The sequence below is a fragment of the Balaenoptera musculus genome, chromosome 6 (genome assembly GCF_009873245.2).
Source record: "Balaenoptera musculus isolate JJ_BM4_2016_0621 chromosome 6, mBalMus1.pri.v3, whole genome shotgun sequence".
NCBI classification, from domain to species: Eukaryota; Metazoa; Chordata; class Mammalia; order Artiodactyla; family Balaenopteridae; genus Balaenoptera; species Balaenoptera musculus.
The window spans coordinates 2849870-2921958 of NC_045790.1; the positions used below are offsets into that span (position 1 = coordinate 2849870).

At 40.3% G+C, this 72089-nt stretch overlaps 2 protein-coding genes across 9 annotated transcripts in view; both read right to left on the reverse strand.

The window, feature by feature from the left end:
• Positions 1-12073: 12073 nt before the first annotated feature.
• On the reverse strand, positions 12074-38663 carry LOC118896587 (kynurenine/alpha-aminoadipate aminotransferase, mitochondrial-like). Of its 5 annotated transcripts, XM_036854560.1 has the most exons (15): positions 38535-38663; positions 37009-37118; positions 36271-36439; positions 35169-35301; positions 31549-31623; positions 26319-26528; positions 25685-25750; positions 24358-24440; positions 23819-23915; positions 22538-22599; positions 22205-22269; positions 20808-20914; positions 13328-13429; positions 12853-12931; positions 12074-12416 (listed from the first exon to the last, which is right to left on the reverse strand). In XM_036854560.1, exons 2-14 carry the CDS (start codon positions 37073-37075, stop codon positions 12866-12868), a joined length of 1302 nt encoding a protein of 433 aa, XP_036710455.1. In that variant the 5' UTR covers positions 37076-37118; positions 38535-38663; the 3' UTR covers positions 12074-12416; positions 12853-12865. The 5 variants fall into 5 exon arrangements, with proteins under 5 accessions (XP_036710455.1, XP_036710456.1, XP_036710457.1 ...); XM_036854561.1 differs by lacking the exon at positions 12853-12931 and having other exon boundaries at positions 38535-38662; XM_036854562.1 differs by lacking the exons at positions 12853-12931; positions 13328-13429.
• Positions 38664-44150: 5487 nt separating this feature from the next.
• Positions 44151-72089, reverse strand: part of AADAT (aminoadipate aminotransferase) — a 31658-nt gene continuing 3719 nt past the window's right edge. Inside the window, exons 1-13 of one of the 4 annotated variants that reach the window (XM_036854568.1) lie at positions 70331-70534; positions 69799-69967; positions 68694-68826; positions 65121-65195; positions 61336-61545; positions 60228-60293; positions 58897-58979; positions 58382-58478; positions 53496-53557; positions 53164-53228; positions 51743-51849; positions 45623-45724; positions 44151-44693 (exon numbers count right to left, since the gene is read on the reverse strand). In XM_036854568.1, coding sequence (XP_036710463.1) covers positions 44652-44693; positions 45623-45724; positions 51743-51849; positions 53164-53228; positions 53496-53557; positions 58382-58478; positions 58897-58979; positions 60228-60293; positions 61336-61545; positions 65121-65195; positions 68694-68826; positions 69799-69836 — 1080 coding nt within the window. In that variant the 5' untranslated portion in view covers positions 69837-69967; positions 70331-70534 and the 3' untranslated portion in view covers positions 44151-44651. The other 3 variants (XM_036854566.1, XM_036854569.1, XM_036854567.1) reach the window with 3 other exon arrangements.

Here is a 72089-nt window from a genome sequence, read left to right on the forward strand (position 1 = left end):
TGCCTGTCTCTGGGGTCCACGCTGATAGCTGCGGCTCGCACCCATCTCTGGAGCGCCTTTAAGCAGCGCTCTTAATCCCCTTTCCTCACGCACCAGGAAACAAAGAGGGAAGAAAAAGTCTCTTGCCTCTTTGGCAGGTCCAGACTTTTTCCCAGACTCCCTCCCGGCTAGCTGTGGTGCACTAGCCCCTTCAGGCTGCGTTCATGCCACCAACCCCAGTCCTCTGCCTGCGATCCAACCGAAGCCCGAGCCTCAGCTCCCAGCTCCCGCCCGCCCCGGCGGGGGAGCAGACAAGCCTCTCGGGCTGATGAGTGCTGGTTAGCACCGATCCTCCATGCAGGAATCTCTCCGCTTTGCCGTCCGCACCCCTGTGGCTGTGCTCTCCTCCGTGGCTCTGAAGCTTACCCCCTTTGCCACCCGCAGTCTCCGCCCGCGAAGGGGCTTCCTAGTGTGTGGATACCTTTCCTCCTTCACGGCTCCCTCCCACTGGTGCAGGTCCCATCCCTATTCTTTTGTCTCTGTTTTTTCTTTTTTCTTTTGCCCTACCCAGGTACATGGGGAGTTTCTTGCCTTTTGGGAGGTCTGAGGTCTTCTGCCAGCGTTCAGTAGGTGTTCTATATGAGCAGTTCCACGTGTAGATGTATTTCTGATGTATCTGTGGGGAGGAAGGTGATCTCCGTGTCTTACTCTTCCACCGTCTTCTCCTCGAGCTCGAGTTTGGGGTTTTTAAGGCATGAGCCACCCATCTCCTTGCATGGCCCTGCAGTAAACCTTTCTCTGTTCCAGACTCTGACGTTTCAGTATTGTTTGGCCTGTCTTGTGTATCAGGCACATGGACTTGCATTTCGGTAACAATTATGGCGAGCCACCCAGGAGGTCTGTGCCAGTGGCAGGTGGACCCCAGCCAGGGGCAGCCCCTTTCCTGAGTTCCCAGCAGCTGCTGGAGCTCATTTTGCTCCAGGGAACTGGGAGGGACTCTTTCTGATAGAGGTCGGCCGCCCCAGTGCACGAGGCTATTGGGAGCAGAGAAACGTCCGGAGCTGTGGTCCACATTTGATGTCGCTTGGGGGTAAGTCACTCCAGCTTGCGCAGACTGGGAATTCTCTGCACTCCGTTTGGGCTGCTTCTGTTGCAGCAAATGAGCCACTTTGGGTCCGTTCTCTTGATAGCTGGCCCACTCTATTTGGAGGCCTTCGTCTGGGAGTGGAAGTGAAATTTTAGACTACATTTCCTCTGATTTTCTGTCTATGCGACTGTAGCTTATTTGTTGTTTGTGTTTTTGTATATGTCATTTTGGGGTGAGCCACTCTGGCTTGTGCTTTTGTTTGTGGGACCATGTTTGTATATTGTATGTGTGTGAATCAGTACTTGCATTGGCTAGTTGAGATGTCTTTGGTGAAAAACGGAGCTCAGCTGTGATGACACCAGGTATCCTTCCCCATTGTGTTGGGTTTTGCCTGTGGCGGAGCTTTGGTTGGGATTTTCCCTTTGCAATGGGTGGGAATCTCCTTTTTGGTGCTAGAGAACTGTGATCCTGAGAGACCGTTTTGCACTGCATTTGTTTGTTTGGTATTTGATAACATCTGCCGTGATAATCAGAGCTCTATTCCATCTTATAGTCCCCCTAGGGTAAAAGAAAGAAGATTTTTTTAACACTGCATGGCCACTATATTCTTTAGACTCTAAAGAAAAATTGGTTAAGATGAAACTCTTTTGGAATTCCAAAACTGTTTTTTTTGCATATGCAGTTAGAGAAAGCTGGCTTGATGAAATACATTTTTTCAGAATTCTGACCCTGAGAAAATAAAAATATTTCCAGGAAAAAGCTTGAAGTTAACTAAGTAAACTTAACTTATTCCAACTGTTATTTTTGGTTTTGCGTTTGCCAGGTGAATTGCCATGACACTTGTAGTCACGATTCCCTGTCTTTTCATTTGCATGTTGTTTGTTGTTAAAAAGAGGGATCTGTGTTTGAAAAAGTTGAGGAAATTTTTGAACTTCACCCTTTTGTTTCTGTCCTGCAGGAAGTAGACTTTGTTCTTTGTGTGTACGTTTGATTTGGTCTTGTGTGTACGTTTGATTTGGTCTTGTGTTTAAGTGTGCTGGCTATGGGAAACTCAGATTTGTTTCCCAAATGCAGCCCCTTGAGGGGCATTCTCCAGATTTGGACCATTTTCAGTTATAATACTGCTGAATTAACTTGTGAATGAGCTCTATTTAACTGACTCTAAAGTAAGTGCTTACAAATTAAATACTTCCTAATACTTAGAAAATTGGCCAAAATGAATTTCAGGTCCTCATGATCTGGGTTGATATCTGGTATTGAAGCTAGCTTAAGCTTGTTGGTTTGTTAAGTTGTTAACACTTCCGTTGTACCTAGGTTTATTAGAAATCAAATAAGACCTTATATCTGTTGCAAATTTGTCAGCAAGGAAAATAACTTGATATGATGAAACTTTAGGTCTATCTAGAATAGCCTCTCTAGATTTTGGTAACTTGAAACTGAACTAAGTTAAATGACAAGAATCCATTGACTCTCTGGGTCATTTCAAGCAGGATAAAATATTTGAACGCTGGTTGCTGGGTAAATCTAACTTTATCTACCTTTGCCTTCTTAGGAGAGGAAAACTAAAGCATAAATTTCCAATCAGAAAATGCTGGAATGACAAGCAGTTCACAATTACTTGCCTCTTGGTTTTCACTAAAAATTAAGGTGTTTAAGAGTTGAGGATTCTAATCTAAATATGTACTTAACGCTACTAAAAATAATAGAATGAAAAAAATTTTCAGTATAAAGTGAGAAAGTAGGATCTATGTTTTGAGTAAAAACGGAGTTTTATGCACGGTTGGGCTGAGATTAGATTAAATTTAGGTAAATGGATTTTGTTATTAAAAGTAAGCTGGTGCAAGACTAGATTTGGTTCCTCTCTGCTAAGAGAACAAGTTTACTTAGAATGCTGCTTTTGATAAGAGGTTATATGAACTTCCTTGCCTTTAAGTGATCTGTATTTGCTTTTAAGATCTCTTCTCACTTTGGATAAGAAACAAGTATTGTCTTACAGTGACCGATGATCTTATTTGACGAAGTATTTTGAAACTTTTTGACGAACTTCCCAAATATCAAATTTTAATTAAGGTTTTTGACCTCCAGCTAACTTTGGCATTCTTTAGGGGGGCCTTAAGTCATGTCAAGGAGGAATATTTAATAAGTATTATTTGGTGTATTGAATTACATGGGAAGCATTGTCAAAGGAGTGATAAGCCTTCTAAGATTATCCAGTATGGATAAACGTTACTACTGTAGATATTCTAGAAATTATATAAAGTGTCAGAAATGTAGATATGCCCTGGTATAATCTATCAGCCATAAGTCTGGTTATATCACTGCAACTTGATTAAGCTTCTTTGTAAATCCATTGTAATCAGATCTTTAACTTTGCCTTTTTAAGTATTTAATAGACAGTTAAGCTGATGCTTTGCAAAAGTGCTTCATCTTCAGAAGATATAACAATTGTAAATATTTATGCACCCAACATAGGAGCACCTCAATATATAAGGCAAATGCTAACAGCCATAAAAGGGGAAATCGACAGTAACACAATCATAGTAGGGGACTTTAGCACCCCTCTTTCACCAGTGGACAGATCATCCAAAATGAAAATAAGGAAACACAAGCTTTAAATGATACATTAAACAAGATGGACTTAATTGATATTTATAGGACATTCCATCCAAAAACAACAGAATACACATTCTTCTCAAGTGCTCATGGAACATTCTCCAGGATAGATCATATCTTGGGTCAAAAATCAAGCCTTGGTAAATTTAAGAAAATTGAAATCATACCAAGTATCTTTTCCGACCACAACGCTATGGGAGTAGATATCAATTACAGGAAAAAATCTGTAAGAAAGACAAACACATGGAGGCTAAACAACACACTAATAACCAAGAGATCACCGGAGAAATCAAAGAGGAAATCAAAAAATACCTAGAAACAAATGAGAATGAAAACATAATGACCCTAAACCTATGGGATGCAGCAAAAGCCATTCTAAGAGGGAAGTTTAAAGCTACACAAGCCTACCTTAAGAAACAAGAAACATCTCAAATGAACAATCTAACCTTACACCTAAAGCAATTAGAGAAAGCAGAACAAAAAACCCCCAAAGTTAGCAAAAAGAAAGAAATCATAAAGATCAGATCAGAAATAAATGAAAAAGAAATGAAGGAAACAATAGCAAAGATCAGTAAAACTAAAAGCTGGTTCTTTGAGAAGATAAACAAAATTGATAAACCATTAGCCAGACTCATCAAGAGAAAAAGGGAGAAGACTCAAATCAATAGAATTAGAAATGAAAAAGGAGAAGTAACAACTGACACTGCAGAAATACAAAGGATCATGAGAGATTACTACAAGCAGCTATATGCCAATAAAATGGACAACCTGGAAGAAATGGACAAATTCTTAGAAATGCACAACCTTCCGAGACTGAACCAGGAAAAAATAGAAAATATGAACAGACCAATCACAAGCACTGAAATTGAAACTGTGATGAAAAATCTTCCAACAAACAAAAGCCCAGGACCAGATGGCTTCACAGGCGAATTCTATCAAACATTTAGAGAAGAGCTAACACCTATCCTTCTCAAACTCTTCCAAAATATAGCAGAGGGAGGAACACTCCCAAACTCATTCTACAAGGCCACCATCACCCTGATACCAAAACCAGACAAATATGTCACAAAGAAAGAAAACTACAGACCAATATCACTGATGAACATAGATGCAAAAATCCTCAACAAAATACTAGCAAACAGGGCTTCCCTGGTGGCGCAACGGTTGAGAATCTGCCTGCCAATGCAGGGGACACGGGTTCGAGCCCTGGTCTGGGAAGATCCCACATGCCGCGGAGCAACTTGGCCTGTGAGCCACAGTTACTGAGCCTGTGCATCTGGAGCCTGTGCTCCGCAGTGGGAGAGGCCGCGATGGTGAGAGGCCCGTGCACCGCAACGAAGAGTGGCCCCCGCTTGCCGCAACTGGAGAAAGCCCTAGCACAGAAACGAAGACCCAACACAGCCATAAATAAATAAATAAATAAATAAATAAAAAATTTTAAACTGAGTGAACAAGATTCTGTACTCTCTTCTGGGGGCTTACTTTATAAAAAAAAATACTAGCAAACAGAATCCAACACCACATTAAAAGGATCATACACTATGATCAAGTGGGGTTTATCCCAGGAATGCAAGGATTCTTCAATATACGCAAATCAATCAATGTGATACACCATATTAACAAATTGAAGGAGAAAAACAATATGATCATCTCAATAGATGCAGAGAAAGCTTTCGACAAAATTCAACACCCATTTATGATAAAAACCCTGCAGAAAGTAGGCATAGAGGGAACTTTCCTCAACATAATAAAGGCCATATATGACAAACTCACAGCCAACATCGTCCTCAATGGTGAAAAACTGAAACCATTTCCACTAAGATCAGGAACAAGGCAAGGTTGCCCACTCTCACCACTATTATTCAACATAGTTTTGGAAGTTTTAGGCACAGCAATCAGAGAAGAAAAAAATAAAAGGAATTCCAATCGGAAAAGAAGAAGTAAAGCTGTCACTGTTTGCAGATGACATGATACTATACATAGAGAATCCTAAAGATGCTACCAGAAAACTACTAGAGCTAATCAATGAATTTGGTAGAGTAGCAGGATACAAAATTAATCCACAGAAATCTCTTGCATTCCTATACACTAATGATGAAAAATCTGAAAGAGAAATTAAGGAAACACTCCCATTTACTATTACAACAAAAAGAATAAAATACCTAGGAATAAACCTACCTAAGGAGACAAAAGACCTGTATGCAGAAAATTATAAGACACTGATGAAAGAAATTAAAGATGATACAAATAGATGGAGAGATATACCATGTTCTTGGATTGGAAGAATCAACATTGTGAAAATGACTGTACTACCCAAAGTAATCTACAGATTCAATTCAATCCCTATGAAACTACCACTGGCATTGTTCACAGAACTAGAACAAAAAATTTCACAATTTGTATGGAAACACAAAAGACCCCGAATAGCCAAAGCAATCTTGAGAAAGAAAAACGGAGCTGGAGGAATCAGGCTCCCTGACTTCAGACTATACTACAAAGCCATAGTAATCAATACAGTATGGTACTGGCACAAAAACAGAAATATAGATCAATGGAACAGGATAGAAAGCCCAGAGATAAACCCACGCACATATGGTCACCTTATCTTTGATAAAGGAGGCAAACTTATACAGTGGAGAAAAACCAGCCTCTTCAATAAGTGGTGATGGGAAAACTGGACAGCTACATGTAAAAGAATGAAATTAGAACACTCCCTAACACCATACACAAAAATAAATTCAAAATGGGTTAAAGACCTAAATGTAAGGCCAGACATCATCAAACTCTTAGAGGAAAACATAGGCAGAACACTCTATGACATAAATCACAGCAAGATCCTTTTTGACCCACCTCCTAGAGAAATGGAAATAAAAAGAAAAATAAACAAATGGGAACTAATGAAACTTAAAAGCTTTTGCACAGCAAAGGAAACCATAAACAAAACCAAAAGACAACCCTCAGAATGGGAGAAATATTTGCAAATGAAGCAACTGACAAAGGATTAATCTCCAAAACATACAAGCAACTCATGTAGCTTAATATCAAAAAAACAACCCAATCCAAAAATGGGCAGAGGTCCTAAATAGACATTTCTCTAAAGAAGATATACAGATTGCCAACAAACACATGAAAGAATGCTCAACATCATTAATCATTAGAGAAATGCAAATCAAAACTACAATGAGATATCATCTCACACCAGTCAGAATGGCCATCATCAAAAAATCTGCAAACAATAAATGCTGGAGAGGGTGTGGAGAAAAGGGAACCCTCTTGCACTGTTGGTGGGGATGTAAATTGATACAGCCACTATGGAGAACAGCGTGGAGGTTCCTTAAAAAACTAAAAATAGAACTACCATACGACCCAGCAATCCCACTACTGGGCATATACCCTGAGAAAACTATAATTCAAAAAGAGTCATGTACCAAAATGTTCATTGCAAGTCTATTTACAATAGCCAGGACATGGAAGCAACCTAAGTGTCCATCAACAGATGAATGGATAAAGAAGATGTGGCACATATATACAATGGAATATTACTTAGCCATAAAAAGGAACGAAACTGAGTTATTTGTAGTGAGGTGGATGGACCTAGAGACTGCCATATAGAGTGAAGTAAGTCAGAAAAAGAAAAACAAATACTATATGGTAACACATATATATGGAATCTAAAAAAAGAAAAAAAATGGTCAGAAGAACTTAGGGGCAAGATGGGAATAAAGATGCAGACCTACTAGAGAATGGAATTGAGGATACGGGGAGGGGCAAGGGTAAGCTGGGACAACGTGAGAGAGTGGCATGGACATATATACCCTACCAAATGTAAAATAGATAGCTAGTGGGAAGCAGCTGTATAGCACAGGGAGATCATCTTGGTGCTTTGTGACCACCTAGAGGGGTGGGATACGGAGGGTGGGAGGGAGGGAGATGCAAGAGGGAAGAGATACGGGGACATATGTATATGTATAACTGATTCACTTTGTTATAAAGCAGAAACTAACACACCATTGTAAAGCAATTATACTCTAATAAAGATGTTAAAAAACAAAAAGTGCTTCATCTTCAAGAAGATTCACAGGAAGGACTTTTTGACAAACACAGATCTCGAGTAAATTTCAGATTATACCACTGAACTGGGTAAGAAATTTAAAATCCTAATGGAAGACCTGATGGCTTCATAAAAAGTAAAAGGATTGGTTACTGAGTAAACTGGTGTATATGGTTATGTTTATGGGTTTTGTCTGGAATATTACTGATTTTGATCTGTGTTCTCCAGATATAGGGAAGCCCTTCCCCTCAAGTTACTCATGACTTAACAGCAATTTGGTAAATTATACTTCTGTGAATCTGGCTATCTGGCAACAAGTCTCTCCCAGAGTGCAAGATCCAGACTGGTTTTCAGTCTTATTTTCCTGAATCCCTTATATAAGGTCTTTCTTATACAAGACTTGGATCCAGGACTTGGAACTTGGGAATATTTCCAACTTGGTATCCATTCCCCAAATCAAGGTAGGACTACACCCCATTTCAGCAGGAATTAGCTAGAGCAGTCATCATCCGATTCCCTGAAAGACTTGGACAAGGATGAAACAGGATTGGAAGTGGAGACCAAGTCCCCCAAAAACCGAGTTCCTCTGCCGAGTTTATGATTAGCCACTCTGTCCAAAACATACCCACATGTTCTCCTCAAGACTGAGGAGTATCAAAGAAAACGGGGGAATTGTAATAGAGCACAGCAACGTGCAGCCCTTAGCACAGCCATTGCTGCATGCTGTTATGACCCATGCCCCCACCCTGTTACCAGGCAGTGGTTACCAGGAGACCACAAACACCATGGTTAGAGCTGTGTCAGAGGTCCCACTCAACCACTGGTTGGCACCGCAGTGGGCACTTCCCCCAAGTGACCAACTGTCAATGAGCCACTGTTAGTGGGCCCATTCAGCCAGTGGTCCATGGAGTGGTGGTCCTCAGGTGAGAGTGAGGTAAGAGGCGGATCCTGGCCTTCTCCCCGGGGCCTTCCAGCTATCCGGCCTCGGGCCTGGCAGGTGAGCTGGGGGGCTCAGGGAACAGACTGGGGGTGTGTCCTGCAGGGCTCCAGAGCCCTCACCAAGGCCACCCACTGGCTGGGCCCAGGCCCTGAGGCGGCAGTGACCCTCTTCCCCATCCCCGCCACTGTGACCTAATGGCAGCGGCAGTTTGGATGGGACACAGTCTGTAGGACCTGACCCTGCCATCTGGGTGGCCTGAGGAGCCTGAGGGCCAGCTGGGTCCTGGGCGCCTGGCTCCCTCAGTGATGATGGCTGGGCAGGGTCTGGGGACCCAGCCCTGAGGGCGCCGCCAACTGAGATCTGCCTCTTCAGCAGAGCCTGGGCACTGGAGGGAGGGCCCAGACCTGTTGCTGGACGAAGGCTCTGGGGCAGGGTACACACACCCACCCCCTAGCCCCCCGCAGGGACCCCTTCCTCTTAGCCAGGGCCTGGACCTCGGAGGGCGAAAGTCGAGCCTTGGGACCTTGCCCTTTCTTATCAGAACAGAGATAACATTTGTTTAGGGGGAGTTTTACAGGAACATTGTGACTTGACTATGACCCGACCTCAACAACAACAGATCTGACACCAAGAAGTCTGCAGCAACTAACCACGCCCCTCCCTCACCTTTCCTGTAAGGGGGCTTTGCTGAAAGCTTTCAGGGACATAAGGGTTTTTAAGGCTTGAGCCATCCATCTCCTTGCGGTGCCCTGCAGTAAACCTTTGTCTGCTCCGAAGTCCAACGTTTTGGTATTGTTTGGCCTCACTGTACATCGGGCAGTGAGGTTGTGTACACTTTTATACCCTGACTTTTCATCCCATATAATCATTTTACCATACTGGTGTTTAGTGGTGGCCTAAAACTTAGTTAAGTGGATGAACCATAATTGACGTAACATCTTCCTATCGTGAGACCTCTAGTCACCAAACCTCTACTCCCACCCCCAGCTTTTGGCTGTTTTAAATTACAATTACCATCTTTGTAGTTTTTAGTGTCTTGCATATTTTGGGTAACTCTTTACCTGTCCAGAAGTGGGATTCCTGGTGGGCAGGAGAGGGTTAAGGCAGCAGTTCTGGGTCCCTGGGACCGTGCACATTCCCAGGAACGGGCTGCTTCCATGTCTGCCCTTGGCTGGCTCCTGGGGACCGAGCTCTCGGGGTCCACGTACTGGAGGAGTGTTCTGCATGCCCGGGGGCTGATCCCTGCTGTCATGGTTTCTCCAGGTGGTTTATGCTGAACACCTGCTCTCCCTCTGCGGCAGGTGGGGCAGTCTTGCAGCCATGGCGTCACCCATCACTGCTGAAGGAATTAAGTGAGTCCCGTGGCGCTGCTGGGAGGGGACTCTCGGAAGCTTGTGTCTGGTTTCCCCCAGACTTTGCCCACGTGACTTTCCCTTTGAGATGTTGGTCTATCCTTCTGCTATAATAACCTGTAACCGTGAATAGAACAACTTCTGGTCCTCTGAGTCCTTCCAGTGACCCATGAAGCCCAAGGATGGTCTTAGAGACCCCGACACACCTGGCCTGGTGGGCATTCAGTTGCAGATAATGGAAACTACTCTGGCTGGCTTAAGCAAAAAACGTTTTTATCACGTATTCCGTGGTTTCCAAATGGTTGGCATGGCTGAAAATGTGGATGGAGCCTTTTCCACAGGGCTGGGGACAATTTCTAGCCCCGCATTTCCCTGTTCCTGCCAGAAGAAGCAGACCCACCCAGCCGGGCAGCGGCCTGCTGTGAGGTCCTGCTGCCTTAGCTGTGCCAGGAGACGGGAGCCCCATATCCTGCCCGCTCGCCTCCTGACTCAGTTCTGAAGCCAGGCGTCGGGGGGACAGAGCTCACACCTGGGGCTGTGTCTGCAAGGCCATCTGGAAATGTGGCATTTCACCTCCCAGAGCTCGAAGACACAGGAAGGAGCTCAGACTCTGAGCCAAGCCACAGCATCTGAGATGCTGTGTCAAAGACTACAAACCTGTTAGTGTCTCTGGGTCCTGCCAGACGGCTTTCCCAGCTTGGAAAGAAGCTTGGAAAGACGCACAAGGGCAAAGGCATCAGGCGAGGCTCCTGTTTGTGGTGCTTTAACGTTTGAGAGGCAGGAAATCTCTGGAAATGAAAGTGAACCCTGAGTGATAAGGGGCAGCCTCCCCATCTTCTGTGCGTCCTGTCTCCGCCTTTCTATTTTCCTATGAAGAAGCAGATTCCCATAGACTGTCGTTAGATTGCACATTTCCCGGCTTGAAAGGGGGCTGTACATCAACTCCCCTATGTCGGGGACTTAACAAGAAAAACTAGGCCCTCCCGTATATAGCCCAGGCTGAGCAGTTTGGCTCTTGTTGGAAACTACTGAATAAAATACATGGAAGCCCGGTTTTACTTTTACGAATTAATTTGCACTTTCCTCTCTCTTGTCCCACTTCACAGGCTTGTCAGCTCCCCCATCTCAGCTGTCCTCTGGTGCCTGCGTGTCTCCAGTCTCCCAAAGAACCACCGCCGCTTGTCCTAGAAAGGGGACCCAGGCTTGGAGCCAGCTGATTGGATTTGAGCTTTAAGGTAAGATTTTCGTTCAAGAACTTTAGCTGCCAGTGGTATAACACGTCATTCAGATGCTGGGAAAATAATAACTGTGATGGAGATGTTTATATACACAAGGATGGTGGGAATGATAAAGAGGTAAACTTCCTAATTCCTCAAAGGACCAGATAACTTTACAAGGACTGGGTCTTGGAATGCTGGTAAACTGTTCTACAGCAATAGAAAACGGATACAGGGTATTTATGATACTGTCCAAATGAGATCCCATTCTTGTACATATTACATGTACATGCATAGAAAACATCTAAAAGGATAGATATAAATGCTGGGGGTGAGATACCCAGTGGCTTTTACTTTATTCCTTATACTTACTGGGTTGTTTGAAAAAAAAAAATTAAGTGAGCATATATTTGATAATCAGATGGGAAAAATAAAGACCTTAAAGGTGAGAAAGAAAAGCATTATATCGTAAGTACCTCAAAGGAGTCTAGTAGATTGAAATTACGAAACTGATAAGAATGCATTTTGAAAGTTGTGTAGTTTCATAAAAATACAATGTAGTACATTTTTCTCAGTCCTTAATCTCTCCTCCTTACTTAGAATTAATAGGGAGACCTTTATGTATGTTTAGATTCAGAATTTTATTTTAAATGGATTTCTATGCCATAACATAATGTCTGTGATACTCTTACTAAAAATTATGTATAACAGTCAAATTCTAACAATTTTTGCAACAAGCTCTCATTACATTTTCTTCAAAATAGGAAAAGTTCACATTACATACCATTTTGAACATGATTGTTTGCTTACAAATAATTTACTGTAAAAATGTTATTTTCAAAGAAAATTTATGGGAAATGATAAAGCAACTACAAAAATCTTTACAAGAAAATCCAGGATAAAAATACTTTTCGGGGGTTGAAAATTTATCAACATGTACAGGTGGATTATAAATATATTTTGGCAATCTGATGGGTTCAAGGGCACTTTAAAAGTTGTCTAGTTAAATTACTACAGATATGACGTGTTTGGTGAAACCCAATCTGTAAGTCTAACACCAACAATCATTTCTTCCTGCTAAAACATAGAAATAATTTATCTGAAAACCGTGAGTGCTATGAAGAGCTCGATTTCTTCATAAAGATTCCTTTATAAATTGGGCTAATCCCTGGAAGGCCTAAAAGCGAACAGAGAGAAGAATTAATAAAATTAGGATGCTGTTTAGGAAAAGTCTGTCATAACTTTAGAAATTCAAACAAAGAGTATCCATCTTTGGTTGAGATCAGACAGTGAAAGGTCAGGATTAACCTCAGTTTTATCTGGGTCAGAGGCCATCATGTCCACTAATATAAGTAGACGGAAGCATATCAGAGCCCCAGGAAAATTTTCAAATCCTTATTCCCTCAAGATCATCATATTCTCCCAGAACTCGAATTATTTTTTTCATATACTCTCTCACCTGCACGTGCCTTCTGTATAGTTTCAGTTGTCCAGCTCTACGCATATATAACTTATGAAAAGCATATTTAGTGACATGAGAAAGCAAGTCAATCAAGAACACGCCCGGAGACAACCCATCTCCAAGGATAAGTATACATTCTTCTTACACTTACTGGACTCTTCAGTTTATGGCTCTTCTGTGGGTTCCCGACACACAGTTCTTAGGAACTTGCTTCTTGGTTTCCTGTAATCCTGGTTAAAGCTGGACTTTGTGATTAAGCAATTACTTAACTCCAATCATTAATATTATTCTATTTGACCCTTCCCCCAGAGATAGAGATGGATGGCTTCATGAATTTGGACTATGGCTCATGTTAATTCCATGAAGGAGCGAAAGAGGTTCTCTCTGTAACGTGTTCATAATCTGCCAACACTGTTGAGCAGGTCTGAAATCTATTCAACTCCAATTTGGTCGCATCATTTGTCTATAGAAGCCTGGCAACTTCTTTGAATGGTAGTTTGTGACTTTCCAACTAATACCCATTTTGCAGAAACCCAAGAAGATATCAAATAATGTTGTAACTCCCAAAATGAACAGAAAAAATAAATGGATATCTAGTTTTACTCTAAAGAGAATATTGTACTCACCATGTCCATCTGCTCTGGAGAAGCTAAAGAGAAGGATGCTCTGAAGTAGGGGCAAGGAGCTGAACTATCAAGGTAGAAGTTATATCCAGGAAGCATGAATATCTAAGAGAGTTTATGGAAAACACGTGATGTACCATTAAAGAAAACTAAAAGGAAATATAGGTGAATCTAAGCTCAGAGTGGAGGATGACTTTTAAACTTAGAAAGCAATGAAAGAAATCACAAGAGAAAAATCAATTTATATAAAATTACTGCATGTCATACAATAAAACTAAAAGCATAGAAACCAGTGTTTACAATAAATACAGCAATTCTACCTCTTCTCCATATATTATAAAGAATGCACAGAAACAGAGGAAAAACTTTATAATGGACAAGGACAGCTTATTCAAGAAATAGAAATGGTAATAAACACGAATAAATGTTTAACATAACTAGAACAGTAAAATAAATCCAATGAAATATTTTAAAAAATATTTTATTTCATTTTAAGTTAAACTATAGCTGATTTACAATGTTGTGTTAGTTTTGGGTATACAGCATAGTGATTCAGTTATACATATGTGTATATGTATATGTATATCTATCGATCGATCTATCTTTTCTTTTTCATATTCTTTTCCCTTATAGGTTATTATAAAATATTGAGTATAGTTTCCTGTGCTATACAGTAGGTCCTTGTTGATTATCTATTTTATACATAATAGTGTATGTATGTTAATCCCAAACTCCTAATTTATCCCTTCCCCCCTTTCCCCTTTGGTAACCATAAGTTTGTTTTCTATATTTGTGGGTCTATTTCCATTTTGTAAATAAATTCATTTGTATCATTGTTTTAGATTCCACATAAGTGATATCATATGATATTTGTCTTTCTCTGTCTGACTTACTTAGTATGATCATCTCTAGGTTGATCCATGTTGCTGCAAATGGCATTATTTCATTCTGAGTAATTCTGGCTGAGTAATATTCCACTGTATATATGTACCACATCTTCTCTATCTGTTCCTCTGTTGATGGACATTTAAGTTGCTTCCATGTACTGGCTATTGTAAATAGTGCTGCAATGAACATTGGGGTGCATGTATCTTTTTGAATTATACTTTTCTCCATATATATTCCCAGGAGTGGGATAACTGGATCATATGGTAACTCTACTTTTAGTTTCCTTATGAACCTCCATACTATTCTCCATAGTGGCGGCACCATTGTACATTCCCACCAACAGTGTAGGAGGGTCCTGTTTTCTCCACACCCTCTCCAGCCTTTATTATTTGTAGACATTTTGATGATGGGCTTTCTGACCGGTATGAAGTGATACTTCATTGTAGTTTCGATTTGCATTTCTCTAATAATTAGTGATATTGAGCATCTTTTCATGTGCCTGTTGGCCATCTGTATGTATTCTTTGGAGAAATGTCTTTTTAGGTCTTCTGCCCAATTTTGGATTGGGTTGTTTGTTTTTTTGATATTGAGCTGTATGAGCTGTTTGTATACTTTGCAAATTAATCCCTTGTTGGTCGCAACATTTGCAAATATTTGTTCCCATTCTATAGGTTGCCTTTTTGTTTTTTTATGCTTTCCTTTGCTGTGCAAAAGCTTTTAAGTGGGTCCCATGTATTTATTTTTGTTTTTATTTCCATTAATCTAGGAGACAGAACGAAAAAGATATTGCTGTGATTTATGTCAAAGAGTGTTCTTCCTGTTTTGCTGTAGGAGTTTTGTATTATCCAGTCTTACATTTAGGTTTGTAAGCCATTTTCAATTTATTTTTGTTTATCGTGTTAGAGAATGTTCTAATTTCATTCTTTTACATGTAGCTGTCCAGTTCTCCCAGCAACACTTACTGAAGAGACTGTCTTTTCTCCGCTGTATTTTCTTGCTTCCTTTGTTGTAGATTAATTGGCCATAGGTGCGTGGGTTTATTTCTGGGCTTTCTCTCCTGTTCCAGTGGTCTATATTTCTGTTTTTGTTCCAGTACCATACTGCTTTGATTACTGCAGCTTTGTAGTATAGTCTGAAGTCAGGGAACGTGACTCCTCCAGCTCCATTCTTCTTTCTCAAGACTGCTTTGGCTGTTAGGGGTCTTTTGTGTTTCCATACAAATATTAAAATTATTTTAGTTCTGTGAAAAATGCCGTTGGTAATTTGATACAGGGATTGCATTGAACCTGTAGTTGGCCTTGGATAGTAAAGTCATTTTGACAATATTGATTCTTCCAATCCAAGAACACGCTATATCTTTCCATCTGTTTGTGTTGTCTTCAATTTCTTTCATCAGCATCTTACAGTTTTCCAAGTACAGGTCTTCTGCCTTTTTAGGTAGGTTTATTCCTAGGTATTTTATTCTTTTTGATACGATGGCAAATGGGATTTTTTCCTTAATTTCTCTTTCTGCTCTTTTGTTGTTAGTGTATAGAAATGCAACACATTTCTGTGTATTTATTTTGTATCATGCAACTTTACCAAATTCATTGATGAGCTCTAGTAGTTTTCTGGTAGTGTCTTTAGGATTTTCTATGTATAGCATCATCTCATCTGCAAACAGTGACAGTTTTACTTCTTCTTTTCCACTTTGGATTCCTTCTATTTCTTTTTCTTCTCTGATTGCTGTGTCTAGGTCTTCCAAAACTTTGTTGAATAAAAGTGGCGAGTGGGGCATCCTTGTCTTGTTCCTCACCTTAGAAGAAATGCTTTCAGATTTTCACCGTTGAGTATGATGTTAGCTGTGGGTTTTTCATATACAGCCTTTATTATGTTAACGTGTGTTCTCTCTATACCCACTTTCTGGAGAGTTTTTATCATAAATGGATGTTGCATTTTATCAGAAGCTTTTCTTGCCTCTATTGAAATGATTGTATGGTTTTTATTCTTCAATTTGTTAATGTGGTATATCATATGGATTGATTTGTGGCTATTGAAAAAAACTCAAAAAACACAAACGTGGAGGCTAAACAATATGCTACTAAACAACCAATGGATCATTGAAGAAATTAAAGAGAAAATCAAAAATACCTAGAGATAAATGAAAATGAAAACACAAGTATCTAAAACCTATGGGATGCAGCAAAAGCAGTTCTAAGAGGGAAGTTTATATCAATACAATCATACCTCAGGAAACAACAAAAATCCCAAATGAACAACCTAACCTTACACCTAAAGCAACTAGAGAAAGAAGAACAAACCAAACCCATAGTTAGTAGAAGGAAAGAAATCATAAAGATCAGAGCAGAAATAAATTAGAGACTAAGAAGACAGTAGAAAAGATCAATGAAACTAAAAGCTGGTTCTTTGGAAAGATAAACAAAATTGATAAACCTTGAGGCAGACTCATCAAGAAAAAAAGGGAGAGGGCCCAACTCAATAAAATCAGAAATGAAAAGGAGAAGTTACAACCAACACCACAGAAATATAAAGGACCATAAGGGACTACTACAAGCAAGTATATACTAATAAAATGGACAACCTAGAAGAAATGGGCAAATTCTGAGAAAGGTACAACCTCCCAAACCTGAAGCAGGAAGAAATAGAAAATATGAACAGAGCAGTTACCAGTATTGAAATTGAACCAGTAAGTTAAAAACTCCCAACAAGCAAAAGTCCAGGACCAGATGGCTTCACAGGTAAATTCTATCAAACATTTAGAGAAGAGTTAACACCTATCCTTCTGAAACTATTCCAAAAAATTGCAGAGAAAGGAACACTTCCAAACTCATTCTATGAGGCCACTATCACCCTACTACCAAAATCAGACAAAGACACCACAAAAAAAGAAAATTACAGGCCAATATCACTAATGAACATAGATGCAAAAATCCTCAACAAAAGAGTAGCAAACCGAATCCAGTAACACATCAGAAGGATCATACACCATGATCAAGTGGGATTTATCCCAGGGATGCAAGGATTTTTCAACATCTGCAAATCAATCAGTGTAAAATACCCTTTTTGAGTTATCAAATTTGGGGGTGATCTTTCAGCTGGGAGTTGAAAGGTAAGTAGGCATAGGCCAAGCAAAAAGTAGGGGAAGAGTCTGTCAGGGAGAAGATACAGAGTGTAGTGTCCCCGAGGTGCAAAGAAAATTGGTCACTCAAAGAGGTGGAAACACTTAATACATAGAGTGAAGGAATAAAAATGATAGGTAATAGTGTCAAAACGGTGGGACACCTGCTCTTCTTGGTGACTTCTGTGGCCAACAGCTCGCTGCCCCAAAGCATGTGTCCTCTGCTTCCTGCGCATGAAAACACACTGTTCCCAGCCTCTTTCTAGATGCCTGTGGCTGCGTGAGTGAATCCCAGCCAGGAGAGGGGAAGTTTTGGTGCTACTTCTCGGCCTGGCCCCGAACGTCTCCCTGTGTGACCCACCATGCCCTCTCAATGCTGCGGTCATCATGGATCCATGTGTTGAAAAACTCAGAGCAAGAAGGTGGCAGGAACCTGGGTCTCTGACTCACGGCAGGAGCAGAGGAGCCTGTAGACCACGTCTTTGAAAATTGTGCGTGAGTCAGAACAAAGCTGGGTTGTGTTAAGTCTTTGAGATTGTTGTCTAGTAAAATCATGACATTCAGAACTTTAAGAAACTGCTTGTATTTTCATGGTGTAAATCTGGCCCCTGGATGTTGAAGTTAGGTGAGCTGGGAATGAAATGATTTGGGGGTATTCTGGGGAGAAAATTTCAAGGCTGAAGATGAGTTTTTTTTTTTTTTTTTTTTCCTGATTAACAATGAAATGAAAACTGTCATTTCTACCAATATTGGGGAACAGTTTAGGGATGTGCCAGAAACAAGTTTCTGTAGAGAAGGAGGGAGTGGTAATAATCTTGCAAGGTGACCAAAATCTGGGTTAAGAGAGTGGTGTTAAAGTTAGAGATTTAGAAAAGTTGAAGGTCCATGCAACAGGGTGTATGGAATAAATAAAAGGGACTGAAAAAACTATAATAAAATATGAAGCCTGTGTCCTTATCTCCTAGCTCAGGGATACAAACAAATAGCCACTTATCAAATATTGTGAATAATAATGGCATTGATAACAAAGCAAAGAAAATGTAATAAAATTGATTTATTGTACTAAAATGCACTTATACGAGTTAAGTCATTTAAGTATTTATTAAGCACTTTCTATGTGCTGTTATTAACATTAAAACAATTCATAAAGCATGAGTCCTGTGGTCAAGTACGACGATTTCAGGGAATGAGTGACTTTCCCAGGGCAGTGGATTGGCTCTTGGGTCCAGGCAGCCAGTTCCCAGCTCTGACCTCTAGACTGTCTCTTATGCTCTAGCACAGGAGTGTGCCAACAACAACACCATCTGTTCTTTGTACTCACTGCCTCAAGACAAAAGTGATACTAGAAACAGATCTTGGTGTTTACAAAAGAGTGACGAACATGATAAAGGAATTAATTAATGGAGAATGGTTGATTGACTTGGTAAATTGGAGAGCTACACAGAAGCATATTTAGATGTCTCAGCTTACTTAGTGCCTCTGAATGAAATCTAAGTAGACCTGATTTAAGTACAAAAGGAGAAAAAAACCTAGAAATCCTTGTGGGCTAATTTTAAGTGAAAAAAGCAGGATATAAACTTTTCTGTGTAATTTTAATCATGTAAAATAATTGCACAGCCATATCAAACAAACAAACCACCCGATTAAAAAATGGGCACAAGACCTGAATGTACATTTTTCCAGAGAAGACATACAGATGGCTAAAAGGCACATGAAAAGATGCTCAACATCATTAATCATCAGGTTAATGCCAATCATTAACCATTCATCATCAATGCAAATCAAAACCACAATGAGATATCACGTCACACTTATCAAAATGGCAATCATCAAATGGACAACAAATAACAAATGCTGGTGAGGATGTAGAGAAAACGGAGCCCTTGTAAACTGTCGGTGGGAATGTAAATTGGTGAAGCATTATGGAAAATAGTATGGAGGTTCCTCAAAAAACAAAAAATAGAACTACCATATGACCCAGCAATTCCACTTGTGGGTATATGTCCAAAGAAAATGAAAACACCACTTAAAAAAGATACATGCACCCCAGTGTTCATTTCAGCATTATGTATAATTGCCAAGATATGGAAACAACCTAAGTGCCCATCAACAGATGAATGGATAAAGAATATGTGAGATATATATATATGTAGTGATGTGATACACAAAGTCATAAAATGAGTGAAATAATGCCATTTGTGACAACATGGATGGACTTGGAGGGTATTATGCTTAGTGAAATAAGTCAGAGAAAGACAAATATGCACTTCTACGCAGAATCTAAAAAAATAAAATGAATAAATACAACAAAAAGAAAGAGACTCACACGTAATAGAGACAAACTGGTACTTACCAGTGGGAAGAGGGAAGGGGGAAGGGCACGATAGGTGTAGAGGAGTAAGAGGTACAAACTATTATGTATAAAATAAAGAAGATACAGTGACATATTGTACAGCACAGGGAATATAACCAATTTTTTATAATAACTTTAAGTGGAGTCTAATTGTTAAAAATATTGAATCACTATGTTGTACACCTGAAACGAATGTAATATTGTAAAGCATTATACTTTAATAAAAAAATAATTTCATAGGCCATCTACTAGATATATATAAGATGTTCAAGAAAATATTTCACAAATGGTCATAAAATCTGGGTGGTAAAATTATGGGCTATTTAAAAATTTTTCATTATGCTTTAATGAAGAATAATGTTACCATGAGTATGCTTTACTTTCATAATCAGGAAAAAAATCCTTTTATTTTAATACTAATGGCTTATGGTTACCAGTGGGTAAGGGGAGGAGGGTTAAATTGGGAGTTTGGGATTGACATATACAACTACTATATATAAAGCAGATAACTAATAAGGCCCTACTGTATAGCACAGGGAACTCTACTCAATACTCTGTAATGGCCTATATGGGAAAAGAATCTAAAAAAGAGTAGATATATGTATATGTATAACTGATTCACTTTGCTGTACACCTGAAACTAACACAACATTGTAAATCAACTATACTCCAATAAAAATTTTTAAAAAATAATAAAAAATATTACTGGCTAATACTTATCAAGCATTTACTATGTGCCAGGTATTAGTCTAAGTACTTTATCCATATTTATTGCTTTCATCATCATAGCAACCCTAAGAGGGAGAGGTTCTTATTATCTGCATTTTACCCAACGCCACATATAAAGGTAGGGCTGGAGCTGGGATTCACACCCAAGGACGTGACTCCAGAGAGTATGCTCTTAGCCACTAAGCTAATCAGTAGCTAAGCTGAATGACTATTTCCCCTAGTTTAGACCAGGAGACTAGTTCTGTAACCCAAAATCTATTATGTTCTTAGTAAGGAGATAATGTATCTGATAGGCAAACATTATGCCTTGGGTTGGTGGGCAACGATAGATATCTCTCGCCATTTTATTAAGATATTACTTTAAAGAAAAAATATAGCTTTTCTTCCTGTTTTACCTCTTTCTTAAAGGCTTTCTCTTCGATCAGTTTTCTTACATCATGAAGGCCCTTAATTTTAACCCATAAAAACATTCCAGCAGTAGGAACATGCCATTCTGCCAAACCTACAAACAAAAGAAGAAATATTTCCCGAGACCATTTTTGATGATGTCAGCTATATCGCTGAAATGACAAATTGCAGTAACTGTAAACTAGTATTTCCAAAAAAGTTCCTTCAGGGATAGCATTTTTAAAAATATAGTTTTATGAGTCCTGAAAATTGATGCTCTGAGTTTTATTTTAAAAAGTAAGGGGAGGGTTTGAAAGGGAGAGAGGAGACTCGTGTTTATTTACGATTTTAGTGGGTCTCAGGGCAGTGCAGGAAATCCAGTGCCATGCCCACCTCCCTCCCTTAGAACTGTCCCTAAGCCAAACACGGCTCTTTCAGTTTTAGGAGCGGATTCCTCAACTCTTTCTAGAGCCTTCTAGTGTTTCAACAAATCCTATCATTTATGTAATTGTTCATAAGTCTAATGAATTGAAGTTTTTATCAGAATGTAATTAATTATGAAAGGAGTACATAAAATTAAGAAATTCTGGTCATTTGCAGACTTTATGCTTCATTGAATATAAGGGTACAGAAACCAAGAAGGAAGAATAATTATTTTGATTTTGATTATTACCCTTTAAAAAAAAAAACCTTGATGTTGACTAAAGCCTTTTTTTCAGCTTCACTATAGGAAGTGGTAGAATAGTACTCTTTTCAAAAAGATAGTAATTGTGTTTTTACCAGGACTACATAGGGATATGAGGGAAATAAGAAGTGAATACTTTGTATTTACTATTATTCTTGCCAAAGGCATTTTTAGTGGTGTAATTAAAGCCATGCAATTCATTTTACTATCTTCCTTAATAGAAAATTAAATCTAAACCATTCTGAAATCAAATTAGCAATATAAAATATTAGATAAATGAGGTTAATTATTAAAAGGCAAATTGTCTGTAATGAGAAACCTGCCTTAGATTGTCCTATTTTGTCTTTATAGAGTCAGAAAAGGAGTATGTTGTTGATTTCACAATTCCTCTTCTATTTGGAGCAAAATTTTGAAAACCTTTTGAGTACAGATGTTATTTAACTTTAAGTAGGTTATTGCTGGTTGATTGTTAGACTAATTGGTCTTTTTTCTTCAAACCACAGATACTTTGCAGCAGTCAGGTATAGTAGAAATGCGTAGAATTGTGCCAGGGTTTGTGCTGTTACTTCTGAGATCATTCATAGGGTAACATTTTCTTGACAAGAATACTCCTGGGCCCTGTTTCCTTCCCCAGGGTTATTAACAATACTCTGTGGTGTGTATCACTCACTCACATAAGGGCTACTGTTCATCCCAGGACAGGATGTAAGTTCCACTCACCACTTAACCACTTGTCTGCAGCTGCCAATAATGCATCCCTTTGCTTTCTATAGAAATCAATAATCCTAGAAGAAGAAAACAATGAAAAGGATGTGTTTGCTACATTAATTGCAGACACTAAAAGGCTCTGGAGTCCAGTCTATAAGAATCTATTTTCTATCTTGATGAAAATGTCGAATTCTTGATGAGGGAATAGAGCATATTTATTTGACCTGTCTGATGGTAAACTTTTTTACCATTGGGGTCTTTCCATTATTTTGGAATAATTCAAAAATGAAAATTAATAGAGTGAAGTCCATTTCTATATAAAGTATGGAAGCTAAAATACAGTACCTCTCTACATGAGCCAGGAAGCCCTCTTCTCCCCATTGGTGGAGAAGCTGCGATACCAGGAGCTAAAAGGGATGAGAGAGTTATAAGGTTCATCCTCTAAAATGTTTTTTTTGCCAAAGATCACAGCAAATCACTCTTGATTATGTGCAAACGACCCTAAGAAGAGGCAACAACCTGCACGCAGCCTTATAGGCTCAGCGACTTATAACAACGTTGATTAATAACAATGACAACAATAATAGTAAAAATAACAAATATTGATATGGTCCTTGCTATGTGCTGGGAACTGCTGTACCGTATGAATATAGTTCAGCTAAGTTGATCTTTGTAATACCCTTATTGGGCAGGTCATTATTTCCACTCTACTGATAAAGAGAATGAGGCACAAGGTGAAATTAACTTTCCTGCAGTCACTGCGCATCACAGAGCCTGGACTTAGGGCAGGCGGTCCAGCCCCAGACCCACCCAGTAACTGCCGCCCTAGATGGCCTCTCTAAATATAAAACACATACAGTCTGTATAAGAAGTTATACAATATATTTAGAGATTTTTGTATCCAGAATGAAAGTTCTAAATGTTCTAAATGGATAGTGAAACTTGGTTGATAACAGATACAGAAAATATAGAAAAAGCCCCCAACTTGATAAAACATGGGATATCTGCACTTTGTGGAATGTATAATGTCAAAGAAATGTCCATTCTATGTGAACTACCCCTTTTGCGTTCTTAGGTAGCCGTTCTGTCCTTAAGGTCTGATTCTCAAGGTTGCCTTAGGGATGGGTCCAATAATTTCTCAAAGCTTGTAAAGAAATTTATACATTCTCCAAAAATAATTTTACTGTATTTTAGTTAAAATACATTCCAGCTGGTGTCTGTAGGGAGGTTAGCACATGGGCAGTGAAGGCAGACGTCGGGCCACCACACGGGTTTGAACCCGTGCTCTCAGATTCCAGGACAACGAAGCTAACGGTGTGTTACTTCACCAAACCTCTTCCGCCCTGTCGAGTCCAACACAGTTTTTATGGGATTCCTAGGCTAGATGCCAGGACACAGATGAATAAGATCTCTGACCCTCAAGAAGCTTGATCTACACTGTGTAACAGCACCAGGTCCATTCAAATCTCTTTTGCCTTTTAGAGCAAACATCTGCTGTGCGTGGTCTCCTAATTCAGTCCATGCGGAACTAGAGTTGCAATCAGTGATTTCTCTCTCTGCCACCTACACGCAGTCATATTTGCCAACATCTATTTTATTTTATGATCTGATTCAAAAAATTCCTACCTGGGTGAAAGTGCTGGTGTGCATTGTTGAAACTTCTGTGTGTAAAACAATTCTCTCGATCAAGGGCTTTGGACCAGTTATAAACCCTATTCGCAACCTGCACAAAGAGAGAAAAGGCACAATACCAACCCTGCATTAACAATTAATACCTTGTTACTGATTTCACGGGGAAGAAAGGTGTGACCTGGGGACAAATGGACCTAGACAGTTAACACATTCTAATAAAACAACTTCTTATTTAAAATACACATTTAAATTAAATTGTACAGTTAAAATAGAATGCATATCTGACCAGGTATTTCTAAATGTGCTCTATCATATATGCAAGCAAAAACCTGACCAGTCCCCATTAAGCTATAGGTTAATGGCCAAGTATCTTTGACCACTCGGAAGGATTGGTAGAAAAGCCTGTTATTAATAGATAAAATCAAACAGGAATACAAGTATCTTAAATGAGAAGAACTGTTTGCACTAAGAGATGCTGAGGTGCAGCCTCTGTCGCCTGTAGATGCAGCCTGAAGGCACAGCCAGGGCCTTACCCAGAGGACAGGACTTTGGAAAAGGAGTCAGCTCGGATGACACGCCCATCAACGTCCATGGAGAGAAAAGTCGGTGCCCAGGGCTTGAAATGGAAGAAAAATACTGTTGGTTTGGGAAGTCTGTTAGAGACCGTATCCCTACTTTGTGCAGAGAGTGGGGAGGAATGGATTTGGAGAACAGTAGGACAAACATCCTTTTTCTTGTCTTCATCTCAGCCCTTTGAGATGGAGTAAGAACCAGAGATGCATGTTCTTCTATTCGTATCTGCCGATCTTCACGGCTTTTCTGCCAAACACACACACACACGTCCTCTCACTTGCTCACGATGCCACTCCCATGAGTTTAGGGAAACCTCACACAGGACCTCCTTGTCTCAAGGCTTGAGATCCAGGATGAACAGATTTCGAGGAAGGATTCAAGAAAAAGTAGTTTGGAAAAGACCAAAACGAAGAGGGCCATCAGCATTCAGGGCTGTTTAGGAAGAGAACGCTGACCCTTAGACCAACTAGAAACACAAAAAAGGTGCAAATGAAGACGAGCAGTGTAGTCAGTGTGCAATGCTGAAACTTCCATATTTACTTCACAAGTAAATGCCAACGAGAAAGGGGGCCATGGTCGTGTTGAAGGTGGGCGGCAGGCAGACATGGTATTCAGGCAAACTAGATAAAAAGCCAAGAGTTCTGTTTCTTCTCCGTAGATATCAAGTGGGGACTGAGTCCCTGTGTTTGTTCTGTGCAGGCCTGAGAGCAAATACAGTGTTGGATTTTGAGGAATTGGGCATTGGGGGTCTGTACCACTACTGTTGTCTCCTAGGAAACCATGCTCGTCCACAGTGGTGTACGTATATAGTGGGAAGGGATCTAAAAGTCCATCATTCTGCAGGTAAGTCCCCGGCCCTAAGTGACAGGGATGGCGAGTGGGCAGCATGATGCTAGGAACGCCCCTCCTCTGCCCACCGCCACCTCACTGACTGAGCGCGGCCCTCCTTCTCCTTCAGCCTGGACACAGCTCCCAAGTCCTCGGCCCATCAGCCACCCCCGAGAGACCGAGGTTGACACCCAAGGAGACGCCCACTGCATAACCCTGGTACGATGTCGAAGGAGCCACGATCTGGATTTGGAGTCCAGACGACCCTCACCCTTGACTCACTCGACCCTCCACGTGCCTGGCACAGAGAGCCAGCCACTGTTGTAAAGGTAAGGAATTTCTAGAAAGAGCAGTAATACCAGAGATGAAAATACTCAGCAGCCCGGCTAAACTCAAATCAGCGCAGTAACTTACAGCCACTTATCTACTGATTGTGGGCTGAGCTGACACTGCACTTACCTTGTTGAACTGCATAAAATAGTAAGGATCGTCTTCTATGATGAGGAAGTCATATTTTCTTGCGAGCTAAAAAAGTTAAAGGAGCATATTTATTTCTTCAGATCGCTCGAAGATGAAAATCACTTGGAATCATAGTTCTTTGTACTCATTTCTGTGTAGCTTAACATATGATTTTAGAACAGTGTTTATAGTGAAAATCTTAGACATCATGTTCAGCTACCCAGAGGAGACTTTACAAAAGGAGCCTGCCTCCTATTTTAAAGGAATTTCTTTGTAACCTGAAATGACAAGAAGTAGGAAAGGGAAGGGACAGGTTGAAAATACAAACATAAAATAATGAAAATCAAACTTGGGGCCAGTTATTAAATAACCTCACAGAGTTTAACATCACACCAAGAATAACATTTCTTTCAATGAAAATATCAATTAAAGGGAAAGAAAAATCTCATAGTCAACAAGAGTGCAATAGTTTCTTGAATTTAAATTCATGGCGACCCTGGCATAGATGACTTCCTTTAATTAAAAATCATCTTCCTTGAGAGCAAGGGGTCATGAGAAGGAACTTGCAGAGCACTCTTCTAAAGGGTCAGAAAGAAACAAGAGCACAGCCACGGAACCCATTCTTTGAAAATACCTCATAGATTTCCTTTTTGCGGTTAGTTGTTAATGAGTTCCCGGCAGGGTTGTTGCCATTTGGGACAGTATAAAGAAATTTGGGGGTGTTTTTCTCGGGGTTCTTTGAATCTTCTGGTTTCCATCTGGAAAGTACTTCTCTGAGGGAGTCTGGAATAATCCCGTGCTCATCACTGGAAACATTAATCATGTTGCAGCCCAGAGGTTGCAGCTGTCCAGTACAAAGAGAAAAGAAAGCCCAAGACTCAGACTTGACACAAAATATCAGTGTCACTGGTTCTTACACTAAGGAGAATGTTACCATTTATACCCTGAAACACAAACCTGCACTCAGCTGTTCGCCCACAGTGCATTATCTTCATAATCATGCTTAGAACTGGTTCATAAAATAGGTGTTTATTAAGGCATGTTTTTTGACAAAGTAAATTAATCTTATAAAGCATCTATGATGTTAATACGTAAAATAGTTATAAGCAGAGGTGATATTCAAAATATTGGACAAGTGGTGTAACATGGGCACATCAGATACGGAGCAGGCTGGAATGGGGTCCTGGAGGCCCCCTACCATGCCAGCATTGGCTCTGTACTATGGGGTGTTCAGGTTGGTCTTAGGAGAGGGACAGGGGAGCCAGGGTGGTGCTGGGGCACCAAGGAGCATCAGGGCAGTGGCTCACCAAGGCGTGTGGATACTATACTGTACCGATTGCAAAGGCTGAAGTCACAAGTAGTGGCCTTGTTTATAGACATCGTTCTATGAAAGTTTTGTGTTTTTATGTTTTATGTTTGTGGACGAACATAAAGAAAACAATCGGAACTTAATAAGTAACAAGCAAAGGAAATCATCAACGAATGGAAAGACAACCTACAGAATGGGAGAAGCTATTTGCAAACAATGGAACTGACAAGGGATTAATTTCCAAAATATACAGACAGCTCATACAGCTCAATATCAAAAAAACAAACAACCCAGTCCAAAATTGGGCAGAAGATCTAAATGGACATTTCTCCAAAGAAGACATGCAGATGGCCAACAGGCACATGAAAAGATGCTCAATGTTACTAATCATTAGAGAAATGCAAATGAAAACTGCAATGATGTACCACCTCACACCGGTCAGAATGGGCATCATTAAAAAGTCTACAAATAATAAATGCTGGAGAGGGTGTGGAGAAAAGGGAACTCTCCTACACTGTTGGTGGGAATGTAAATTGGTGCAGCCACTATGGAGAACAGTATGGAGGTTCCTTAAAAAACTAAAAACAGAATTACCTTATGATCCAGCAATCCCCTTCCTCGTCATATATCTGGAGAAAACCATACTTCTAAAAGACACATGCACCCCAATGTTCATTGCAGCATTATTTACAATAGCCAAGACATGGAAGCAACCTAAGTGTTCATTGACAGATGAATGGATAAAGATGTGGTATGTGTATGTATGTATGTATACACATATATATATATACACACACACACAGACACATATATACACAATGGAATATTACTCAGCCATAAAAAGATTGAAATAATGCCATTTTCTGCAACATGGATGGATCTAGAGATTATCATAGTAAGTGAAGTAAGTCAGATGGCGAAATACAAATATCATATAATATTGCCTATATATGGAATCTAATAAAATGATACAAATGAACCTATTTATAAAACAAATAGACACACACAGACATAGAAAACAAACTTCTGGCTACAAAAGGGAAAGAGGAGAGGAGGGATAAATTAGGAGTTAGGAATTAACATATACACACTACTATATATAAAATAGATAACCAACAAGAACCTATTGTATAGCACAGGGAACTATACTCAATATCTTGTAATAACCTATAATGGAAAAGGATCTGGAAGTTATACATATATATGTATAACTGAATCACTTTGGTGTACATCTGAAATGAACACAACATTGTAAATCAACTACAATATATTTCAATAAAAATTTTTAAAAATAGCAATAACTGAGCGAGGTTCTCAGAAAAAATATTTTCAAAGAATAAGCAAACACTTTTCTTAGCAGTCAAATGTAGAATTATGCACTGAGAATAATCCAGACCCCACTTATGGTAAATTTAAAAGGTCTTAGACTTAGAAATCACATAAACATGAATAAAAGAAGTCAATATTGGACCGTGAGATAAACACACATGAACCGTAAGCATATTCCCTCACAGCCTGGCATTGGTCTCTGTTTGGGTGTGTGAAAACGTGTGTGCATGTGTGCTGTTTACATAGACAAAAATTTTATATTTATAGGCATTGTGTAATCTTATGACTTAGGAGTTTAGGAAAATAATTAACAATTAGTATCCAGTCACTAAGAAAAGGTAATTATTTTATTTTAGTTTTTTAAATTAGGGCAAAATATGTAAATAACAAAAATTTGCCATTTTAAAGTGTGCGACTCAGTGGCATTAATTACATTCACAATGTGTGCATCCATCGTCACTATTAATTTCCAAAATCTTTTCATCACTCCAAACAGACCCCCTGTATCATTAAGCAATAACTCCCCACTTCCCCCTCCCTCAGCCCCTGGTAACCACTAAGCAACTTTCTGTCTCTATGAGTTTGCCTATTTCAGATATTTTGTACAAGTGGAATCATACAATATGTGTCCTTTTGTGTCTGGCTTCTTTCACTTGGCATAGTGCTTTCAAGGTTTATCCATGTTGTAGCAGGTGTCAGAACTTCCTTCCTTTTTCTGGCTGAATAATATTCCATTGTGTGGATGGACCACATTTTATTCATGCACTGATGTAAACTTGGGCTGCTCCATGTTTTGGCTGTTGTGAATAATGCTGCTATGAACGTTTATGTTTCTGTTTGAGCCCCAGTTTTCAAATCTTTTTGGGTACATACTAGGAGTGGAATTTGTGTGTCCATGGTAATTCTATGTTTAATTTTTTGAGGCACTGATAAACCGTTTTCCACAGGGGCTGCACCATTTTACATTTCCACCAGCAATGTACTGTGGTTCCAATTTCTCTACATATTCACCATTACTTGCTATATTCCATTAAAAAAATAATAGCCATCCTAGTAGGTGTGAAGTAGTATCTCACTATGGTTTTGACTTTTGTTTCTCTAATGACTAGTGATGTTGAGCATCTTTTCATGTACTTATTGGCCATTTATATATCTTCTTTGGAGAAATGTCTATTCAAGTCCTTTGTCTATTTTTAAATTAATTTCTTTGTCTTTTGTTTTTTAGTTGTAGGAGGTCTTTATATACTCTGGATATTGAACTCTTACCATATATATGATTTGCATGTATTTTCTCCCACTCTGTAGGCTGATTATTCACTTTCTTCATAATGTCCTTTGATGCTCAAAAGATTTTAATTTTTGATGAAGTCCAATTTATCTATATTTTTGTTGTTGCTTGTATTTTTGTTGTTTATATCTAAGAATAGTGCCAAATCCAAGGTCAAGAAGATTTGCCCTTATGTTTTCTTCTAAGAGTTTATAGTTTTAGCTCTTATATTTAAATGTTTGATCCATTTTGAGCTAAATTTTTATATGGCATGAGGTGAGGGTCCAATTTCTTTCTTTTGTACGTGGAAATACAGTTATCCCACCACAATTTGTTGAAGAGACTTTTTTTTTCCTGTTGAATGGTTTTGGTACCCTTGTCAAAATCAGTTGGTCACAGCTGTATGGTTTATTTCTGAACTCTCAATTCTATTCCATTGGGGTATGTATCTGTCCTTAATGCCAGTACCAGCCGGTTTTGATTACTACAGATTAAGGCAGTTGGTTTTGAAATTGGGAACTGAGAATCTTCTAACTTTGCACTTTTTCAAGATTGGTTTGCCTATTTGGACCCTTTCCAATCCCAAATGAATTTGAGGATTGGCTTTTCTATTTCTGCAAAAAAGGCTATTGGAGTTTTGACAGGGATTGCATGGAATCTGTAAATTACTGTGGTAGTATTGACACCTGAACAGTATTAAGTCTTCCAACCCAGGAGAAGGTGATGCCTTTTGGTTTATTGGCATCTTCTTTAATTTCTTTCAGCAATGTTTTTTAGTTCTTAATGTGGAAGTCTTTCACCCATTTTGTTAGATTTATTCCCAGATATTTTATTCTTTTGGATGCTATTACAAATGGAATTTTCTTAATTTCCTTTTCAGATTGTTCATTAGTAAAGCAATGTTTATAATATATTTTTACCCCTACTTGGGAGTGTTGAGGAAATATGCCTTTCATCAAGACTAGCTAATTGCTTTCTATATATATTCATTTTTCACAAAGATAACATTAAATTAAAAAAAAAAAGATAATCCATGAAGTTAGATTCAGTAGAGCATAAGGGCCATCTCATTAAATCCCCTACTCTAAGCTAGAATTACTTTGCTAGCATTCATGTCAGGTGGCCATTGAGAGTTACTCTGAGCCCCTGCAGTGATGGGCAGTGCTTTACTCCTCAGAGAGCTGGTAAGGCTGATGGTTAGACAGTTGTTACATTGAGGTGAAACTGTTTTCCTGTAGTTTCCATCCTTTGATTCCAGTTGTATGAACCTGAGGACATGCACAGGCAAATCTAACTCCTCTGTCACATGGCTAGCTTTAATGTACTTGAGGACAATTCTCATGCCCCCGTGGAGTCTTCTCTTTCTGCAGAAAAGAGCATAGTTCCTAAAACAATTCAACCTATGGTATTATTTCCATTTGTTTGTTCACCCTGGTCGCTTTTCTCCGACTGTGCTCCAGTCTGTATTCACATCGACCCAAAAGTATTGTGCCCCCGACAGTGGTGTGTTCTGACCAGGGCACAGCAGAGCAGGTGATCCGATTCCTCGTTCTGGATATCAGAGTCCCATTAATTAAGACTGGAAAGGAAAGTCCTAATCATACCATGTTACTGTACAGTTATTCTCCATTGACATATGATCATCCTTAGGCATGTGGTAATATAGATGGTAGTGAAAAAACGTCTTTGTAAATTAAGTCACATTTCAGGTGAAATATTAAGAAATCTGGACATGATTTTGCACAACCCAATTTTAGCACCCCTACATTTAGACTTTGTAAGGAGAAATGTATAAAGCAGAGGGTACATTTCACATATTTTACATATATTAATGATTCTCCTGTTTAAGAATAAAGATGCTATTTTATGTTTCAGTGGACAGATAATTCTCAAGGTGCAGTGGTTTCTTCTTATTTGTTATAAGAAAGAGAGTTGCCTTTTGTAGAAGTGTGTACTCACAGCATGAATTGTTCCTGAATAAATAGGTTCATTTACGAGGATATTATCTCCAGGATTAACGATCATTTCAAATACCTAACAAAAGAAGCATAGGTTAGCTTGGTTAGTTTGGTTTCCAATCTTAGAAACCACCCCCCCCCCCCATTTTTTTTTTTTAGTTTGGGCTCACTAGGATTCTAGAGAAGGAGTTGGCGAGTTTTCTGTAAATGCCAGATGGGATGTATTTTGTGAGCCCTGGTGTCTCCATTGCAACTAGTCATCTCTGCCTCAAGGTGAGAAAGCAGCCGTAGACAATACGTCAGCCGATGGTGTGGCTGAGTTCCAGTAAAGCTCTACTTACAGAATCAGACAATGGCTGGCTTGGCTCTCAAGCCACAGTTTGCAAACCTCCGTTCTAGGTTGAAAAAAAAAAAACATAACTGCTTTGGCTCCTAAAATTTATTTATTCCTTTTATTCCTTTTCTGAAAAATTTAAAAATATTTGCTATAAGCCAGGCCTGTGTAAAGGATGGAGATAAAGGGACGAGCATAAAGGCATGGTTTTTACCCTCATGGAGATACTGGTCCACCATTCTGACTAAATCTTATACGAGTCACAGAATCATTCTTTCCTGCCCTGTGATGTTTCACAATCCCCAGGTCAAGCCTCTCCTCCCTATTATTTTAACAACCTAGAGCTCTTGATAAACAGCACGGCCATTATACATTGGGACAGAAGATTTGACTTTTGTTTCCTGATTTGGTCTAGGATGTTCCATTTACTTTTCCTTAGGAGCTTTTGGCATTTTATGACAGTGTCATCCTCTGACAGGTTTCTAATTGATTCAGGATTTACAGGACCTCCTAGGACCAAACAGATCACTGGGTGGCTTGTGTATCATCCATGGATCAGATGAAAACCTCATTACATACATTTCCCATGTCAGTTAGGGGAGATGAGATAGTCAAATACCCTAAATGAGGAGGGAGGGCTATTTATTATCTGAGACACGGACACCTAAAATAATATCCATCCTGGAGAACAAAGTGGGAGAAATATTAAACCATATTCCCAGGAGCCCTCTGTAACAAGCATGGCTCTAAGCCACTGAGTTACTGATGCATTTGGCCATCTATGCTATCTTCCTCTTTGATATGACTGACGCTGCAACAGGCAAAGAAGAAACTTTCTTGTGCATCTTTCTGGAAAAAAAAAAAGGCACATAATGTCCCTTCCTAAGAAAAGAATTTCACTGAAAAGAACTTTTTTTTTCCTACTAGTCTGGAGCATCACAAATGTTTCTCTTCAAGAAAAACATTTTTCAGGGCTTCCCTGGTGGCGCAGTGGTTGAGAATCTGCCTGCCAATGCAGGAGACACGGGTTCGAGCCCTGGTCTGGGAAGATCACACATGCCGCGGAGCAACTGGGCCCGTGAGCCACAATTACTGAGCCTGTGCGTCTGGAGCCTGTGCTCCGCAACAAGAGGTCGCAATAGTGAGAGGCCCGCGCACCGCGATGAAGAGTGGCCCCCGCTTGCCGCAACTAGAGAGAAAGCCCTCGCACAGAAACGAAGACCCAACGCAGCCATAAATAAAAATAAATAAATAAATTAAAAAAAAAAAAAAAAGAAAAAAAAACAAACAGCAGCTAATCCTTTTATTTTTCCTAATTCAGGACAAAAAGGGGGAGGAAAATTATAAAGTCTTATTACTTTAATACCTTATTCTGTAAAAATAATTTAATTGAAATTCATTAAAACTAACCAGATTATAACTTTCACATTTACATAAGGAAGAAGAGCAAGAAAGCTACTCTGGTTTGAGATAAACAAGAGTCATACTTTAATCTAGATGTGAGGACTGAATGTAGAGCCTCCTTATCCAGGACTAATTATTCATGAAAAAGAAAAGAAAAACATAGATGAAACTTTAACCATATATGCAGTCTCTTTATCCGGGGACCCCCCCAGTGGTGGTTACCTCTGTGGAGTTCCTGGAACCCAGGAGAGAGGCAGACAGAGAGAGAGAGAGAGGGAAAGAGAGAGAGAAAGTAACCCAGAGGAGAAGTCAGCCACAGACACAGACATATACGTAGACGTGGAGAAGCACAGCCAAGAGGGAGTCAGGGTACAAGAGGCAGCCGGCACAGACGATGACACCAGCAGACACACAAAGGAATGACGTTTCATCTCAGGGGTATCAGGATACACCCTCAAAGAATTTAAAAGTCATACACTGAAATGTTATAGCCACAAGCAAAACTGAAATTTAGCCTGGATCTCTGAGTCAGATGAAAGTAAGCAGCGCTCACTAAGCTGCAGGTAGGGGTTGAGTTCTCCCTGAATGGGAATCTTGTCCTAAGGACTCAGAGCTCTGGGTCAATGATGATGGGATCTCTGTTTAAGAGAAATCAGGTTGCAAATGAAGCAACTGACAAAGCATTAATCTCCAAAATATACAAGCAGCTCATGCAGCTCAATATCAAAAAAACAAACAATCCAAAAATGGGCAGAAGACGTAAATAGACATTTCTCCAAAGAACACATACAGATTGCCAACAAACATATGAAAGAATGCACAACATCACTAATCATTAGAGAAAAGCAAATCAAAACCACAATGAGGTATCACCTCACACCATTCAGAATGGCCATCATCAAAAAATCTACAAACAATAAATGCCGGAGAGGGTGTGGAGAAAAGGGAACCCTCTTGCACTGTTGGTGGGAATGTAAATTGATACAGTCACTATGGAGAACAGTATGGAGGTTCCTTAAAAAACTAAAAATAGAACTAGCATATGACCCAGCAATCCCACTACTGGGCATATATCCTGAGAAAACCATAATTCAAAAAGGAACATGTACCACAATATTCATTGCAGCACTGTTTACAATAGCCAGGATATGGAAGCAACCTAAATGTCCATCGACAGATGAATGGATAAAGAAGATGTGGCACATATATACAATGGAATATTACTCAGCCATAAAAAGGAACAAAATTGAGTTATTTGTAGTGAGGTGGGTGGACCTACAGTCTGTCATACAGAGTGAAGTAAGTCAGAAAGAGAAAAATAAATACCGTATGCTAATGCATATATATGGAATCTAAAAAAACCGGTACTGATGAACCTAGTGGCAGGGCAGGAATAAAGATGCAGACGTGGAGAATGGACTTGAGGACACAGGGAGGGGGAAGGGTAAGCTGGGACGAAGTGAGAGAGTGGCATGGACATATACACACTACCAAATGTAAAATAAATAGCTAGTAGGAAGCTGCTGCATAGCACAGGGAGAGCAGCTGGGTGTTTTGTGTCCACCTAGAGGGGTGGGATAGGGAGGGTGGGAGGGAGGCTCAAGAGGGAGGGGATATGGGGATGTATGTATGCATATGGCTGACTGACTGTTGTACAGCAGAAACTAACACAACATTGTAAAGCAATTATACTCCAATAAAGATGTGACAAAAAGAGAAGTCAGGTTGGTGAATGTCTTTAAGTTCCGTTTATGATTCTAGGTGAAGACAAGGAAGCCTTCGTAACCCACAGAACACGATGCTCTGTGGCTAAGGGAGAGATGGCCGTCTGGGTGAACGTAGTATTTGATTCTTCCCGCGGGTGCCCTTCCTTCCAGCCTTACCTTACAGAGACCTTCTTGGCTGCCACATGTGACACACATGTCCATTTGTCCTTGGCTGGGTGGATAATGGATGGTGGGAGGATTATGCAACTTTACTTGTAACTGTTTCAGCCAGGATAACAGCTCTGGGAGTCTAAAGCATAAAATGCATTTAAAAATTGACAGTAGTGAAAGTCATAATAATAGTAGACAGGAGCTAAATGGTGGCTTTATAGCAGGCACTTTAAAGGTCCTCAAATGCTTTTTGCCAATATTAATATCTTTACTTAGAAGACAAGGCAACAGACTTAGAGATTAAGAAATCCACATAAAGTTCATCAGTTGGTGATTAAAAGAGCTGAGATTTGAATCTACAGCTTTCTCATTCCAATGCCTGTACTTTTTCTTTTACATTAGAGCACTCACTGCGTAATTAATTTTTTGTTTCCCTTAGGGAGATTTCTGTAGGATACCTAAAGTGCAGGTTCAGTAAGTTCTTTGCATCATGGAAAGAAAAGCTTCTGTATACATTATATACAATACAATTCTTATGCACCCAACATGCATTATTCTTCAATCACAGAGCAAACAGGCTTTAATAAAGTATAATTCATAGACACTCTCTAAGTTACCCTTTATCACTGGAAGAAGACCAGCTAAGGAAAGCTTTAGGATATGTGTTCCAGTTGCCTTTATGAGATTAAACACATCTGAACTGAGGGCAACACGCTTATATAGCTGCCTGTTTAGAAAGGGAACATAATCATTAAAAAATTTCCCCAGGACCTAAACTGGCTGCTTCCTGGGTCATCCTTTTCCTCCTTTCTCCTACCCTTCTTCTTTACCTAGCTATATTCTCTCTTTTTCTTTTCCCAGTCTCAGCTCAAATGGAACCACCTTCCAAAAACTTCTCCCTCTCCTAGTCATATAAGGTTGAGAAGCAGTCCCTGGCGTCTTAGGCATTCAGTATCATTGCTGCAATTATTTTTTCTTCTAAAACTCTTCCCCAAACCTTCCTCACTGCTGAATACCCAGTTAAAAAACACACAGGTCACTTTATCAGCGAGCTGTAGAATATTGCTCATGAAAATGAACCAAGGTTACATTATCTACTGATAAGTACCCAGCACTCTGAGAATACTGCAGTGCTCTCTTCATCATCTCTTCATCAAATTGGATGGTCTCTCCGTTGTCTATGGTGATAACCGCAGTCTTGAAAGGGAACGTGTTGGGGTTTGGTGCTCCAGTCGCCAGGGAGAGGACAGATTTCGATGACTTGCCCAGTATCTCAGCTACAACAAATAAGGAGGAGAAGAAGAAACACTTTCAGTGAAGACTTTCCTAAACAGAGATGGTTCAGCATGTTGCATTAAAGTCAGTAAAACTTTAAAGTGTAACGATTTCTAGTGATAGAACGCTAGTCCGAAAGAAACGTAGAAGATGCCTTTTTTTGTGGCCCGACCTCACCGGTGGAGGAACTGAGGAAGAGACACGTGCATCTAAGGAGGCAGAGTGATCAGGCAGGCAAGCCAAGGGCCGCAGTAACAGAAAACGGTCTTCCACTCGGCCCGTCCCTGCCCGGCTCCGCGCGCACCCCGCCCTGTCCCGCGAACCCGCCCTCCCCGCTCCGCACGCGCCCGCACGCTGAGCCGAACCCCGACTCCTGTGCCCAGAAGAGCCCTCTGGAGCCTAAGCAGGACGTGTCCACAGCGGCCTGCCCTCTCTCTACTGCTGACGGCCCGCCCTCGTGCCCGTTCCAGCGCGGCTTCTGTGCCAGGTCTGCGCAGAGCCGGGCTCAGGCCGCCCCGAGCAGCTCTGCGGGGACCGTCCCCTCCAGTGGGCGAGCAGGGCCCGGACTCACCCATGAGTCGAATGGCAGAAGGCTTCCTGGCCGCGCTCGCAGCCGTGATGAACCGTGTGTAATTCATTCTCGGATTCCAAGCGGCAAGCCCCGCCTTAGGTGGTTGAAGACTAGGAAAACCAAGGATCCGCGTCAATCCTGCCCCCTAACCCCTGCGAGGCCACCTCTGCTGTCCCCCGCGTGTGGTCCGGCGCGCGGAGCCAGGAGAGGCCGCCGAAGGCCCGGCTGGTGGCTGCGCGAGAGCCTGGTTAGGATCCGGCCTGGCGCGTAGCGGGACTGGCAAAGTCCACGGGCAGGTTAGGATGCGGGCCCCTCCCGCCTCACTCCCTTTGGTACCTCCCCCTGCCGCGCCCCTCCATCCCGGCCCCGCCCTTCCATCCAGGCCCCGCCTCTGCCACGCCCTCCGCCGGCCCCCGCCCCTGCCACGCCCCTCCATCCCTCCCCCGCCCCGGGCCGCGACTCCAGACCCGCCCCCGCCCTCGTATGCATCTACCCTGTCCCGCCCGTGACCGCCTGTCCTGCTGGGGACCTGACCACGCTCCTGCAGCGTGCTCTCTTTGTTGGCGCAGGCAGTGCGGGAGGCCGCATTTAATGATTTACCATTGGGTGTTTTGCACAAGGTACTTAATCTTTCTGGGCATTAGTTTGCTCACAGGGCTGTGGGCAGGATGAAATCAGGGAATCTCAGACACTCCTCGGCACAGTGACCTGATCTTACAAAAGCCTTCAGTAACTGTTAGCTATTATTTTGACTAATAACAACGTTCTTAGCAAAACTAAGGACTCAGTTTCCTAATGGTTTTTGCTAGAGAAACTGGCAACTTTTAAGGCAGATTATGTCCGTAGTTCGTTCATGTACCCAATTAAGGGTCTTTGTGAGGTTACCTATTTAAAGAAGTGTTGCCTCTGCATTTTTCTAGAAGTTAGCTCAAGAAGCTCTAACTAACCTCTAAATTATAAACCATAGTTAATTATGAAATAAAAGTGGAGATTTTGATGTTTCTAGAGATTCAGGATTCCCCCCCACCCCATTAGTGTGGTTCCCTTGGATACTTAGATACCTTAGACACACAAACTTAAACTTCTTCCCTTTGGTTGTAGGAACCTGTTTGTGAAAGGTCTTTGGTGTTCTCAGGTCTATGCTGCTTATAATATTTATTACATAGAGACTATTTTTTTTAAGTACGGAACTAATGCCTGCCCATATTTCCAATCAATGGCAATAAAACTAAAGGGGCCAAAACTAAAGAGATTTCAGGCCAGCTCGTCATAAGTTGCAGGCTCTCGAGCTTCATGGGTTTGCTGAATTTTCTACTTGGCTGCTGGAGTTGGACAGGTGAGAGGCTGAGGGTGCTGATTCGTTATGAGGTGGTGATGATTTAGGTCAGGCAGGGAGGCAGAGAAGTGGCCCATCAGGGCGGCTACTGGAACGCAGGGGACCTGAGGGTTGTGCTTAGAAAATGCAGGCAGAGAATGGCCAGAGTGGTGGGAAAGGGTAGGCAAGGGCTAAGTTGGGGACAGCTTACCTGACAATCAGAAGCTGAAAACTGAAGAGACAGTTGATTGCCAGAGAAATCCAACAGACCAGACTTTGAAATTGTCAGGAGCAACCGCAGAAGGAGTTCTTTGCCGGGTGTGGGGTGAGTGAGCAAGGTCACAGCTCAGGCTGCCTTTTAAAGACTTGGCTTAGGACTCCTGGGGACAGAATGTATTAAAGGGCCAGGGCTTGTGGACCCAGTCATCCTCTAAACATTTATTGAGTGCTTCCTCTGTGCTGGGGGCTGTAACACCTTTAAATAGATGACGGAGACCAGCCACAGGTCTGGAGGCTGGAAGTGCTGGATGAAGGTGTCAGCAGGGGTGGTTCTCCCTGAGACCTGTGACCAGGAATCTGTTCCAGGCCTCTCGACTAGATACTGGTGGTTTGCTGGTAATTTTTAATGTTCCTTGGCTTGTGGTTGCATCTTCATCTTCACATGGTGTCTCCCTGTTGTGTGCATGTCTCTGTGTTCAAACTTCCCTGTTTTATATGGACACCAGTCACATTAGACTAGGGCTCACCTTCATCACCTCATGTTAACTTGGTTACCTCTGTAAGGACTGTATCTTCAAAGAAGGTCACATTTCTAGGTACTAGGGGTTAAGACTCCAAAGTACCTTTTTTTTTTTTTTTTAATTGCAGTAGAGTTAATTTGCAATGTTCTGTTAGTTTCAAGTGTACAACAAAGTGATTCAGTTATACATATGTATCTATTCTTTTTCAGATTCTTTTCCATTATAGGTTATTACAAGATTTCAAATATAGTTCCCTGTGCTATACAGTAGGACCTTGTTGTTTATCTATTTTAGATATAGTAGTGTGTACATTTTAATCCCAAACTCCTAATGTAACCTCCCCCTCCCTCTGCCCCCACCCCTCGGGATCCCCTTTGGTAACCATAAGTTTGTGTTCTGTGTCTGTGAGTCTGTTTCTGTTTTGTAAATAAGTTCATTTGTATCTTTTTTTTTAAAGATACCGCATATAAGTGATATCATATGATATTTGTCTTTGTCTGACTTACTTCACTTAATATGATAATCTCTAGGTCTCCCCATGTTGCTGCAAATGGTGTTATTTCATTCTTTTTTTTATGACTGAGTAATATGTACCACATCTTCTTTATCCAGTCATCTGTCATGGGATAGCTAGGTTGCTTCCATGTCTTGACTATTGTAAATAGTGTTGGTATGAACATTGGGGTTCATGTATCTATTTGAATTAGAGTTTTCTCCAGATATATACCCAGGAGTGGGATTGCATGACCATATGTTAACTCCATTTTAGTGTTTAAAGTAACCTCCATACTGCTCTCCTTAGTGGCTGCACCAGTTTACATTCCCACCAAAGTGTAGGAGGGTTGATTTTTCTCCACACCCTCTCCAAAATTTATTATTTGTAGACTTTTTAATGATGGCCCTTCTTATTGGTGTGACATCGTACCTCATTATAGTTTTGATTTGCACCTCTGTAATCATTAGCGATGTCGAGCATCTTTTCATGTGCCTGTTGGCCATCTGTAGGTCTTCTTTGGAGCAGTATCTATTTAGGTCTTCTGTCCATTTTTTGATTGAGTTGTTTGTTTTGTTGATATTAAGCTGTATGAGCTCTTTGTATATTTTGGAAATTAATCCCTTGTCAGTAGCATCTTCTGCAAATATTTTCTCCCATTCTGTAGGTTGTCTTTTCGTTTTGTTCATGGTTTCCTTTGCTCTGCAAAAGCTTTTAAGTTTAATTAGGGCCCACCTGTTTATTTTTGTTTTTATTTCCATTACTGTAGGAGACGATCCAAAAAGATATTGCTGCCATTTATGTCAAAGAATGTTCTGCCTATGTTTTACTCTAGGTGTTTAATAGTATCCAGTATTACATTTAGGTCTGTATGCCATTTTCAATTTATTTTTGTTTATGGTGTTAGAGAGTGTTCTGATTTCATTCTTTTACATGTAGCTGTCCAGTTTTCCAAGCACCACTTACCGAAGAGACTGTCTTTTCTCCATTATATATTCTTGCCTTGTTTGTCGTAGATTAATTGACCATAAGTTTGTGTGTTTATTTCTGGGCTTTCTATCCTGTTCCATTGATCTATATTTCTGTTTTTGTGCCAATACCATACTGTTTTGATGACTGTAGCTTTGTAGTAAAACCTGAAGTCAGGTAGCGTGATTCCTCTGCCTCTGTTCTTATTTCTCAAGATTGCTTTGGCTCTTAGGGGTCTTTTGTGTTTCCATACAAATTTTAAAATTATGTGTTCTAGTTCTGTGAAAAATGCCATTGGTAATTTGATAGGTATTGTGTTGAATCTGTAGATTGTCTTGCATAGTATGGTCATCTTAACAATATAGATTCTTCCAGTCCAAAACACAGTATATCTTTCCATCTGTTTGTGTTGTCTTCTATATCTTTTATCAGCATCTTATAGTTTTCAGAGTACAGGTCTTTGCCTCCTTAGGTAGGTTTATTCTTAGGTAGTTTATTCTTTTTGGTGCTGTAGTTAATGGGATTGTTTCTTTAATTTCTCTTCCGATATTTCCTTGTTCATGTATAGAAATGCAACAGATTTCTGTAAAGTAATTTTGTACCCTGCAAATTTATGGAATTCATTAATGAACTCTAGTAGTTTTCTGGTGGTGTCTTTAGGATTTTCTATGTATACTTCATGTCATCTGCAAACAGTGAGAGTTTTACATCTTCTTTTCCAATTTGGATTCCTTTAGTTTCTTTTTCCTGTCTGGTTGGTGTGGCTAGGACTTCCAAAACTATGTTGAATAAAAGTGGTGAGAGTGGGCATTCTTGTCTTGTTTCTGAACTTAGTGGAAATGCTTTTAGCTTTTCACTGTTGAGAATGATGTTAGCTGTGAGTTTGTCATATATGGCCTTATTATGTTGAGATATGGTCCCTCTATGCCCACTTTCTGAAGAGTTTTTATCATAAATCGATGTTGAATTTTATCAAAAGCTTTTTCTGCATCTATTGAGCTGATCATATGGTTTTTATTCTTCAGTTTGTTAATGTGACATATCACATTGACTGATGTCCGAATATTGAAAAATCCTAGCATCCCTGGGATAAATCCCCTTGATCATGGTGTATGATCATTTTAATGTATTGTTGGAGTTGATTTGCTAGTATTTTGTTGAGGAATTTTGCATCTGTGTTCATCAGTGATATTGGCATGTAAATTTCTTTCTTTTTTTTTTTTAATGATATCTTTGTCTGGTTTTGGTGTCAGGGTGATGGTGGCCCCATAGAATGAGTTTGGAAGTGTTCCTTCCCCTGCAATTTTTTCTGGAATAGTTTCAGAGAATGGGTGTTAACTCTCCTCTAAATGTTTGGTAGAATTCACCTGTGAGGCCGTCAGGTCCCGGACTTTAAAGTTTTAAGGTTTCTGATTCAGTTTCAGTACTGGTAATGGGTCTGTTCATATTTTGTATTTCCTCCTGGTACAGTCTTGGTACCTTCCTAAGAATTTGTCCATTTCTTCTAGGTTGTCCATTTTATTGGTGTATAGTTGCTTGTAGTAGTCTCTTATGGTCCTTTGTATTTCTCTGGTGTCAGTTGTAACTTCTCCTTTTTCATTTCTAATTTTATTGATTTGAGTCCTCTCCCTTTTTTTTTCTTGATGAGTCTGGCTAAAAGTTTGTCAATTTTGTTTATCTTTTCAAATAACCAGCTTTTAGTTTCATTGATCGATAGGGAAGCATTAAAGACTTTTTTACATGGGGAGGGGGCGGTTTCCTAAAGTGGACAAGTCAATATTTAAATTTAATTCAGAAGGAAACCATGCCAAATGACAACTGTTTTCTATTTATGGCTGTTCCTATTTGCCTTATATATTGAGGTGCACCTATGTTGGGTGCATATATATTTACAATTGTGATACCTTCTTCTTGAATTTATCCCTTGATTGTTATGTAGTGTCTTCTTTGTCTTTTGTAACAGTCTTTATTTTAAAGTCTATTTGTCTGATATGAATATTGCTACTCCAGCTTTCTTTTGATTTCCATTTGCATGAAATACCTTTTTTCAACTTCTCACTTTCAGTCTGTGTGTGTCCCTATATCTGAAGTGGGTCTCTTGTAGACAGTGTATATAAGGGTCTTGTTTTTGTTTCCATTCAGCCAGTCAGTGTCTTTTGGTTGGAGCATTTATTCTGTTTACGCTTAAGGTAATTATGGATATGTATGTTCTTATTGCCATTTTATTAATTGTTTGGGGTTTGTTTTTGTAGGTCGTTTTTCTTCCCTTCCTCTTTTTCTCTTCTCTTCTGATTCGATGACTAATTTTAATGTTGTGGTTGGATTCCTTTTTCGTTTTTGTGTTTGTATCTATTGTAGATTTTTGGTTTGAGGTTACCATAGGTTTTGATATAGCAGTCTGTATATAAACAAGATTGTTTTAAGTTGCTGGTCTTTTAATTTCAAATGCATTCCAATATCCTGCATTTGTGCACTTTTCTTCTCATGATTGCTAGTTTTGATATCATACTTGTGTGTGGATGATTTCCTATGTTTACTGTATGTTTGCCTTTACCAGTGAGCTTTTCCATTCATCATTTTCTTGTTTCTAGTTGTGGCCTTTCCGTTTCTGCCTAGAGAAGTTCCTTTAGAATGTGTGGCAAAGCTGGTCTGGTGGTGCTAATTCTCTTAGCTTTTGCTTGTCTGTAAACTTTTGATTTCTCCATTGAATCTGCATAAGAGCCTCTGCTGGCTAGAGTATTCTTGGTTGTAGGTTCTTACCTTTCATCACGTTAAAGATATCATGCCACTCTTTTCTGGCCTGCAAAGTTTCTATTGAGAAATCAGCTGGTAACCTTATGGGAATTCCCTTGCATGTTATTTGTTGCTTTTCCCTTGTTGCTTTTAACATTTTTTCTTTGTCCTTAATTTTTGTCAATTTGATTACTATGTGTCTTGGCGTGTTCCTCCCTGGGTTTATCCTGCCTGGGACTCTCTGTGCTTCCTGACAACTGTTCATTTTAGGACAACTTGAAAGAGCCATATTGATTCCCACCAGGACCAAATGCTGTAGCTCATTCATATGCTGGGAAAATACTAACTGTGATGGAAATGTTTACATACACAAGGATGGCGGGAATGACAGTGACATAAACTTCCTAATTCCTTAAAGGACCTGATGACCTTACAAGGACGGGGCTTGGAATGCTGGTAAATTGTTCTACAGCAATAGAAAACGGATACAGGGTATTTATGATACTGTCCTAATGAGATCCCATTCTTGCACATATTACATATATATGCATAGAAAACATCTAAAAGGATAGATATAAATGCTGGGGGTGAGACACCAGTGGCTTTTACTTTATTCCTTATACTTACTGGGTTGTTTGAAAAAAATTAAGTGAGCATATATTTAATAATCATATGGGGAAAATAAAGATCTTAAAGGTGAGAAAGAAAATCATTAAAAGTATATCCCAAGTACCTCAAAGGAGTCTAGTAGATTGAAATTACGTAACTGATAAGAATGTGCTTTTGAAAGTTGTGTAGTTTCATAAAAATACAATGTAGTACATTTTTCTCAGTCCTTAATCTCTCCTCCTTACTTAGAATTAATAGGAAGACGTTTAGGTATGTTTAGATTCAGAATTTTATTTTAAATGGATTTCTGTGCCATAACATAATGTCTGTGATACTCTTACTAAAAATTATGTATAACAGTCAAATTCTAACAATTTTTGCAACAAGCTCTCATTACATTTTCTTCAAAATAGGAAAAGTTCACATTACATACCATTTTGAACATGATTGTTTGCTTACAGATAATTTACTGTAAAAATGTTATTTTCAAAGAAAATTTATGGGAAATGATAAAGCAACTACAAAAATCTTTACAATAAAATCCAGGATAAAAATATTTTTTGTGGGTTGAAAATTTATCAACATGTATAGGTGGATTATAAATATATTTTGGCAATCTGATGCGTTCAAGGTCACTTTAAAAGTTGTCTAGTTAAATTACTACAGATATGACGTGTTTGGTGAAACCCAATCTGTAAGTCTGACACCAACAATCATTTCTTCCTGGTAAAACATAGAAATAATTTATCTGAAAACCGTGAGTGCTATGAAGAGTTCGATTTCTTCATAAAGATTCCTTTATAAGTTGGGCTAATCCCTGGAAGGCCTAAAAGCGAACAGAGAGAAGAATTAATAAAATTAGGATGCTGTTTAGGAAAAGTCTGTCATAACTTTAGAAATTCAAACAAAGAGTATCCATCTTAGGTTGAGATCAGACAGTGAAAGGTCAGGATTAACCTCAGTTTTATCTGGGTCAGAGGCCGTCATGTCCACTAATATATGTAGACGGAAGCATATCAGAGTCCCAGGAAATGTTTCAAATCCTTATTTCCTCAAAATCATCATTTTCTCCCAGAACACGAATTATTTTTTTCATATACTCTCTCACCTGCACGTGCCTTCTGTATAGTTTCAGTTGTCCAGCTCTACGCATATATAACTTATGAAAAGCATATTTAGTGACATGAGAAAGCAAGTCAATCAAGAACACGCCCGGAGACAACCCATCTCCAAGGATAAGTATACATTCTTCTTACACTTACTGGACTCTTCAGTTTATGGCTCTTCTGTGGGTTCCTGACACACAGTTCTTAGGAACTTGCTTCTTCGTTTCCTGTAATCCTGGTTAAAGCTGGACTTTGTGATTAAGCAATTACTTAACTCTAATCATTAATATTATTCTATTTGACCCCTCCTCAAGAGATAGAGATGGATGGCTCCATGAATTTGTACTATGGCTCATGTTAATTCCATGAGGGAGTGAAAGAGGTTCTCTTTTTAACGTGTTGATAATTTGCCAACACTGTTGAGCAGGTCCGACATGTATTCATGAAAGCAATAAAATTCAACTCCAATTTGGTCACATCATTTGTCTATAGAAGCCTGGCAGCTTCTTTGAATGGTAGTTTGTGACTTTCCAACTAATACCCATTTTGCAGAAACCCAAGAAGATATCAAATAATGTTGTAACTCCCAAAGTGAACACAAAAAATAAATGGATATCTAGTTTTACTCTAAAGAGAATATTGTACTCACCATGTCCATCTGCTCCGGAGAAGCTAAAGAGAAGGATGCTCTGAAGTAGGGGCAAGGAGCTGAACTATCAAGGTAGAAGTTATATCCAGGAAGCATGAATATCTAAGAGAGTTTATGGAAAACACGTGATGTACCATTAAAGAAAACTAAAAGGAAATATAGGTGAATCTAAGCTCAGAGTGGAGGATGACTTTTAAACTTAAAAAGCAATGAAAGAAATCACAAGAGAAAAATCAATTTATATAAAATTACTGCATGTCGTACAATAAAACTAAAAGCATAGAAATCAGTGTTTACAATAAATACAGCAATTCTACCTCTTCTCCATATATTATAAAGAATGCACAGAAACAGAGGAAAAACTTTAAAATGGACAAGGACAGCTTATTCAAGAAATAGAAATGGTAATAAACATGAATAAATGTTTAACATAACTAGAAAAGTAAAATAAATCCAAACAATGAAATATCATTTTAAAAAATATTTTATTTTATTTCATTTTTTTAAGTTAAACTATAGCTGATTTACAATGTTGTATTAGTTTTGGGTATACAGCATAGTGATTCAGTTATACATATGTGTATATGTATATGTATATCTATCTCTCTATCTTTTCTTTTTCATATTCTTTTCCCTTATAGGTTATTATAAAATATTGAGTATAGTTCCATGTGCTATACAGTAGGATCTTGTTGGTTACCTATGTTATACATAGTAGTGTATATATGTTAATCCCAAACTCCTAATATATCCCTTCCACCCTTTCCCCTTTGGTAACCATAAGTTTGTTTTCTATGTCTATGGGTTTATTTCCATTTTATCAATAAGTTCATTTGTATAATTTTTTTAGATTCCACATATAGTGATATCATATGATGTTTGTTTTTTTTTCTGTCTGACTTCACTTTGTGTGATAATCTTTAGGTCTATCCATGTTGCTGCAAATGGTATTATTTCATTCTTTGTTTATGGCTGAATAATATTCCATTGGATATATGTACCGCATCTTCTTTATTTATTCATTTTTTGATGAACATTTAGGTTGCTTCCATGTCTTGGCTATTATAAATAGTGCTGCAATGGAACATTGGGGTGCATTTATCTTTTTGAATTATACCTTTCTCCATATATATATTCCCAGGAGTGGGATCCCTGGATCATATGGTAACTCTATTTTTAGTTTCTTAATGAACCTCCATACTGGTTGCACCAATTTAAATTCCCACCAATAGTGTATGAGGGTTCCCTTTTCTCCACACCCTCTCCAGCCTTTATTATTTGTAGACTTTTTGATGATGGGCATTCTGTCTGGTATGAGGTGATACCTCATTGTAGTTTTGATTTGATTTTCTCTAATAATTAGCGATATTGAGCATCCTTTCATGTGCCTGTTGACCATCTATATATCTTCTTTGGAGAAATGTCTTTTTAGGTGTTCTGCCCAATTTTGGATTGGGTTATTTGTGTGTGTGTGTGTTTTTTTTTTATATTGCACTGTATGAGCTGTTTCTATACTTTGGAAATTAATCCTTTGTCTGTCACATCACTTGCAAATATTTGTTCCTATTCCGTAGGTTGCCTTTTTGTTTTCTTTATGGTTTCATTTGCTGTGCAAAAGCTTTTAAGTTTAATTAGGTCCCATTTATTTATTTTTGTTTTTATTTCCATTACTCTAGGAGACAGAGCAAAAATGATATTGCTGTGATTTATGTCAAAGAGTGTTCTGCCTGTTTTACTCTAGGAGTTTTATAATATCCAGTCTTACATTTAGGTCTGTAAACCATTTTGAGTTTATTGTTGTATATGATCTTCGAGAATGTTCTAATTTCATTCTTTGGCATGTAGCTGTACTGTTTTCCTAGCATCATTTATTGTAGAGACTGTCTTTTCTCCATGGTATATTCTTGCTCCTTTGTCATAGATTAATTGACCATAGGTGCATGGGTTTATTTCTGGGCTCTCTATACTGTTCCATTGATATATATTTCTGTTTTTGTGCCACTACAATACTGTTTGGATTACTGCAGCTTTGCAGTGTAGTCTGAAGTCAGGGAATGTGACTCCTCCAGCTCCATTCTTCTTTCTCAAGACTGCTTTGGCTGTTAGGGGACTTCTGTGTTTCCATACAAATTTTAAAATTATTTGTTCTAGTTCTGTGAAAAATGACCTTGGTAATTTGATAGGGATTTCACTGAACTTGTAATTGGCCTTGGATAGTAAAGTCATTTTGACAATATTGATTCTTCCAATCCAAGAACATGGTGTATCTTTCCATCTGTTTGTGTTGTCTTCAATTTCTTTCATCAGCATTTTATAGGTTTCCAATTACAGGTCTTTTGCCTTTTTAGGTAGGTTTATTCCTAGGTATTTTATTCTTTTAGATGTGATGGTAAATGGGATTTTTCCCTTAATTTCTCTTTCTGATCTTTTGTTGTTAGTGTATAGAAATGTAACACATTTCTTTGTATTTATTTTGTATCATTCAACTTTACTGAATTCATTGATGAGCTCTAGTAGTTTTCTGGTAGTATCTTTAGGATTTTCTATGTATAGCATCATCTCATCTGCAAACAGTGACAATTTTACTTCTTCTTTTTCAATTTGGATTCCTTTTATTTCTTTTTCTTCTCTGATTGCTGTGTCTAGGTCTTCCAAAACTTTGTTGAATAAAAGTGGTGCGTGTGGGCATCCTTGTCTTGCTCCCGATCTTAGAGGAAATACTTTCAGATTTTCACTGTTGAGTATGATGTTAGCTGTGGGTTTTTCATATATAGCCATTATTATGTTAAGGCGTGTTCCCTCTATACCCACTTTCTGGAGAGTTTTTATCATAAATGGATGTTGAATTTTATCAAAAGCTTTTTTGTCTCTATTGAGATGATCATATGGTTTTTATTCTTCAATTTGTTAACGTGGTGTGTCACACAGATTGATTTGTGGATATTGAAAAAAACTGCAAAAAATACAAACATGTGGAGGCTAAACAATATGCTACTAAACAACCAATGAATCACGGAAGAAATTAAGGAGAAAATCAAAAAATACCTAGAGATAAATGAAAATGAAAACATGATGATCCAAAACCTATGGGAGGCAGCAAAATTAGTTCTAAGAGGGAAGTTTATAGTAATACAGTCGTACCTCGGGAAATAAAAAATCTCAAATAAACAACCTAACCTTACACCTAAAGCAACTAGAGAAAGAAGAACAAACCAAACCCATAGTTAGGAGAAGGAAAGAAATCATAAAGATCAGAGCAGAAATAAATAGAGACTAAGAAGACAATAGAAAAGATCAATGAAAGTAAAATGGAACCTGGGTCTCTGACTCACGGCAGGAGGAGAGGAGGTTATAGACCCCTTTTTTGAAAACTGTGAGTGAGTCAGAACTAAGCTGGGTTGTGTTAAGTCTTTGAGATTGTTGTCTAGTAAAATCATGACATTCAGAACTTTAAGAAACTGCTTGTTTTTTCATGGTGTAAATCTGGCCCCTGGTTGTTGAAGTTAGATGAGCTGGGAATGAAATGATTTGGGGGCATTCTGGGGAGAAAATTTCAAGGCAGAAGATGAGTTTGTTTGTTTGTTTTTTTGTCCTGATTAACAATGAAATGAAAACCATCATTTCTGCCAATATTGTGGAACAATTTAGGGATGTGCCAGAAGCAAGTTTCTGTAGAGAAGGAGGGGATGGTAGTAATCTCCTTGCAAGATAACCAAAATTTGGGCTAAGGCAGCAGTGATAGAGATTACTTAGAAAAGGTAAAGGTACGTGCAACAGGGTATATGGAATAAAAGAAAGGGACTGAAAAAAAAATGACAATAAATATGAAGTCTGTATCCTTAGCTCCTAGTTCAGGGATACACACAAACAGCCACTCATCAAATGTGCTGGAGAATAATGGCATTGATAAGAAAGCAAAAAAAAAAAGTAATAAAATTGATTTATTGTACTAAAATGCACTTAGATGAGTTAAGTCATTTAAGTATTTATTAAGCACTTTCTATGTACTGTTATTAGCATTAAAACAATTCATAAAGCATGAGTCCTGTGGTCAAGTACGATGATTACAGGGAATGAGTGACTTTCCCAGGGGAGTGGATTGGCTCTCGGGTCCAGGCAGCTAGTTCCCAGCTCTGACCTCTAGACTGTCTCTTATGCTCTAGCACAGGAGTTTGCCAACAACAACACGATCTGTTCTTTGTACTCACTGCCTCAAGACAAAAGTGATACTAGAAACAGAACTTGGTGTTTACAAAAGAGTGACGAACATGATAAAGGAATTAATTAATGGAGAACGGTTGATTGATTTTGTAAATTGGAAAGCTACACAGAAGCATATTTAGATGTCTCAGCTTAATTAGTGCCTCTGAATGAAATCTAAGTAGACTTATGATTTAAGTACAAAAGGAGGAAAAAAAACCTAGAAGAAATCCTTGCGGGCTAATTTTAAGTGAAGAAAACAGTATATAAACTTTTCTGTGTAATTTTAATCATGTAACATAATTGCAGAGCATTATTAAAAAAAAAAACCCCAGACTAAAAAATGGGCAGAAGACCTGAATAGATGTTTTTCCAGAGAAGAAATGCAGATGAACAACAGGTACATGAAAAGATGCTAAACATCACTAATCAACAGGGAAATGCAAATCAAAACCACAATGAGATATCACCTCACACCTGTAAATATAGCTGTTAACAAAAAGAACACAAATAACAAGTGTTGGCGAGGATGTGGAGAACAGGGAACCCTCCTCCACTGTTGGTGGGAGTGCAAATTGGTGCAGCCATTTTTGAAAACAATATTGAGGTTCCTAAAAATCTAAAAATAGAGCTACCATATGATCCAGCAATCCACTCCTGGGTGTATATCCGGAAAAAAGAAAACACTAATTTGAACAGATACATGCACCCCAATATGCATTTCAGCATTATTTATAATAGCCAAGATATAGAAACAACCTAAGTGTCCATCAACAGATGAATGGATAAAGAAGATGTGGTATGTGTGTATACACACACACACACACACACACACACACACACTCAATGGAATACTACTCAGCCATAAAAAAGAAAGAAGTCCTGCCATTTGTGACATGAATGGACTTGAGGGGTATTATGCCTCGTGAAACAGGTCAGAAAAAGAGAAATAACATGTTATCACTTATATGCAAAATCTAAAAAAATAAAATGAATAAATACAACAAAAAGAAACAGGCTCACATATAATACAGAACAAGTTAGTTGTTATCAGTGGGAAGAGGGAAGGGAGGAAGGACAAGATAGGGGTAGAGGATTAAGAGGTACAAACTATTATGTATAAAATAAAGAAGATACAGGATTTATTATACAGCACAGGGAATACAGCCAATATTTTATAATAACTTTAAATGGAGTCTAATCTTTAAAAATACTGACTCACTATGGTATATACCTGAAACTAATGTAATATTGTAAATCAACTATACTTTAATAAAAAAATAATTTCATAGCCAAAACACTAGATGTATACAACCTCTTCAAGAAAATGTATCGCAAGTGGTCATAAAATCTGGGTGGTAAAATTATGGGCTATTTAAAAATTTTTCATTCTGCTTTAATGAAGTATAACGCTATCATGAGTATGCTTTACTTTCATAATCAGGAAAAAAAAATCCTTCTATTGTAAATACTAATGGCTTATATTTATCAAGCATTTACTATATGCCAGGTATTAGTCTAAGTGCTTTATCCATATTGACTGCTTTCATCATAGCAACCCTAAGAGGGAGGGATTCTTATTATCTGCATTTTCCAGATGAAACTCAGGAAGGGCAACTCATCCAGTGCCACATATCAGGGCAGGGCTGGAGCTAGGATTCACACCCAAGGACGTGACTCCAGAGAATGTGCTCTTAGCCACTAAGCTAATCAGTAGCTGAGCTGAATGACTGTATTTCCCCTAGTTTAGACCAGGAGACTAATTCTGTAACCCAAAATCTATTATGATCTTAGTAAGGAGATAATGTATCTGGTAGGCAAACATTATGCCTTGGGTTGGCGGGCAGTGATAAACATCTCTCACCATTTTTATTAAGATATTACTTTAAAGAAAAAATACAGATTTTCTTCCTGTTTTACCTCTTTCTTAAAGGCTTTCTCTTCGATCAGTTTTCTTACATCATGAAGGCCCTTAATTTTAACCCATAAAAACATTCCAGCAGTAGGAACATGCCATTCTGCCAAACCTACAAACAAAAGAAGAGAAGAAATATTTCCCGAGACCATTTTTGATGATGTCAACTATATCGCTGAAATGACAAATTGCAGTAACTGTAAACTAGTGTTTCCAAAAAAGTTCCTTTGGTGATAGCATTTTTAAAAAATATAGTTTTAGGAGTCCTGAAAATTGGTGTCCTGAGTTTTATTTTTAAAAGTGAGGGGAGGGTTTGAAAGGGAGAGAGGGGACTCATGTGTATATTTCTGATTTTAGTGGGTCTCAGGGCAGTGCAGGAAATCCAGTGCCATGCCCACCTCCCTTTCTTAGAACTGTCCCTAAGCCAAACGTGGCTCTTTCAATTTTAGAAGAGGATTCCTCAACTCTTTCTAGAGCCTTCTAGTGTTTCAATAAATCCTATCATTTACATAATCGTTCAGAACTCCAATGAATTGAAGTTTTTATCGCAATGTAATTAAGAAGTACTTAAAATTCAGGAATTCCTGGTGTATTTGTAGGCTTTATATTTCATTGAATATAAGGATAGAGAAACCAAGAAGGAAAAAGAGTTATTTTGATTTTGATTATTACCTTTAAAAAAAAAAAACCTTGATGTTGATTAAAACCTTTTTTTCAACTTCACTATAGGAAGTGGTAGAATAGTACTCTTATCAAAAAGATAGTAATTGTGTTTTTACCAGGACTACATAGGGAACAAGATATGAGGGAAATAAGAAGTGAATACTTTGTATTTACTATTATTCCTACAAAAGGCATTTTCAGTGGTGTAATTAAAGCCAGGTAATTCATTTTACTTTCTTCCTTAATAGAAAATAAAATCTAAAGCATTCTGAAATCAAATTAGCAATAGAAATACTAATGATTAATGAGGTTAATGATTAAAAGACAAATCATCTGTAATGAGAAATCCACCTTAGAGTGTACTTAGTTTGTACTATTGTACTATTTTGTCTTTATAGAGTCTAGTTAGAAAAGGAATATGTTATGTCATAATTCCTTTTCTATTTGGAGCAAAATTTTGAAAACCTTTTGAGTACAGATATTATTTAGCTTTAAGTAGATTATTGCTGGTGTTAGACTAATTAGCCATTTTTCTTTAAACCACAGATTCTTTGCAGCAGTCAAGTATAGTAGAAATGCGTAGAATTGTGCCAGGGTTTGTGCTGTTACTTCTGAGATTATTTATAAGGTAACATTTTCTTGACAAGAATACTCCTGGACCCTGTTTCCTTCCCCAGGGTTATTAACAGTACTCTGTGGTGTGTATCACTCACTCATATAAGGGCTACGGTTCATCCCAGGACAGGATATAAGTTCCACTCACCACTTAACCACTTGTCTGCAGCTGCCAATAATGCATCCCTTTGCTTTCTATAGAAATCAATAACCCTAAAAGAACAATAAAACAAAAAGGTGTGTTTAGTACATTGATTGCAGAAATTAAAAGGCTCTGAAGTCCAGTCTGTAAGAATCTGTTTTCTATCTTGATGAAAATGTTGAATTCTTGATGAGGGAATAGAAGCATATTTATTTGACCTGTTGGGTGGTAAACTTTTTACCATTGTGGTTTTTCCATTATTTTGGAATAATTCAAAAATGAAAATTAATAGACTGAAGTCCATTTCTATATAAAGTATGGAACCTAAAATACAATACCTGTCTACGTGAGCCAGGAAGCCCTCTTCTCCCCATTGGTACAGAAGCTGTGATACCAGGAGCTAAAAGGGATGAGACAGTAATAAGGTCATCATTCATCCTCTAAAATGTGCTTTTTGCCCAAACGTAAAAGCAAACCACTCTTGATCATGTGCAAGCCACCCTCAGAGGATGCTACAAGCTGCACCAAGCTTTGTAGAGCTAGCGATTTATAATAAGGTTGATTATTAACAATGACAAGAATAATAGTAAAAATAACAAATATTTATATGGTCCTTCCTATGTGCCGGAAACTGCTGTACCATATGAACGTATTTCAGCTAAGTTGATCTTCGTAATACCCTTATTAGGCAGGTCATTTCTAATCTACTGAGGAAGAGACTGAGGCACGAGGTGAAGTTAAATTTCCTGAGGTCACTGCTCCTCAAAGAGCCTGGACTTAAATCAGACTGTGCAGCCTGAGATCCACCCAATAACTGCCGCCCTGGATGGTCTCTAAATATAAAACACATACAGTCGTAGAGGGTTTCTACAGGCGTGTGCTCCATTCGCCATGTTTCTGTTTGGCTGAAGGCTTCCCTAAGCTGTGCGGCTGACAGGGTCTTGGTGCTTCGGCCTGGTGTCAGGCCTGAGCCTCTGAGGTGGGAGAGCCAAGTTCAGGTCATTGGACCACCAGAGACCTCCAGGCTGCACATAATATCAATCGGCAAGACCTCTCCCAGAGATCTCTGTCTCAATGCTAAGACCCACCTCTACCCAATGGCCAGCAAGCTCTAGTGCTGGACGCCTCATGCCAAACAACTAGTAAGACAGGAGCACAACCCCTCCCATTAGCAGAGAGGCTGCCTAAAATCATACTAAATTCAATCACACCTCAAGAAACAAGAAAAATCTCAAATAAACAAGAAGAAAACAATAGCAAAGATCAATAAAACTAAAAGCTCGTTCTTTGAGAAGATTAAAAAAATTGATAAACCACTAGACACACTCATCAAGAAAAAAAGGGAGAAGACTCAAATCAACAGAATTAGAAATGAAAAAGGAGAAGTAACAACTGACGCTGCAGAAATACAAAGGATCATGAGAGATTACTACAAGCAACTATATGCCAATAAAATGGACAACCTGGAAGAAATGGACAAATTCTTAGAAAAGCACCACCTTCCAAGACTGAACCAGGAAGAAATAGAAAATATAAACAGACCAATCACAAGCACTGAAATTGAAACTGTGATTAAAAATTTTCCAACAAACAAAAGACCAGGACCAGATGGCTTCACAGGCGAATTCTTTCAAACATTTAGAGAGGAGCTAACACCTATCCTTCTCAAACTCTTCCAAAATACAGCAGAGGGAAGAACGCTCCCAAACTCATTCTACGAGGCCACCATCACCCTGATACCAAAACCAGACAAAGATGTCACAAAAAAAGAAAACTACAGACCAGTATCACTGATGAACATAGATGTAAAAATCCTCAACAAAATACTAGCAAATAGAATGCAACAGCACATTAAAAGGATCATACACCATGATCAAGTGGGGTTTATCCCAGGAATGCAAGGATTCTTCCATATATGCAAATCAATCAACGTGATACACCATATTAACAAACTGAAGGATAAAAACCATATGATCATCTCAATAGGTGCAGAAAAAGCTTTTGACAAAATTCAACACCAATTTATGATAAAAACTCTCCAGAAAGTAGTCATAGAGGTAACTTACCTCAACATAATAAAGGCCATGTATGACAAACCCACAGCCAACATCATTCTCAATGGTGAAAAACTGAAACCATTTCCTCTAAAATCAGGAACAATACAAGGATGCCCACTCTCACCACTGTTATTCAGCATAGTTTTGGAAGTTTTAGCCACAGCAAGCAGAGAAGAAAAAGAAATAAAAAGAATCCAAATTGGAAAAGAAGAAGTAAAGCTGTGACTGTTTGCAGATGACATGATACTATACACAGAGAATCCTAAAGATGCTACCAAAAAACTACTAGAGCTAATCAATGAATTTGGTAAAGTAGCAGGATACAAAATTAATGCACAGAAATCTCTTGCATTCCTATGCACTAATGATGAAAAATCAAAGAGAAATTAAAGAAACACTCCAATTTACACTGTTAGGAATAAACCTACCTAAGGAGACAAAAGACGTGTATGCAGAAAGCTATAAGACACTGATGAAAGAAATTAAAGATGATACAAACAGATGGAGAGATATACCATGTTCTTGGATTGGAAGAACCAACATTGTGAAAATGACTATACTACCTAAAGCAATCTACAGATTCAGCGCAATCCCTATCAAACTACCAATGGCATTTTTCACAGAACTAGAACAAAAAATTTCACAATGTGTATGGAAACACAAAAGACCCCGAATAGCCAAAGCAATTTGAGAAAGAAAAACAGAGCTGGAGGAACCAGGCTCCCTGACTTCAGACTATACTACAAAGCTACAGTAATCAATACAGTATGGTACTGGCAGAAAAACAGAAATATAAATCAATGGAACAGGATAGAAAGCCCAGAGATAAACCCACGCACATATGGTCACCTTATCTTTGACAAAGGAGGCAAGCATATACAGTGGAGAAAAGACAGCCTCTTCAATAAGTGGTGCTGGGAAAACTGGACAGCTACATGTAAAAGAATGAAATTAGAACACTTCCTAACACCATATACAAAAATAAACTCAAAATGGATTAAAGACCTAAATGTAAGGCCAGACACTATAAAACTCTTAGAGGAAAACATAGGAAGAACACTGTTTGACATAAATCACAGCAAGATCCTTTTTGACCCACCTCCTAGAGAAATGGAAAGAAAAACAAAAATAAACAAATAGGACCTAATGAAACTTAAAGCTTTTGCACAGCAAAGGAAACCATAAACAAGACAAAAAGACAACCCTCAGAATGGGAGAAAATATTTGCAAACGAAGAAACTGAGAAAGGATTAATCTCCAAAATATACAAGCAGCTAATGCAGCTCAATATCAAAATAAAAAAACAAACAACCCAATCCAAAAATGGGCAGAAGACCTAAATACACAGTTCTCCAAAGAAGATATACAGATTGCCAACAAATACATGAAAGGATGCTCAGCATCACTAACCATTAGAGAAATGCAAATCAAAACTACAATGAGGTATCAGCTCACACCGGTCAGAATGGCCATCATCAAAAAATCTACAAACAATAACTGCTGGAGAGGGTGTGGAGAAAAGGGAACCCTCTTGCACTGTTGGTGGGGATGTAAATTGATACAGCCACTATGGAGAACAGTATGGAGTTTCCTTAAAAAACTAAAAATAGAACTACCATATAACCCAGCAATCCCGCTACTGGGCATATACCCTGAGAAAACCATAATTCAAAAAGACATGTACCACAATGTTCATTGCAGGTCTATTTACAATAGCCAGGACATGGAAGCAACCTAAGTGTCCATCGACAGATGAATGGATAAAGAAGACGTGGCACATATATAAAATGGAATATTACTTTGCCATGAAAAGAAATGAAATTGAGTTATTTGTAGTGAGGTGGGTGGACCTAGCGTCTGTCATATAGAGTGAAGTAAGTCAGAAAGAGAAAAACAAATACTGTATGCTAACACATACATATGGAATCTAAAAAAAAAAAAAAAGTTCTGAAAAACCTAGGGGCAGGACAGGAGTAAAGACACAGACGTAGAGAATGGACATGAGGACACGGGGAGGGGGAAGGGTAAGCTGGGACGAAGTGAGAGAGTGGCATGGACATATATACACTACCAAGTGTAAAATAGATAGCTTGTGGGAAGCAGCCGCATAGGCTAGGGAGATCAGCTCGGTGCTTTGTGTCCACCTAGAGGGGTGGGATAGGGAGGGTGGGAGGGAGATGCAAGAGGAAGGGGGTATGGGGATATACGTATGCATATAGCTGATTCACTCTGCTGTACAGCAGAAAGTAACACAACATTGTAAAGCAAGTATACTCCAATAAGATGTTTAAAAAAAAATTTAGTTCCAGAAATTGAACAAATGTTATGATAAAAATAAAGAGATAAATTGACAAAAAACCAAACCAATAAACCTCCCCCAAAACACATACAGTCGATACATGAAGTTATACAATATATTCAGAGATTTTCTATCCAAAATGGAAGTTCTAAATGTTGTAAATGGATAGTGAAATTTGATTGATAACAGATACAGAAAATATGGAAAAAGTCCCCAACTTGATAAAACGCGGGGACACGTGCACTTTGTGGAGTGTATAATGTCAAAGAAATGTCCATTCTACATAAACTACACCTTTTGAGTTCTTAGGTAGCAGTCCTGTCCTTATCGTTGGTTCTCAAGATTGCCTTAGGGATGGGTCCAATCATTTCTCAAAGCTTGTGAAGAAATTTATACATTCGCCACAAATAATTTTACTGTATTTAATTAAAATACATTCCAGCCGCTGTTTGTAGGGAGCTTAGCACATGGGCAGTGAAGGCAGACATCGGGCCACCACGCAGGTCTGGAACCCTTGCTCTCAGATTCCAGGACAACGAAGCTAACAGTGTGTTACTTCACCAAACCTCTTCCGTCCTGTTGAGTCCAACACAGTTTTTATGGGATTCCTGAGCTAGATGCCAGGACACAGATGAATAAGATCTCTGACCCTCAAGGAGCTTGGTCTACACTGTGAAACAGCACCAGGTCCATTCAAATCTCTTTTGCCTTTTAGAGCAAACATCTGCTGTGTGTGGTCTCCTAACTGGAACTAGAGATGCAATCAGTGATTTCTCTCCCTGCCATGTTCACTCAGTCTTATTTGCCAACATCTCTTTTGTTTTATGATCTGATTCAAAAAAATTCCTATTTCCTAAGTTGTCCGTACCTGGGCAAAAGTGCTGGGATGCATTGTTGAAACTTGTATGTGTAAAACAATTCTCTCGATCAAGGGCTTTGGACCAGTTATAAACCCTATTCGCAACCTGCACAAAGAGAGAAAAGGCACAATACCAACCCTGCATTAACAATTAATACCATGTTAGTGATTTCATGGGGGAGAATTTTGTGACCTGGGGACAAACACACTTAGACATTCTAATAAAACTACTTATTTAAAATACACATTTAAACTTAATTGTACACTTAAAATAGACCATGTATTTCTAAATGTGCTCTTTCGTAGATGTAACCAAAAACCTGACCAGTCCCCCTACAGCTATAATTTAATGGCCAAGTATCTTTGACCACAGGGGACAGATTGGGAGAAAAGCCTGGTATTAATAGTCAGTCAAATGGGGAATACAAGCATCTTAAATGAGAAGAAGTGTTTGCACTAAAAGATGCTGAGGTGCAGCCTCTGTCACCTGTAGATGCAGCCTGAAGGCACAGCCAGGGCCTTACCCAGAGGACAGGACTTTGGAAAAGGAGTCAGCTCGGATGACACGCCCATCAATGTCCATGGACAGAAAAGTCGGTGCCCAGGGCTGGAAATGGAAGAAAAATACTGTTGGTTTGGGAAGTCTGATAGAGACTGTATCCCTACTTTGTGCAGAGAGTGGGGAGGAATGGATTTGGAGAACAGTAGGACAAACATCCTTTTTCTTGTCTTCATCTCAGCCCTTTGAGATGGCGTAAGAACCAGAGATGCATGTTCTTCTATTCGTATCTGCCGATCTTCACGGCTTTTCTGCCAAACACACACACACACGTCCTCTCACTTGCTCATGATGCCACTTCCGTGAGTTTAGGGAAACCTCACACCAGACCTCCTTGTCCCAAGGCTTGAGATCCAGGATGAACAGATTTCGAGGAAGGATTCAAGAAAAACTAGTTTGGAAAAGACCAAAACGAAGAGGGCCATCAGCATTCTGATGCTGAGGGCTGTTAAGAGAATGCTGACTCTTAGACCAACTAGAAACACAAAAAAGGTGCAAATGAAGATGAGCAGTGTAGTCAGTGTGCAATGCTGAAACTTCCATATTTACTTCACAAGTAAATGCCAACGAGAAAGGGGGCCATGGTCGTGTTGAAGGTGGGCGGCAGGCAGACATGGTATTCAGGCCAACTAGATAAAAAGCCAAGAGTTCTGTTTCTTCTCTGTAGATATCAAGTGGGGACTGAGTCCATGTGTTTGTTCTGTGCAGGCCTGAGAGCAAATACAGTGTTGGATTTTGAGGAATTGGGCATTGGGAGTCTGTACCACTACTGTTGTCTCCTAGGAAACCATGCTCGTCCACAGTGGTGTACGTATATAGTGGGAAGGGATCTAAAAGTCCATCATTCTGCAGGTAAGTCCCCGGCCCTAAGTGACAGGGATGGCGAGTGGGCAGCATGATGCTAGGAACGCCCCTCCTCTGCCCACCGCCACCTCACTGACTGAGCGCGGCCCTCCTTCTCCTTCAGCCTGGACACAGCTCCCAAGTCCTCGGCCCATCAGCCACCCCCGAGAGACCGAGGTTGACACCCAAGGAGACGCCCACTGCATAACCCTGGTACGATGTCGAAGGAGCCACGATCTGGATTTGGAGTCCAGACGACCCTCACCCTTGACTCACTCGACCCTCCACGTGCCTGGCACAGAGAGCCAGCCACTGTTCTAAAGGTAAGGAATTTCTAGAAAGAGCAGTAATACCAGAGATGAAAATACTCAGCAGCCCGGCTAAACTCAAATCAGCGCAGTAACTTACAGCCACTTATCTACTGATTGTGGGCTGAGTTGACACTGCACTTACCTTGTTGAACTGCATAAAATAGTAAGGATCGTCTTCTATGATGAGGAAGTCATATTTTCTTGCGAGCTAAAAAAGTTAAAGGAGCATATTTATCGCTTCAGATCGCTCGAAGATGAAAATCACTTGGAATCATAGTTCTTTGTACTCATTCATTCATTCACCCAAGAAGCCACTGAGGGCTCCCTGTCCTAGGAGCAGGATGAAGACAGGAACCAGCCCTGAAAGCTCTGTCCTCAGGGAACTTATGTTCTGGTGGGAAAGACAGAACAAACATGCGCCAGTGGATAGTGAACAGAGGACGAATAGGAGGGAGGCTTTGAGGGCTGGGCGGAAGGTTAAAGAGGGTCATGTTTGAGAGAGAGAGAGTGACACGGAAGCTCCAGGAGAGCTCAGGCTGGCAGGAAGGCTCAGGCGTGCAGATGACGGGGGAGAAGATTTTAGACTGAGGGACCAGGGGCGAAGGCCCTGGGGGTGAGAAAATACTTGGCATGTTTAAGGGATAGACGATTATAGAAGGCATAGGTGTGTAAGGGACGGAAGGAAGTCTGTGTAGCTGCAACAAGAAGGATGTGGGAGACCCTAGCCTGAGAACCAAGGCCCAGGTCGCATCACCGTGCGTGGCAGGTGAAGGACTCTCATCTTCTTTCAAGTGCGGGGAAGCAGCTGGAGAAGGGCTTGTAGATCTACACTGGAACAGGAAGGACGCCACGAGCCGGGGGAGGAGCTGTGAGGAGGGGGGCAGTCACAGGGTCCGGGAGGGCGGGCGGCCGAGGGGACGGTGGGTTTGAATAACGTTGGTGGTGGGAGCCACGGGATGGATTGGAGGTGGGGATGAGGGGAAGACAGAAGGAAGAGAGGGGAGGAAGAGGTGAGTTTAACACTACACCAACCGTAACATCTCTTTCAACCAAAATATCAATTAAAGGGAAAGGAAAACCTCATAGTCAGCAAGAGCATAATAGTTTCTTTAAATTCATGGGGACCCTTTTATTAAAAATCATCTTCCTTGAGAGCGAGAGGCTAATCAGAGAAGGAACTTGCAGAGCACTCTTCTAAAGGGTCAGAAAGAAACAAGAGCACAGCCACGGAACCCATTCTTTGAAAATACCTCATAGATTTCCTTTTTGCGGTTAGTTGTTAATGAGTTCCCGGCAGGGTTGTTGCCATTTGGGACAGTATAAAGAAATTTGGGGGTGTTTTTCTCGGGGTTCTTTGAATCTTCTGGTTTCCATCTGGAAAGTATTTCTCTGAGGGAGTCTGGAATAATCCCGTGTTCATCACTGGAAATGTTAATCATGTTGCAGCCCAGAGGCTGCACCTGTGGAGGACAGGAGGAAAGAAAAGCCAAGACTCAGACATGATACAAAATATCCTAGTCACTGGTTCTTACAGTAACGAAAATGTTACCGTTTATACCCTTAAACACAAACCTGCACTCAGCCCTACACCCAAGGGCTGAGGTTGTATTTTCTGATTCCATTGTTGCCCTGGTTAAGCTTCCATTATGGTTCAAAAATATCTCCTGTCAATTCCTAGAGGAAGGGTGGACTTCCCTGCTCATATATGTCAGGCTTGGCCAGGGGTCTGGCTTTGGTCAATGAATTGCGTGCAGAAGTGATGGGTGTTCCTTCCAAGCAGAAGCTTTAAATCCCAGCTTGTGTCTCTCGTTCCCTGTCCCCTCTGCTCTAAGACTGGCAGCGGTCCAGATGACACTGCTTCTGTCACTCTGGGGCCTGGGATGAAGATGGCCTGGGACAGAGCTCGGGGACCTGACCGTGGACACGGCGTGTGAGAGAAAGACAGAACTTTGCAGCCATAGGCCAGTGAGATAAGGAGTCAGCTATTCCACAGCATAACCCAGCCTCTTCTGACTGTATCATCTTTATAATTATGGTTAGAACTGCTTCATAAAATGGGAGTTTATTAAGGAATTTTTTTACAAAGTAAATTAATCATATAAAGCATCTGTGATGCTAATACATAAAATAGTTATAAGCAGTGGTGATATTAAAAATATTGGACAAGTGGTGTAGCATGGGCACTTCAGATACATCCTGTAGGCCCCGTGCCAGGCCAGCATTAGCTCTGTACCATGGGGGGTTCAGGGTGGTCTTAGGAGAGGGACCAGGGGAGCCAGGGAGCAAAATGGCAGTGGCTTATCAAGGCATGTGGAAGTATTTCAATACTGTACCAGTTGCAGAGGCTGAAGTTGAAAGTAGTGGCCTTGCTTATAGACACAGTTTTATAAAAGTCTTGTATTTTTATGTTGTATGTTCATAAAGAAAAAATTGGGACTTATTAATAACAAGCAAAGGAAACCATCAACAAAATGAAAAGACAACCTACAGACTGGGAGAAAATATTTGCAAACAATGCAACTGACGAGGGATTAATTTCCAAAGTATACAAACAGCTCATACAGCTCAATATCAAAAAACAAAAAAGCAAAAAATAAACAACCCAATCAAAAAATGGACAGAAGACTGAAGTAGACATTTCTCCAAAGAAGACATACAGATGGCCAACAGGCACATGACAAGATGTTCAACATCGCTAATTATTAGAGAAATGCAAATGAAAACTACAATGAGGTACCACCTCAAATGAGTCAGAATGCCCATCATCAAAAAGTCTACAAATAATAAATGCTGGAGAGGGTGTGGAGAAAAGGGCCTCTGACATTGTTGGTGGGAGTGTACATTGGTATAGCCACTATGGAGAACAGTATGGAGGTTCCTTAAAAGACTAAAAGTAGAGTTACCATATGACCCAGCAATCCCACTCCTGGGCATATATATGGAGAAAAGTATAATTCAAAAAGATACATGCATCCTAATGTTCATAGCAGCACTATTGACAATAGTCAAGACATGGAAGCAACTTAAAATGTCCATCAACAGATGAATGGATAAAGAAAATATGGTACATATATACAATGGAATATTACTCAGACATAAAAAAGAATGAAATAATGCCATTTGCAGCAACATGGATGGACCTAGAGATTATCATACTAAGTGAAGTAAGTCAGAGAAAGACAAACATCATATGATAGCACTTATATGTGGAGTCTAAGACAAGGATACAAATGAACTTATTTACAAAACAAACAGACTCACAGACATAGAAAACAAACTCATGGTTACTAAAGGGGAAAGGTGGGGAGGGATAAATTAGGAGTTTGGGATTAACATATACATACTACAATATATAAAATAAATAAACAGCAAGTTCCTACTGTATAGCACAGGGAAGTATATACTCAATATCTTGTAATAACCTATCATGCAAAAGAATGTGAAAAAGAACAGATATATATATATCTGAATCACTTTGCTGTATACCTGAAACTAACATGACATTGTAAATAAACTATATTTCAGTAAAAATTAAGAAAAAAAACCCAATAATTGAGTGAAGTTCTCAGAAAAAAAATGCAAACACATATATTAGTAGTCAAATGTAGACTTATGCACTAAGTGAGAATAATCCAGACCCTACTTATGGCAAATTTAAAAGGTCTTAGACTTTAAAAACACATCTACATGAATAAAACGAGTTGATATTGGGCCATGAGATAAACACACATGGACCGTCATTATATTCCCTCACAGTGTGGCATTGGTTTCTGTTTGGGCATGTGAAAACGTGTGTGCATCGTGCTATTTACATAGACACAAGTTTTACATTTACAGGCATTGTGTAATCTTACATCTTTGGAGTTTAGGAAAATAATGAATAATTAGTATCCAATGATTAAGGCCATTATTTTACTTTAGTTTTTAAAATTGTGGTAAAATATATATAACAAAAAATCTGCCATTTTAACGTGTGGGATTCAGTGGCATTAATTATGTTCATAATGTGTGCATCTCTCACTATCAATTTCCTAAATCTTTTCATCACTCCAAACAGAAACCATGTAGTCATTAAGCAACAACTCCCCATTTCCCCTTCCCCCAGGCCCTGGTAACCTCTCATCAACTTTCTGTCTCTATGAATTTGCCTATTTTTGATATTTAGTACAAGTGGAATCATACAATATTTGTCCTTTTGTGTCTGGCTTTTTTCTTTGAGCCCCTGCAGTGATGGGCAGTGCTTTACTCCTCAGAGAGCAGGTAAGGCTGATGGTTAGACAGTTGTTACATTGAGTTGAAACTGTTTTCCTGTAGTTTCCATCGTTTGGTTCCAGTTGTATGAACCTGAGAACATGCACAGACAAATCTAACTCCTCTGTCACATGGCTAGCTTTAATGTACTTGAGGACAATTCTCATGCCCCCGTGGAGTCTTCTCTTTCTGCAGAAAAGAGCATAGTTCCTAAAACAATTCAACCTATGGTATTATTTCCATTTGTTTGTTCACTCTGGTCGCTCTTCTCCGACTGTGCTCCAGTCTGTATTCACATCGACCCAAAAGTATTGTGCCCCCGACAGTGGTGTGTTCAGACCAGGGCACAGCAGAGCAGGTGATCCGATTCCTCGTTCTGGATATCAGAGTCCCATTAATTAAGACTGGAAAGGAAAGTCCTAATCATACCATGTTACTGTACAGTTATTCTCCATTGACATATGATCATCCTTAGGCATGTGGTAATATAGATGGTAGTGAAAAAACGTCTTTGTAAATTAAGTCACATTTCAGGTGAAATATTAAGAAATCTGGACATGATTTTGCACAACCCAATTTTAGCACCCCTACATTTAGACTTTGTAAGAAGAAATGTATAAAGCAGAGGGTACATTTCACATATTTTGCATATATTAATGATTCTCCTGTTTAAGAAGAAAGATGCTATTTTATGTTTCAGTGGGCAGATAATTCTCAAGGTGCAGTGGTTTCTTCTTATTTGTTATAAGAAAGAGAGTGGCCTTTTGTAGAAGTGTGTACTCACAGCATGAATTGTTCCTGAGTAAATAGGTTCATTTACGAGGATATTATCTCCAGGATTAACGATCATTTCAAATACCTAACAAAAGAAGCATAGGTTAGCTTGGTTAGTTTGATTTCCAGTCTTAGAAGCCACCACCCCCCCTCTTTTTTTTTGGTTTGGGCTCACTAGGATTCTAGAGAAGGAGTTGGCAAGTTTTCTGTAAATGCCAGATGGGACGTATTTTGTGAGCCCCGGTGTCTCCATTGCAACTAGTCATCTCTGCCTCAAGGTGAGAAAGCAGCCGTAGACAATACGTCAGCCGATGGTGTGACTGAGTTCCAGTAAAGCTCTACTTACAGAATCAGACAAGGGCTGGCTTGGCTCTCAAGCCATAGTTTGCAAACCTCCGTTCTAGGTTTAAAAAATATATATATATATAACTGGTTTGGCTCCTAAAATTCATGTATTCCTTCTTTGAATAATTTAAAAATCTTTGCTCTAAGCCAGGACCTATGGAGGTAAACTGATGAGTATAGCGGGATGGTTTTTACCCTCATGGAGGTGCTAGCCCACTGAAAGCTAGATTCTAATCAAATAACGACTCAGATAAATGCATATGTAAAATCGGTGATAGGCGCTATTACGTATAGATGCCAATGCTCTAAGTGCTCATTGTAGGAGGACTTGGGCACTCAGGGAACATAGAGCAATCAGGGAAGGCTTCCCTGAGGAAGTGATGAGTAGGAAGAGGGGGTGACAATACGTACACAGTTTGAGAAACTGAAAGAATCCTGTGGCTTGAGGTGGAGTGTGAAGAGGAGAGTGGAAGGAGGTCAGAGGGAAGTGGGCAGAGAGCGTCCCAGGGAGGCCTTTGGGCCAAGTGAGCCCAGTGAGAATTTTAAGTAGAGGGTGGGACCAGGGAGTCAGGTGACCAGACAGGCATTTGAGAAAGTCATTCTGGCTGCAAACTCAAGGTATCAAAAAGGAATGAGAGGGCTTCCCTGGTAGTGCAGTGGTTGAGAATCCGCCTGCCAAGGCAGGGGACACGGGTTCAAGCCCTGGTCTGGGAAGATCCCACATGCCGTGGAGCAACTGGGCCCATGAGCCACAACTACTGAGCCTGAGTGTCTGGAGCCTGTGCTCCGCAACAAGAGAGGCCGCGACAGTGAGTGGCCCCCGCTCGCCGCAACTAGAGAAAGCCCTCGCACAGAAACGAAGACCCAACACAGCCATAAATAAATAAATTAAAAAAAAAAAAAAGGAATGAGAGTACAGGTGGAGTCTGGGAAGTTTTTAGGCTCATTTGGGAGGTTTTTTGCTGCAGTCCTTGGGAAAGGTAAGGGTGGTCTGGATGGGGTGATGATGGCGGGGCTGGAGAGAACTGCGCAGCATTTAGGAAATCAGAACCAGCAGACGTAACTGTGGACTGAGGGGGCGCGAGGAAGGAGAGGTGTCAGGAGGGACCCCTGGATTTCTGGCCGTGCAGGTGGGGAGGTGGTGGGAGGGGTGCCACTGACTGAAAAATACCCCCAACGCTGTCTGTTCTGAGGGAGGAGCAGGTGAGTGTGCTTTGGTCCATCCCAGGCTGGATCAGGTGGGTGGCTGGCTGTGTGGATGTGCAGGGAGCCTGGAGTTAATGGCATGGATGTGATCGCCTGGGTGCGATGCCCAGGGAAGGTGTGTGTGTGAAGGGGAAGGAGGTGTGGGGGCCCAGCCTCACGGGGCTCCCATACATAATGGACACGGCAAGGGGGGCAGGGCAAGGAGGAAGGGGAGCATTCCAGAAAGGAGGGGGGCTCAGCAAGGCTAAAGGAGACTCAGAGGTCAGGGAAGACAAGGTCCACAAATCTCGGGGGATCTTGAGGACAATATGATGCCTCGTGACATCAGTAGAGCCACACAAGAGATTTTTCCAGCCTAAATCAGAGGGGTCCATTCTGAGTAAATCTTACATGAGTCAGAGAATAATCCTTTCCCAACTTGTGACATTTCACAATCCCCAGGTCAAGCCTCTCCTCCCTATCATTTTAACAAACTGGATCTCTTGACAGACAGCACGGCCATTATCCATTGAGACAGAAGATGTGACATTTTTTTCCAATTTGGACTAGGATGTTCCATTTACTTTTCCTTCGGAGCTTTTGGCGTTTTATGACAAACAGTATCTTCCTCTGACAAGTTCATTGGTTCAGGATTTACAGGACCTCCTAGGACCAAACAGATCACTGGGTGGCTTGTGTATCATCCATGGATCAGATGAAAACCTCATTACATACATTTCCCATGTCAGTTAGGGGACATGAGAAAGTCAAATATCCTAAATGAGGAGGGAGGGCTGTTTATTATCTGAGACAGGGACACCTAAAATAATATCCATCCTGGAGAACAAAGTGGGAGAAATATTAAACCAGATTCCCAGGAGGCCTCTGTAACAAGCATGGCTCTAAGCCACTGAGTTACTGATGCATTTGGCCATCTATGCTATCTTCCTCTTTGATATGACTGACGCTGCAACAGGCAAAGAAGAAACTTTCTTGTGCATCTTTCTGGAAAAAGAAAAGGCACATAGTGTTTCTTCCTAAGAAAAGAAATTCACCGAAGTCCTTTTTTTCCCTACTTGTCTGGGGCATCACAAATATTTCTCTTCAACGATAAAACTGAAACAGCAGCTAATCCTTTTGTTTTTCCTAATTAAGTCCAAAAAGAGGGAGGAAAATTATAGTCTTATTACTTTAATACATTATTATGTAATAATAATTTAATTAAAATTCATTAAAACTAACCAGCTTTCACATTTACATAAAAAAGAAGAGCAAGAAAGCTACTCTGCTTTGAGATAAACAAGAGTCATACTTTCATCTAGATGTGAGGACTGAATATAGAGCCTCTTTATCCAGGACTAATTATTCATGAAAAAGAAAAGAAAAAAAATAGATGAAACAGAGAACCATATATGCAGTCTCTTTATCGGGGGACCCCCCCCCCAGTGGTGGTTACCTCTGTGGAGTCCCTGGAACCCAGGAGAGAGGCAGAGAGACAGAGAGAGAGAGAGAGGGAAAGAGAGAGAGAAAGTAACCCAGAGGAGAAGTCAGCCACAGACACAGACATATACGTAGACCTGGAGAAGCACAGCCAAGAGGGAGTCAGGGTACAAGAGGCAGCCGGCACAGACGATGACACCAGCAGACACACAAAGGAATGACGTTTCATCTCAGGGGTATCAGGATACACCCTCGAAGAATTTAAAAGTCATGCATTGAAATGTCATAACCACAAACATAACTGAAATGTAGCCTGAATCTCTGAGCTAGATGAAAGTAAGCAGTGCTCACTAAGCTGCAGGTAGGGGTTGAGTTCTTCCTGAACAGGAATCTTGTCCTAAGGACTCAGAGCTCTGGGTCATTGATGGTGGGATCTCTGTTTAAGAGAAATCAGGTTGGTGAATGTCTTTAAGTTCCACTTATGATTCTAGGTGAAGACAAGGAAGCCTTCGTAACCCACAGAACATGATGCTCTGTGGCTAAGGGAGAGATGGCCGTCTGGGTGAACGTAGTATTTGATTCTTCCCGCGGGTGCCTTTCCCTCCAGTCTTACCTTACAGAGACCTTCTTGGCTGCCACATGTGACACACATGTCCATTTGTCCTTGGCTGGGTGGATAATGGATGGTGGGAGGATTATGCAATTTTACTTGTAACTGTTTCAGCCAGGATAACAGCTCTGGGAGTCTAAAGCATAAAATGCATTTAAAAATTGACAGTAGTGAAAGTCATAATAATAGTAGACAGGAGCTAAATGGTGGCTTTATAGCAGGCACTTTAAAGGTCCTCAAATGCTTTTTGCCAATATTAATATCTTTAAAAGACAAGGCAACAGACTTAGAGATTAAGAAATCCACATAAAGTTAATCAGGTGGTGATTAAAAGAGCTGAGATTTGAATCTACAGCTTTCTCATTCCAAAGCCTGTACTTTTTCTTTTACGTTAGAGCACTCACTGCGTAATTAATTTTTTGTTTCCCTTAGGGAGATTTCTGTAGGATACCTAAAGTGCAGGTTCAGTAAGTTCTTTGCATCATGGAAAGAAAAGCTTCTGTATACATTATATACAATACAATTTTTATGCACCCAACATGCATTATTCTTCAATCACAGAGTAAACAGGCTTTAATAAAGTATAATTCATAGACACTCTCTAAGTTACCCTTTATCACTGGAAGAAGACCAGCTAAGGAAAGCTTTAGAATATGTGTTCCAGTTGCCTTTATGAGATTAAACACATCTGAACTGAGGGCAACACGCTTACATAGCTGCCTGTTTAGAAAGGGAACATAATCATTAAAAAATTTCCCCAGGACTTAAACTGGCTGCTTCCTGTGTCATCCATTTCCTCCTTTCTCCTACCCTTCTTCTTTACCTAGCTATCGTCTCTCTCTCTTTTATTCCAGTCTCAGCTCAAATGGTACCTACTTTCAAAAGCCTTCTCTCCCTCTCCTAGTCGCATAAGGTTGAGAAGCAGTCACTAGGGGTCTTAAGCATTCAGTATTATTGCTGCTATTAATTATTCTTCTAAAGCTCTTCCCCAAACCTTCCTCACTGCTGAATACCCAGTTAAAAAACACACAGGTCACTTTATCAGCCGGCTGTAGAATATTGCTCATGAAAATGAACCAACAAGGTTACATTATCTACTGATCAGTACCCAGCACTCTGAGAATACTGCAGTGCTCTCTTCATCATCTCTTCATCAAATTGGATGGTCTCTCCGTTGTCTGTGGTGATAACCGCGGTCTTGAAAGGGAACGTGTTGGGGTTTGGTGCTCCAGTCGCCAGGGAGAGGACAGATTTCGATGACTTGCCCAGTATCTCAGCTACAACAAATAAGGAGGAGAAGAAGAAACACTTTCAGTGAAGACTTTCCTAAACAGAGATGGTTCAGCATGTTGCATTAAAGTCAGTAAAACTTTAAAGTGTAACGATTTCTAGTGATAGAACGCTAGTCCGAAAGAAACGTAGAAGATGCCTTTTTTTGTGGCCCGACCTCACCGGTGGAGGAACTGAGGAAGAGACACGTGCATCTAAGAAGGCAGAGTGATTAGGCAGACAAGCCAAGGGCCGCAGTAACAGAAAACGGTCTTCCACTCGGCCCGTCCCTGCCCGGCTCCGCGCGCGCCCCGCCCTGTCCCGCGAACCCGCCCTCCCCGCTCCGCACGCGCCCGCACGCTGAGCCGAACCCCGACTCCTGTGCCCAGAAGAGCCCTCTGGAGCCTAAGCGGGACGTGTCCACAGCGGCCTGCCCTCTCCCTACTGCTGACGGCCCGCCCTCGTGCCCGTTCCAGCGCGGCTTCTGTGCCAGGTCTGCGCAGAGCCGGGCTCAGGCCGCCCCGAGCAGCTCTGCGGGGACCGTCCCCTCCAGTGGGCGAGCAGGGCCGTGACTCACTCATGACTCGAATGGCAGAAGGCTTCCTGGCCGCGCTCGCAGCCGTGATGAACCGTGTGTAATTCATTCTCGGATTCCAAGCGGCAAGCCCCGCCTTAGGTGGTTGAAGACTAGGAAAACCAAGGATCCGCGTCAATCCTGCCCCCTAACCCCTGCAAGGCCACCTCTGCTGTCCCCCGCGTGTGGTCCGGCGCGCGGAGCCAGGAGAGGCCGCCGAAGGCCCGGCTGGTGGCTGCGCGAGAGCCTGGTTAGGATCCGGCCTGGCGCGTAGCGGGACTGGCAAAGTCCACGGGCAGGTTAGGATGCGGGCCCCTCCCGCCCTGCGCGACGCGGCCTAAGGCCACCGGCCGCCCCTCCCGCGGGTTTCCAGCCCTGTGACCACGCCTCCAGGCCCTTCAGCACGCCCCCTGGCCTCGCCCCTCCTGGCCGATCCCCACCCAGGCCGGGCAGCCAGTGCGTCCCCGCCCCCGGCAGCGCCTCGCGGCCCGTCCCGCCCTCCACGCCCGCAGACTGGTCTCCGCCCCAGGCCTCGGCTCCGCCTGGAGACCTGGCCACGCGCCTCCAACCTGGCCATCTGTCTTGGAGCAGGAGGCGCGGGGAGGCTGGCCGCCTGCCTGAACCAGGGCCTGAGTCAATTTAAAACTCAGTCTGACTCCTGACTCTGCAGCTGGAGTCGCCGCAGGAAAGCGCCGGGTTGGCCGGGGCGCCGGCGGGGATCTCCCCGAGCGGCTGGTGGAGGGGCCTGAGTCCTCTGTGCCCAGGTCCTCGAGGGCCAGCCGCACGGCCTGGCTGCCTGAGCAACAGGGCGCAAAACTCTCCTCTCAGAAGGGTAACTGTAGACAGTCTCCTGGGGAGTCACCAAAGCGACGCGGGTGATTTTCAGCGCCACTGTTTCCAAGATCTGAGCGTTTTAGAGTGAGGGTGGAGTGTTGATAGAAATTTTGGGAGAATTACTCCGAGGGTCTCCTCAAATTTTAGTGTCTCCCCTCCGCTTGGGTTTTTTTTTTTAACCACTCAGTGTAGATTTAGGTTGCAAGTGTCGATGCAAAAAGATGCCCGTCTTTGGGGCCAGCACCTTGTCCCCTTTTCTCACAGAATAAGCCCGTCCTCCCACTCCCAGCAGCTTCAGCCGTGATTTCTCCTTCCTGAATCACCCAAATGGAAGGCACAGGGTTCCCTGTGAGCCCTGAATGAGAGAAGATTTGGAGACAATCTCTCTTTTTTAATTCTTAAATGGGTATTAAAGAATCATTTCTTTTCACCAAATTCCACCCTGGATTCCTTCATTCGGTAAGTATTATTGCGTTCTTCCTGCATGAGTGAGTATTGACCCTCGGCCCAGGGCTTTCTTAGACATAAATAGTTTGGTCTTGGAGACACTTCTGCCCTTAGTAGGTCCTGGCAACCACAGGATAAGACAACCCAGGGAAATCTTTATGCCCCCAGTTGAGGAACACAGGGAATATCATTAGTAAAGCTACTAGAAACCCAAGAGGGGATGGAGTTCTGGATTCAGAGACTTCAAGTGGTTTAAATCGGGGGTCCCCAACTCC

Excerpts from the sequence above, each read along its gene's own strand:
- LOC118896587 (XM_036854560.1), bottom strand. The coding sequence starts at position 37,075 with ATGAATTACACACGGTTCATCACGGCTGCGAGCGCGGCCAGGAAGCCT. Across the intron at positions 31,624-35,168 it reads GCCAAGAAGGTCTCTGTAAG|GTATTTGAAATGATCGTTAA; the intron begins GTAAGGCTGGAA and ends TTCTTTTGTTAG. Across the intron at positions 26,529-31,548 it reads ATTCAGGAACAATTCATGCT|CTGCAACCTCTGGGCTGCAA; the intron begins GTGAGTACACAC and ends TGTACTGGACAG.